Genomic DNA, 72,089 nt, shown 5'->3' on the forward strand with positions numbered 1-72,089 from the left:
GGGTGATATCTGTACACTGACTGGTGTCTCTCAGTCCCTCTCTCTCAGTGTGATATCTGTACACTGACTGGTGTCTCTCAGTCCCTCTCTCTCAGGGTGATATCTGGACACTGACTGGTGTCTCTCAGTCCCTCTCTCTGGGTGATATCTGTACACTGACTGGTGTCTCTCAGTCCCTCTCTCTCAGGGTGATATCTGTACACTGACTGGTGTCTCTCAGTCCCTCTCTCTCAGGGTGATATCTGTGCACTGACTGGTGTCTCTCAGTCCCTCTCTCTCATGGTGATATCTGTACACTGACTGGTGTCTCTCAGTTCCCTCTCTCTCACGGTGATATCTGTACACTGACTGGTGTCTCTCAGTTCCCTCTCTCTCAGGGTGATATCTGTACACTGACTGGTGTCTCTCAGTTCCCTCTCTCTCAGGGTGATATCTGTACACTGACTGGTGTCTCTCAATCTCTCCCTCTCAGGGTGATATATGTACACTGACTGGTGTCTCTCAGTCCCTCTCTCTCGGGGTGATATCTGTACACTGACTGGTGTCTCTCAGTCCCTCTCTCTCAGTGTGATATCTGTACACTGACTGGTGTCTCTCAGTCCCTCTCTCTCAGGGTGATATCTGTACACTGACTGGTGTCTCTCAGTCCCTCTCTCTCAGGGTGATATCTGTACACTGACTGGTTTCTCTCAGTCCCTCTCTCTCATGGTGATATCTGTACACTGACTGGTGTCTCTCAGTCCCTCTCTCTCAGGGTGATATCTGTACACTGACTGGTGTCTCTCAGTCCCTCTCTCTCAGGGTGATATCTGTACACTGACTGGTGTCTCTCAGTCCCTCTCTCTCAGTGTGATATCTGTATACTGACTGGTGTCTCTCAGTCCCTCTCTCTCAGGGTGATATCTGTACACTGACTGGTGTCTCTCAGTCCCTCTCTCTCAGGGTGATATCTGTACACTGACTGGTGTCTCTCAGTCCCTCTCTCTCAGTGTGATATCTGTATACTGACTGGTGTCTCTCCGTCCCTCTCTCTCAGGGTGATATCTGTACACTGACTGGTGTCTCTCAGTCCCTCTCTCTCAGGGTGATATCTGTACACTGACTGGTGTCTCTCCGTCCCTCTTTCTCAGGGTGATATCTGTACACTGACTGGTGTCTCTCCGTCCCTCTCTCTCAGGGTTACCTGTCAAATAAATAATTAGAACAAAGTGTGACTGGATCTTTAATCCGGATCTCATTGCATAGTGTGACTGGATCTTTGATCCGGATCTCATTGCAAAGTGTGAATGGATCTTTGATCCGGATCTCATTGCATAGTGTGACTGGATCTTTGATCCGGATCTCATTGCATAGTGTGAATGGATCTTTGATCCGGATCTCATTGCAAAGTGTGACTGGATCTTTGATCCGGATCTCATTGCATAGTGTGACTGGATCTTTACTCCGGATCTCATTGCAAAGTGTGACTGGATCTTTGATCCGGATCTCATTGCAAAGTGTGACTGGATCTTTGATCCGGATCTCATTGCAAAGTGTGACTGGATCTTTGATCCGGATCTCATTGCATAGTGTGAATGGATCTTTGATCCGGATCTCATTGCAAAGTGTGACTGGATCTTTGATCCGGATCTCATTGCAAAGTGTGACTGGATCTTTGATCCGGATCTCATTGCAAAGTGTGACTGGATCTTTGATCCGGATCTCATTGCATAGTGTGACTGGATCTTTGATCCGGATCTCATTGCAAAGTGTGACTGGATCTTTGATCCGGATCTCATTGCAAAGTGTGACTGGATCTTTGATCCGGATCTCATTGCAAAGTGTGACTGGATCTTTGATCCGGATCTCATTGCAAAGTGTGACTGGATCTTTGATCCGGATCTCATTGCAAAGTGTGACTGGATCTTTGATCCGGATCTCATTGCATAGTGTGACTGGATCTTTACTCCGGATCTCATTGCAAAGTGTGACTGGATCTTTGATCCGGATCTCATTGCATAGTGTGACTGGATCTTTACTCCGGATCTCATTGCAAAGTGTGACTGGATCTTTAATCCGGATCTCATTGCATAGTGTGACTGGATCTTTAATCCGGATCTCATTGCAAAGTGTGACTGGATCTTTAATCCGGATCTCATTGCAAAGTGTGACTGGATCTTTAATCCGGATCTCATTGCAAAGTGTGACTGGATCTTTAATCCGGATCTCATTGCAAAGTGTGACTGGATCTTTAATCCGGATCTCATTGCAAAGTGTGACTGGATCTTTAATCCGGATCTCATTGCAAAGTGTGACTGGATCTTTAATCCGGATCTCATTGCAAAGTGTGACTGGATCTTTAATCCGGATCTCATTGCAAAGTGTGACTGGATCTTTAATCCGGATCTCATTGCAAAGTGTGACTGGATCTTTAATCCGGATCTCATTGCAAAGTGTGACTGGATCTTTAATCCGGATCTCATTGCAAAGTGTGACTGGATCTTTAATCCGGATCTCATTGCAAAGTGTGACTGGATCTTTAATCCGGATCTCATTGCAAAGTGTGACTGGATCTTTAATCCGGATCTCATTGCAAAGTGTGACTGGATCTTTAATCCGGATCTCATTACAAAGTGTGACTGGATCTTTAATCCGGATCTCATTGCAAAGTGTGACTGGATCTTTAATCCGGATCTCATTACATAGTGTGACTGGATCTTTAATCCGGATCTCATTACAAAGTGTGACTGGATCTTTAATCCGGATCTCATTACAAAGTGTGACTGGATCTTTAATCCGGATCTCATTATTGCTGCTGATCTGCCACCTGTTGTCTAATAAATAATTTGAAGAGAACAGGAGACATTATCCCAAATCGCTACACCTGTGACGAGACTGCGAACAATCTTTTAAATGTGATTGCTGATAGTGGAATGGGACAGCTGATGAAGTGCCAACAAGAGGGAATAAGTTCTTGGACCTCATGCTATCTAACAATACAAGCTTATTCACAAGAGTGTCTGTAGAACCAGAGATTAGTGACCATTCAGTCATTGTATCTGACCTCTTTTGTAAATATAGGAAAAAGGCCAAGAGGAAAATCTTTATTAGAAACAGAACTGTCAAGGAAGGAATAAGAAAACATCTTCAGAATTTTAGTAATTGCTACCTTGTCAATTTAATTTCATTGTCAATGCATGAAAAATGGGACACACTGCGAAATGCCTTGACAGAAGCCATGGATAAATAAGTACCATCCAGGTTCTCATCCAATAGGAGAAACCTCTCCTGGTTCCATAGAGAGCACTGTAGGCCATGCAGAAGGAAACAGCGTCTTTACAATAAGTCTAAGAGGTTTGTGGATAAAGAGGACGGGAAAGAATTCAAAACCTGCCAGAAAAAAAGTAAAGAAGGCTTGCAACAAAGCAAGGAAAGATTATTTTTCTGTTCTGATGAAGGGTCACTGACCCGAAACGTTAACTCTGCTTCTCTCTCCACAGATGCTGCCAGACCTGCTGAGTGTTTCCAGCATTTCTTGTTTTTATTTCAGATTGCCAGCATCTGCAGTATTTTGCTTTCATTAAGATTATGTTTCTGGGTATCTTACAATCTCTATTAAGGAGAATCCCAAGAGCTTGTGGTCATTCATTAAGAAAATCAAAACGGAACAGGTGGAAGCTTCAGATCTCAAAATAAACAAAATATGTGATTGTAAAAGTAAAGCAGAAGCATTAAGTGATTAATTTTCCAGTGTGCTTACTCCAGAATATTTCACTCACATACCCAGTTGGGATGCCGAACATATCGGAATTCATTATCAGCAAAGAGGGTGTTTTGAAATTGTTGCAAAAAATAAATTCAAATAAAGATCCAGATGAACTACCTTCTTGGATCTTAAAGTTAGCAGCTGATGAACTGGCTCTAATATTGATCAATCTCTTTCAAGAGTCAATCACCATCGGCTACTTACCTGCCCTGTGGAAACAAGCTAACATCTGTGGCATATTCAAACAAGGGGATAAAAGTCAGCCGGAACACTGTAGACTGGTTGCAAACAGCATCATTAGCAAATTGATTGACCATATCTTTCATTCTCAGGTCATGATGCATTTTGAAGCTCACAACATTCTGGTAGATAGTCAGCATGGTTTTCAGTCAAAAAGATCTACTGAAGCACAGCTTTTACCAGCTGTCAGTAACCTCGTTCCAAGTCTCGAAAAGATGAAACTACTCACATGGCAATACTGGATCTCTCAAAAGTTTTAGACAAAGTTCCTCATGAAAATCTCTAGATCAAATTCCACTACCATGGAGTCGGGGGACATTACTAAATTGGATCCAGCAATTCCTAACCAACAGAAGACAAAGAGTGGTGTGTGATGGGGAATCATCCTCTCCTAGAGATGTCCTCTCTGGAGTGCCCCAGGGAATGGTGTTGGGACCCTTACTCTTCCTGACATACATAAATGTTCTTCCCAACAAGTTAAAAAAACAGGCTGTGACTATTTGCAGGTGGTCTATGCATCAGGGAAAACTCTAGATTATATTACCTCTTCGCAAGATGATCTTCTGGAATTGCAAAATTGGCAGGACCAATGGGAGATGGCATTCAACATCAAAAAAATGCTCTGTCATGTACATTACCAACAAAAAGGACCCAGCAAAAGATAGCTTTAAGTTCTCTAAACAAATTCTCCAACAGGTAGATACACAACTATAGCTGGGGGGGGGGGGGGGGGGGGGGGGTTCATCTTAAAAGCAATCTTCAATGGGGATTCCACATTCAGCAGATAACATCCAAAGCAAAGAGGGTTCTTGCAACAAAAATATCAGAGTTACAGCTTACCAAATATTCGTTCGGCCAGTCCTGGAGTATGCAAGTTGTGTGTGGGATCCTTACATGGCAAGAATAGAAGTAAGATTGAAGCTTTCTAAAGAGATGTGGCACAATTCTGCACGAATCAATATGGGAAATACACCAGTGTCACATCTTTGATCGACGATTTGGAATGGGAATCACTACAGCAAAAGAGGGAGAAAAGTAGATTGGTCACGTTCTATAAAAGATGGAATGAACTAATGGGAATTGACAGAAACAAGTACCTAGTGCCCTCTGGCAATGACAAAACACTGGGTAGCCATCCACATAAACTCCAAAGTCCATTTATTTCCCAGATAGCGTATCAACAATCTTTCTTTCCAAGAACAATCCCATAGTGAAACAAGCTGCCAAAGGAAAATAGTGGCAGTCCCAACACTGGGAATTTTCAAGATCCATCTTTAGATCATCTCCCTTTATAAGTTCTTCATTATCAGACTACCCCATATCAGCGGGTCATGTAAGATTTAGCTCGCGCTAACCACATTCATAACATTGGCGGAATACAGATGTTAGTCTGTGATACCTAAATAACCAAAGCAGAAGCAGCACTGAAATCACTGCTGGAGGCGGGGACAGGAAGCTGTGCCTCTGCTTTCAGTGGGTGGAGCTGCTGTTTAAACTGTGGGACCCTCACTCACTCACTCACTCCGCTTCCCTATTTAAACAGCACTGACTCCAGATCCAAACAAAGCCGCCCTGAAGCAGCCGATTTCTGGTCTGTCTGAGTCTGGGTGAATACACAGGGCGATGGGGATTGCTCCTTATCTCTGTGTCCTTCTGGCCTGTCTAACCGGTGAGTGGTCCCGCAGCTTTATTCCCTCACAGTGCGGCTGCTTATTCGCAGACTCTTTAACCCTCTGTTTAGACAACGGGTTTATTAAAGTGAACTCTTCTTTTTCTCTTTTATTAACAGGTGTCCGGTCCAATATCGTGTTGACCCAGCCCGAGTCAGCTGTGAAAAAGCTCGGGGAGTCTCACAAACTGTCCTGTACAGTGAGTGGGTTCGATGTCAATGGTCATCACATGAACTGGGTGAAACAGGTCCCCGGGAAAGGGCTGGAGTGGTTAGTTTGTTACAGGAAAGGACATGGCATTATCTCCGCGCCAGGAATTCAGGGTCGAATCACTTTTTCAACAGAAGCTTCTACCAGCTATATTGAAATTCCTAATCTGACAGCCGACGACACTGCCATGTATTACTGTGTGCGATGGTACCCTGGGATGGCACAGTGTGAGAGATGGGGGCTCCCTCCATTCAAAAACCTGCCACATGAAAGCTATTTAAACTGGACTCTTCAGATGATATCACCGGCTTTTACCTCATGTCCAGTGGATATCAATCAGATCCTGATTCAATAAAATCCGGGTGTGTGAACAACTTTCTTTGAAGATATTAGTTGAAAGAGGGAAAATGCAGCGAGTAACAGCTCTGGGATGTAGGACTGAAATGTCGCTGGCAAGGCCAACATTTATTCCCCATAATAAAAACAGAAAGTATTGGAAATACTCAGCAGGTGGTGAGAGAGAAGCAGAATTAAGGTTTCAGGTCTGTGACCTTTCATCAGAAATGGCAAAGGTTAGAAATGTAATAGGCTCTGAGCAAAAGGGAAGGGGGAAGAAGAAGAAAAGGTCTGTGATCGGACAGGAGAGATTAAATGGCAAAAGGCAAAGGGAGTAGTAATAGTAGTAAAAGAGAATGGCTGGAATTTTATGTTGGACTGGGGGGTCCTAAGTCAACCTCCCACTGCTGGTAATACACCAGCGGCAATGGGAGGAGGCCCCTAAGTGGCAATTAATTAGCCACTTAGGGACCTTAATTGGCCTGGGACGGGTGGGCCGTTTCTCACCACCACCGCCGGTAAAATTGCAGCCGGAACGGGAAGGTGACAGGAACGGCACCCCTGCCACCCATTCAATTTTAAAGCCTCCCCCTCACTTCAAGCCTGCTCCTGCGGTTGGGGGGCGCGGGAGGGATAAAACTCCAGCCATAGCATTTGTCCAGAGAGAGTGTTAATGGCAGAATAATGAACAGCTCTGTCCGAAAGCAAAAATATGAAAAACTAGTTTAAGACTGGAACATGGTTTAAAAAATAATCAAAATGGCAAGTAACATTCAGGCCACTCAATTGCCAAGCAAGGACTATCTCCAAGAAGAGAGAATCTAAACATCTCCCTTTAACATTCAATGGCATTACCATCACTGAATATGCCACTATCAACATTGACCAGAAACCAAACTGGAGCATCCACATAAATAGTGGCTACAAGAGCAGGTCAGAAGCTGGGAATTCTGCAACTCACTTCCTGACTCCACAAAGCCTGTCCACCATCTACAAGGCACAAGTCAGGGGTGTGATGGAATACTCTCCACTTGCCTGGATGGGTGCAGCTCCAACAACACTCAAGAAGCTCGACATCATCCAGGACAAAGCAGCTCGCTTGATTGGCACCCCATCCACAAACATCCACTCCCTCCACCACCACGCAAAGTGTGTAGCATATATAAGATGTACTGCAGCAACTCACCATGGCTCCCCTAACAGCACCTTCCAAACCCGCGACCTCTTCCACCAAGAATGACAAGGGCAGCAGATCCATGGGAAAACCACCACCTGCAAGTTCCCTTCCAAGTCACACACCATCCTGACTTGGAACTATATCACCATTCCCTCACAGTCACTGGTTCAAAATCTCGGAACTCCCTAACAGCACTGTGGGTGGACCTACACCAGATGGACTACAGCGGTTCAAGAAGGCATCTCACCATCTTCTCAAGGGCAATTAGGGATGGGTGACAAATGCTGACCTTGTCAACGATGCCCACATCCCATGAAATGAATTCAAAAAAACAAACACTGCACCCCAAACTATCTCCAGCTTGAATCAGAGAGCAGGATTTGTTCACTTGTAGCAGTGTCAGTGTGGTTTAATGTGAAGTGACTGGGCTCAGTGACCGTGAAAGGGGAGGAGGTTAATGTACGGGTGTGTATCACAGTGTCTATAATTGGGGTATACTTGATTACTGGGGCAGCGGAACTTTTCTGACCGTGACTTCAGGTAAGACAAACTTCTCAATCCCTTCCTTATCTAATATTTTCCTTAATTTGTGTTATTCGTGAGTTTACTAATTCAAGTGTGATGTATGATTCACCTGAAACCAGTGAGAGATTTAGAACAATTATATGATTCTATCTGAGACAGGCGTATTTCTTTAGAGTCAGGAATATTCCCAGTAATTGGAGCTGGAATCTGATAACTGGATGTACTATCAAGGGTTAAGATTTAACCCCACAGAATCGATTATCAGAATCGAATAAAGATTCCAGGATATGTTTAATATGTTCTGCTGGATCCAGATTCTAGTTTTCAGGACATTTGCTCTGTTGAGGCAGGTTTGATCATTTTTGGATTTTAGGACATTTGCAGGTGGGTTAGGATTTTGTCAAAACACATCATCCAATAGTGTTGCGATTTAATAATTGATGTTACAGTTGTTTAAAGTTTTATTTTAACATTGCTGGAACAGCTTTTTGGTGTAAACAGAATATGTTCCATGTTTCACTTGATAATTTAGTGAGCATGGAGGGTAAATAGTTTGTCCAGAGTGAGAAACAGGGATTGTGTTTATTAAAAAATGCCTCACCCTAACAAGCTTGCAGCATAAACCAGTGAGCTGTCTGTACAGACAGGAAACAGGCTGCATGTGGAATAAGATCGTATTTGATTGTGCTTTGACAATAGTTGTTTAACTATCTGTGGTGGGCGAGCTCAGTGCGAGAGAGTTTAAATCATATCTCCCTCTGAAAGCTCAGCTCGAACTGGACCCACATTCAGGGCTTTAGAAGTGAAAGGGTTTCTGTGCAGTTGAAATTGTTCTCGGGTGATAACAGCATTCGATCTGTTAATTGTTAATTTAATGGTATCAGACTTTTCTGTTCATTGCTTTGAAGAAATTTAGATGAGTAAGAGACGACTTCATTGAAACATAAGATTCAGAGGGGTCTTGACAGGGGGATGTGGAAAGGATGTTTCCTCTTGTAAGAGAATCTGGAACGAGGAGGTCACTGTTCAAAAATAAGGCATCGCCCATTTCAGACAGAGACAAGGAGAAAATTTTCTTCTCAGAGGGTTGTGAGTCTTTGGAATTCTCTTCCTCAAAAGGTGATGGAGGCAGAATCGTTGAATATTTTTAAGCCAGAAGTAGACAGATTCTTGATAAGCAAGGGGGTGAAAGATTATTGGGGTTAGGCGGGAATGTGGAGTTGAGGTTACAATCAGATCAGCCATGATCTTGTTAAATGGTGAATCAGGCTCAAGGGGCCAAGTGGCCTGCTCCTACTCCTAATTCGTTTCAATGTTTACAATTATTGGATTAAAACATTCGACGAGGAAATTTCATATAAATATATTAACTCACTGATGATTAAATATCACTGAGTGTAAGTCCAATGAGCAGGAATAAGATCTCATATTGCAGTGTTATTGGAACAAGATTTAACATTCAGGCAGTTCTGGCTGCTCCTTTTAATGGAGACAGGACCCCGAATGAAAGTAATGAGACGATCCTTTTTCAGGTGCAGGTTTATGGTTAGTTCAAGGTAAAAGAGCTTCAATTGACATCTCAAACCCTGCTGGGGTGGTAGAGCAAGGGTTTTGTGAAGGATATGATATTCTCCAAATATTTCTGGGAATGGTGAAATTCTCCCGTGTGTTATACATAAACTATTTTTCTGCATTTGATCGAAATTCGTTTCTTTCAACAACATGATTAACTAAATTAATAAAAGATGGCTTCAATAGAGGAACTTCACTCATTCAGGTGAGCGTTACAAAAAGCACATAGTAAACTTTAATTACACCTGGAACCATAGAAACCTTACAGCACAGAAACAGGCCATTCAGCCCATCGTGTCTGCGCGACTGGAAAAAAAACTAGCCGCCTATTCTAATTCCACCATCCAGCACCTGGTCTGTAGCCTCGCAGGTTACAGCACTTCAGGTGTATGTCCAAGTACCTTTTAAATGAGTTGAGGGTTTCTGCCTCCACCCCTGTTCCGGGCAGTGAATTCCAGACACCTACCACCCTCTGGGTGAAAAAGTTCTTCCTCATGTCCCCTCTAATCCTTCTACCAATCACCTTAAATCTGTGCCCCCTGGTAATTGACCTCTCCACTGGGGGAAACAGGTCCTTCCTGTCTACTCTATCTAGGCCTCTCATAATTTTGCACATCTTAATTATGTCACCCCTCAGCCTCCTCTGTTCGAAGGAAAACAACCCTAGCCGATCCAATCTTCCCTCATAGCTGCAACTTTCAAGCACTGGTAACATTCTTGTAAATCTCCTCTGTACTCTCTCCAGAGCAATTATGTCCTTCCTGTAATGTGGTGACCAGAACTGTCTGCAATACTCCAACTGTGGCCTATCCAGTGTTTTATACAGTTCCAGTTTTACATCCCTGCTTTTGTATTCTATACCTTGGCCAATAAAGGAAAGCATTCCATATACCTTCTTCACCACTCTATCTCCCTGCCCTGCCACCTTCAGGGACCTGTGGACATGTACTCCAAGGTCTCACTTCTTCTACCCTTCTCGATATCCTCCCGTTTATTGTATATTCCCTTGCTTTAGAAGCCTTCCTCAAATGCATTACCTCACAATTCTCTGGATTCAATTCCACTTGCTACTTTTCCGCCCACTCCACCAAACCATTGATATAATTCTGGAGTCTACAGCCATCCTTTTCACTATCAACTACACGGCCAATTTTTGTGCCATCAGCAAATTTCCCAATCATGCCCCAATCATGCCACCCACATTTAAGTTCAAATCATTAATATATACCACAAACAGCAAGGGATCCAACACTGAGCCCTGTGGAACGCCACTGGAAACCACTTTCCATTTCCAAAAATGTCTGTCGACCATTATCCATTGTTTTCTGTTATTGAGGCAATTTTGGATCCAACCTGCCACATTCCCCTGTATCCCATGGCTTTCATTTTAGTGACCAGTTTTCCATGTGGACCTTGTCAAATGCCTTACTAAAATCCATGTAGACCACATCCACTGCACTACCCTCATCAATCCTTCCTGTTATTTCCTCAGAAAATTCAGTTAAGTTAGTAAGACACAACATTCCCTTAACAAATCCATGCTGACTATCCCTGATTAATCTTTGCCTTTCGAAGTGGCAGTTTATCCTGTCTCTCAGAATTGATTCTAATAATTTGCTCTCCACTGAGGTCAGACTGATCGGCCTATAATTATTTGGCCTATCCCTCGCATCCTTTTTAAACAATGGTACAACATTCACAGACCTCCAATCGTCTAATATCTCACCTGTGTCTAGTGAGGATTTGAAAATGATCCTCTGAGCATCCGCTATTTCCTCCCTGGCTTCCTATAACAGCCTGGGATGCCATCCATCCGGCTCTGGTGATTTATCCACTTTCAAGGATGTCAGACCCAGGGTTGTCCAACCTTTTCAGTTGTGGGGGGAGCCATATTACAATTTTGTCTTACATGGGGGGCCGACGAGACAATTTTGGAAAGATAAAGGCATTAAAAATTTTCCTTACTATTAATCAAAACAACAACAAATTGTGCATTTTTGTGAAGAAGCTTTAAATGAGAAGATTGATTTATTGACTTACTTTCTCATCACTATATTGAAAACTGATACCTGGCATTTTTTTGCTTGCACAAGTAGTCAATGTTTGCCCGCACACTTGTAGCAATGCGGAGTATAGATAGCCATCTGTCGGGAGTGATCTCGATCTGCCTGCTGTCTCTCCCTCTCCCTGTGTTGCCCCCTCTCTGTGTCATCCTCATTCTGTGTCCCCCTCCCCTCTGTCCCCCCTTTCTCTGTGACCCCTCTCTCTATCTGTGTGTGTGTCTCTCTCTGTCTGTCCTCCTCTTTCTCTCTGTATCCATCCCTCTCTGTCTCTCTGTCCTCTCTCTTTCTGTCCATCGCCCCTCTCTCTGACAGTTGCAGGGAGTGGGAGCATTCAGCACCGCATTTGTATGGTTGGTCAGTTTGTTTAAAAACATTGTGCTGTCAGTTTCACAGCTGATAACTGCTGAAGCAGCAACGCGCTTCCCACCTTCGGACAAATTTGGCGTTTTCCGGCAGGCTTTTTAAAAAAAAGTTGGAAAACCCCGAATCTGTCCGAAGGTGGGACGTGCGTTCCTGCTTCAGCAGCTGTCAGCTGTGAAACTGACAGCGCGATTTTTTTTTAAAGCCAGTGTGCAAGAAGAAGACAATGTGAAATTTATCATCTCCAATCATGGACCCCTAGTGAGGATGAGGAACGGCCCCATACAGTTTACACCCGCAGGACGGAACCTAGCCTGTGGGAAATATGTTGGACAACCCTGCTCTAGTTCTTCCTCTCATTATGCTTATCGTAACTAATATTTCACAGTCTTCCTCTTCAACTACAATGTCTGCATCATCGCTCTCTGTGAAGATAGAGACAGTACTCATTAAGAACCCTGCCCACGTCTTCTGATAGGCCCTATCCTTTCCTTAGTTATCCTCTTGCTCTTAATGTACTGATAAAACATCTTTGGGTTTTCCTTGATTTTACCTGCCAATATTTTTTCATGTCCTCTCTTTACTTTCCTAATTTCCTTTTTACTTCACCCCTGCACTTCCTATACTCCTCTAGGCTTTCTAAAGTATTTAGTTTTTTGTGACGTTATAAGCTTTCTTTTTCTGTTTTATCTTACCTTATATGTGTCTAGATAACCAGGGGGCTCTAGATTTGGCAGTACCACCCTTTTTCTCAGTGGGTACATGTCTACACTGTGCCTGTAGAATCTTGCTTTTGAATGCCTCCCACTGGTTTGCCACTGATTTTCCTTCAAATAGCTGTATCCAGTCCACCTTCGCCAGGTCACCTCTCAGCTTCGTAAAATTTGCCTTTCCCTCAATTTGGAACTTTTAATTCTAATTTTGTCCTTTTCCATAATAATGTTAAATCTAACTGTATTATGGTCACTATCTCCAAAATGATCACCCAGTGCTACTTCATCCACTTGCCTTGCTTCATTTCCTAAGACTAAATCTAGAATTGCTCCCCATCTTGTCTATGTACCTGGACTCAGGGTAGAAATTTGTCTCAGACTGTGGTGCAAACCGGATGGTATTAGGTGGGCTGCCTTTTCCTAATCCCACTGTCTGCAATGGAACAGAATATCAGGCGCTGGGTAGAACTGGCAGGCGATCCCATACCACCCGTGATGAATTTCTAACCCACAGTGTTTGATTCTAACATGGGCTGTGTGGTGGGGAACATCACTGAGCACAAACACTGATGGGTTAATTAACTGGAGTAAAACACTTCTGTCTGTGTGATTCCAATGCACATTCTTCTTTTCCAGAAAGACGTTAAAAATATTCCCTGTGTCCGGATGATTTTATACATGATTTTTGCAGCAGTTATTGTTCAGCATCTTGTCTGGATTTTCTCACTAGGATCCCCTTCCTTCCTTTCTTTCTTTCCTTCTGGTCTTTTATCCTTCTTTCTTCCACTTTCTTTCACTCCTTATCTTTCTTCCATTCAGTTTTTCCTTTGTTTTTCATCTTTCGTTCTCTCCCCTTTTTTATTTCTTGACCTCTTTCTTTCACTCTATTTCTCTGTGTCCTACAATGTCAATAGAACAGTTCTACCAGCTATCGGGGTAAAGCTTGAACAGTTCTGGAAAGATGTTGAAAGGATTAGTTCAGTGTGAGTGGCAAGGGGTGGAGTAGGATGTCAGTGCTGTAATGTAATTTACTATTTGAGGCCTATTCCAGTATAATGCAAAGTCGCAATCAGCATTGAACCAATTGTTAATATAATTGTTTAATAACAGTTTAATTGGTTAGGATTAAAGCGGTTTTAGTTTGTTCTTCCTGGGGGGGTGGGGGAGGGAGGGGGGGTGTGGGTAAGAGGTTCTTAAAATTCTGAATACATTGAGAAATTAGGTGGAGGGCAAAAGTGAGCAAATTCAAAGCACGATTGTGTCACACATTACAGGCCAATCAGCCTGATGGTGGTGGAGGTGGGGAAATTTTTAGAAACAGTAATCAGGAGAAAATTTATGGAAACATTATTTACACAGCGTGTTGTTGTGATCTGGAATGGACTTTCTGAAATGGTGGAAGAAGCAGATTCCAAACCATCATCTAGAATGGTGCAATTAGTTTCTGGTGATATTGTACATTGACATTTCATTTCACATTCCACTTGATTTAGTTTACAATTGACATCAGTTTGGAAAACTCCCTCTACACTGTCCATCAAACACTCCCAGGACAGGTACAGCACGTGGTTAGATACAGAGTAAACTCCCTCTACACTGTCCATCAAACACTCCCAGGACAGGTACAGTACGGGGTTAGATACAGAGTAAAGCTCCCTCTACACTGTCCTCATCAAACACTCCCAGGACAGGTACAGTACGGGGTTAGATACAGAGTAAAGCTCCCTCTACACTGTCCACATCAAACACTCCCAGGACAGGTACAGTATGGGGGTTAGATACAGAGTAAAGCTCCCTCTACGCCATGGTTGTCCAACATCTGGCTCGGCAATGTAAACTATACCCGGCTGTTCCTCCTACTTGTTGAGTGGTTTCTGCCCTCAGCCATTTGCTTTGTCCTTTCCTTGAATCAGAATTTCAAACTTGGCTCTGCTTAAAAAAAAAACAGGGTTAGATACAGAGTAAAGCTCCCTCTACACTGTCCTCATCAAACACTCCCAGGACAGGTACAGTACGGGGTTAGATACAGAGTAAAGCTCCCTCTACACTGTCCACATCAAACACTCCCAGGACAGGTACAGCACGGGGTTAGATACAGAGTAAAGCTCCCTCTACACTGTCCCCATCAAACACTCCCAGGACAGGTACAGTACAGGGTTAGATACAGAGTAAAGCTCCCTCTACACTGTCCCCATCAAACACTCCCAGGACAGGTTTGACTGTTGCTTGATTGGAGGTGCTGACTGCTGATTGCAGCAATGAGCCTCAGCTGGCAGTGCTGGTGACAGTTGGAGGTTGCAGAGATGGAGAGAGGAGTTACACTGAGCAGAGGGAAAGCTTGAACAACAACTTCAGTTGGAAACAAGACTTGGTTTGGAGGTGGGTTCTGAACAGAAGTTTGCTTTGCTTTGGACTGTTGGGGGAGGAACAAGTGGCCGGAACAAGAAGGGGTGGGGCTGCCAATTCTGTAGGGTTGTCTGCTGCTGCAACAAGGACACAGGGAAGCTCCCTCCCCATCCCAATTGCCCAGCCTGGGTCAGCTGAAGCTGCCCGGTAAAAGAGACAGAAGGGGAAAGCTGGTGCCTGGGCAGCTTCAGCTGACCCAGGTGAAGACGCCTCCCCCAACCAGAAGACTGGAAAACCAAGAGTGCTGGCAAAGACTGTTTTAAGTGTGCTATGTACACCACATCCTGAGAGAAAGTCATCCCTTACAGCCTGTTTTTCCCTCTCCTCTATACCGTCAGCCTCTCCCCTAACCTGTTATTTGTTTTTTTAATTCAGTATCTCTTGTGAATCTTTCATTTTTTTCAATTTGCAAGTCTACCACTCAGGGTGGGTTCATCACCGGTGGCGGGGCCCTCTACTACCTTTGCAGCTGCAGCCTCTGTGGCTGCCCATTTAGTCCCTTCACCCTTTAAATTAATAACATCCATCCATGGGGTGAAGAGCTATCCCCACCCCAACATGTCCATTGAGGCCTGCGTAAAGGCAATGGCCGAGGTTGTTGGCCCCTCGGCCATTGTAGCAGCCTGGAAGATGTAAGGGAAGGCTGTGTTCTTCTTGAAGACTGGGTGGGCAGTGTCCCTGGCCTTGAGTCAGGGGCTCACTGTGGGGGGGACCTTCCGGTCAGTGGACCCTCTGGGGGCCACTGCGCAGTGGATCATGTTATCAAACAACCCGCACTTCATTCCCAGTGAGATCCTCCTCCCCCATCTGCATCATCTGGGGGAGGTAAGGTCAGGGATCACCCCAGTCCTGCTCGGTCTTTGGGAGAACAGCCTCCGGCATGTCTACTCCTTCTGCCACCAGCTCTTTATGCAACCGGTGCGGGAGGAGGTCTTGGAGGGCCATTTCATGAGTCACATCACCCCTATTTCTAGTGGGGTGGCTATTTTGTTGGTCCCAACTTTTCAGCCGGAGATCTTGGGGGTCAAGGAGCTTGTGCCGGGCTGCTTACGCACCTCGTCGCTCGCCTGAGTAGTGTGCCGTTCCACTTTGTGAATGTGTACATGCCCAGGCCCGGTGTGTTGCAAGCACGCTTCTTTGAAGAAGTTTCCGTTCTCTTGAGCTCTATCGACAGTGGCGAGTGCATCATCCTCGGGGGGGATTTTAACTGTACCCTTGAGGTGAGGGATCGCTCCGGTCCCCAGCGTGGCCAAGCGTCGGTGGAGAAGTTGAGGGGACTGATCAGTTCCCTCAACTTGGTGGATGTCTGGCAGAATCTCCACCCCGACTCCAGTGCCTTCACCTGGAGGTCTGGAGGAGGAAGGTGTTACGACCACTTAAATATAGACAAGGATTATTAAGATCAGCACACGACATTCCTTTTTCAGTTCCTGTCAAAGCTCCCAATCAAAATATATGATTCTGATTGTGGTGGGACCAATGAACTTTTAATTCAATCTCTTGACTCCACAGATCGGCTAACATATAATTTAAAACTTTCCAAATTAAAGAAAGACCCAGCCAAATTGTGCCATCTATTAACCCCTGAATGAAGCTAACCAAACCAGTGTCTTTAAATCAATAAATTAACTCTTTAATTAGCAGAACTAAATTCTTAAGCACTATGAAGATATAAACAACATTTCAAATAGAAAAAATTAGAGTCCTTGCAAATTTAGTCCAATGTTGCCTGAAGTCCTCACAGAATGATACTTGACGTCTTCACAGAATGTTGCTTGAAGTCCTCACAAAATGTGGCTTTCCTTCTCCAGCAAATTTCAACAATTAACGACTTGCAAATACTTTCAACAGAATCAATCTGACTTTAGAGATTTTGAGGGATAAAAGATTGTCACAGTCTAACTTCCCTTTCTTCAATTTAAATTACCAGAGAACTCTGTTTTGGCTTGACTTTTTTTTGAATTTTGAGAGATAATAATTAAACAGGCTAAAATCCTCTTCCTTCAATTTAAATGGTTGAGAGTTCTTTTTCCAGGTGCTGTCATCACAGCTGTGTCTTTATGTCTTTGTCTGTGTCTCCTGTTAGAACAAACTGTCTTCAACTAAAGGCCAGTTCAAAATTGAATTGTAACAAATGTATCGCATGAGACTCACTCCCAGTGGCTGTATCTATGTTAACGAGAATGCACCCTTTAAATCGCAGTCTCCAAATGGCTGTTTCTAAGGCAACGAAAATGCACCTTCCTATAACTCCTGAGGCTTGCTGGTCCTTAAAGCAATACTGATCCCTTGCAAGCCTTAAAGGCAAACCGCATATTCCGAAAAAGACTACAAGGCCATGACACCTCCGCCCCTAGCGGAATGAAACACCATTCCTGAAATACGTTTCATTACAATGGGTAAAAAAAATACAAATTGAAAAAATGCTAACGCATTTTTTTCACGCATTTACAGATGTACACATTTGTAAAAAAAAATGTTTAGACTACAGCAACAAGTTCCACCGGAACATTTCGACTTTAAATTTTCAAATATTTGTCGCAATTAATCCATTTCAAATTTCCAAGCATAGTCTTCCAATTGCTTTGTATTTTCCTTCCAAGTGTTCCTGTTGTCCATCACCTCAGCCAGGTGAGCTGCACAGCTAGGAGCACTGTCCATTACTGGGCTCACTATTCTCTGAGAAGTTTCTCAAGTACCCCTTGACCTATGTGGCCTCACGTGACACTGGAAAACTCTGTCCGGTGTAACAGAAGCTGATTTTTTCTTACCCTGGGGTGTCAAAGGAATTTGACAGTATCCTTCCAACACATTTGTCTCTTTAAGACACATTGTGTTGCCCACTCTGTCCATACAGTCCTTTAAATGAGAATTTGGATTGGAGTCTGCCTTCTTTACCACAGTGAATTTTCTAGAGTCTATGCAAGTTTGAGTTGTCCCACCAGGTTTAGTCACCAAGACCATCTGTGAATTCTAGCTGTCCTGACTAGTTTCATCTAAGCTGCCCTTCAGCATGTATTGTACCTCTGCTTCTACTCGGGCCTGGATCTAAGCTACAAGGATGTTGTTTTAAAGGAATGTCTCCCCCTATACCCAGCTCATGTGTGACTAAGGTTGTACATCCTGGCTTATCCCTACAAACTTTTTGAAACGTTGTGAAAACCCTGGTTAGAACTTCACGCTGTTTTGCCTCTAAGTGTAAAAGCCTATTGTTTAATTTTCCTAGCCGTTCTGCATTCGCTAATGGGATAGTTGGAGGTTCAATCTGAGAATTCCCTAGGCCTACTTCTGCCTCATCCTCACTATCCTTTTCCTTCTCCACAGTCCCGATTACCTGACATACCTGTACTGGCTTATCCTCCTCCCTGCGGTAATATGGTTTGAGCAAATTAATGTGACACACCAGTTCTTCATCCGGCGATCAGGGGTGTCAATCAAGTAATCTACCTTACACACTCTTTTGATCACTCTATATGGGCCACTGAACCGTGTTTTCACTGGTTCTCCCTGTGACGGTAACAACACTAATACCTCATCCCCTGGTTTTATGGTAGGTTGTGGTTTTCCCACCGTTTGACAGATGTGGCATGCCCTACAAAATTGTCTCACATCCTTTGTAAGACCTGGCCAGTAATAATGTTTGCTTACGTGTGATTTGGTTTTCCAAATTCCCCTATGTCCTGAAAAAGGAATGTCGTGTGCTAACCTTAATAATCCTTCTCGATATTTAGGTGGTACCACTATATGTTCAACAACTGTCCAGTCTTTGTCAACAGGTCTATGAGGCAGTCTCCACTTCCTCTTCAAAACCTCGTTTGAAATATAATAGCCTTCCGGAATTCCTTTCACCTCAGCTTCTGACTATTCTCTCTGCATATGAGTTAGTCCCCGAAGCTTACAGTCAGAAGTTTAGGAACTGACGCAGATTGACTGGGCAGTCAATCTGCCCAGTCAATCTCCGTAAGTTCCTAAACTTCTGACGGTAAGCTTCAGGGACTAACTCATACGCAGAGAGAAGAGCAGTCTGTGCTATTTGGTAGATCTCTGGATCAGCTTGCTGTGCTGCAATGTTAGATGTTCTGTTAAACATCTCATTTGGATTATCTAAATCCCCAAATAAGGTTTCAGATGCCTGACTATCTATTTGTGGTGCCCCTTTTAGCTCCGACAATGGATCCTGTTTAGCCATTGCTCGGATAACGACACACAGGAAATATTCTCAGAACTTGCCCCTGTAATTGCTCCGTTTCCTTCATTTCACTTGGTTCCTCTGTAACCATAGGAAAAAATGATATTTTTGATCTAGCCAAATCATTTCCTAGGTGTAGATCAATTCCCTTTACTGGTAAACTATGGACAACACCTACAGTTACTATCCCCAGTTATTAAGTCACTCTCTAGGCATACTTTATACAAAAGTACGGGTATACACACACCCTGCCAATTCCATTAAATAAAACTTTAGCGTTCAAGGCGCTATGAGTTGGAAACCTCATATTTTTCCCTAGCAAGAGTGTTTGAGCCGCTCCTGTATCCCTGAGTGTAATGATAGGTTTTCCTGCCTCAGTTACGGGATACGGAGTTACTCTTCCCTTTGACAAAAAATCATTATAACTCTCAGGTATTTTATTCTTAACCTCTACACTCCTCTTAGTTTTAGTATCTGGTTTCACATTCACAGCTATCGTTAAAGCTATAGCCTGGTCTGCTACACTCTCAGTCAGAGTCTATTCCTCTGCAATAACTTTGCGTACCCCAACAAGTGCTATGGGTTTACCTTGCAATTTCCAACACTCTGAACGAAGATGACCTGTTTTGTCACAATGATAACACTTTGGCTTGCGAACCTCACTTCTACCCTCAGCACCTTCCTTTCTGACCTGAGGAGGTGATCCTGGGGCGTTTCCAGCTGTACCTTCCTGTCCCCGGCTACTTGCCTTCCTTTCACTCTCCCACTTTCTATCCTTCTCGGGTTTATGGGGGTGATGGACAAAATAGGTTGGCTTATTCACAAGCTCAAAATCATCAGCAATCTCTGCTGCTTGCCTAGCTTTCAAAACTTTCAGGTCATCTATATGATTTCTCACTACTGAAGGAATGGAGTTTTTAAACTCTTCTAAGAGAATCAGTTCTCGAAGGTATGGTATATGTGGTTTCTATCTTTAATGCCCGTATCCAACGGTCAAAATTCATTTGCTTCACCCTCTCAAATTCTAAATATGTCTGCCCAGTCAATCTCCATAAGTTCCTAAACTTCTGACAGTAAGCTTCAGGGACTAACTCAAACGCAGCGAGAATAGCCTTTTTTGCCATCTCATTATCTGCAGAAGCCTCTTCAGAAAGCATGGCATAAGCTTCATGAGCTCTGCCTACCTGCCTGCCCTGCATGAGCAATGTCCAGCTTTCTTTTGACCATTTCATCTGTTTGGCTATTTTTCAAAAGATAAGAAAAATGCCTCTACATCCCTTTCCTCGAACTTAGGAAGAGCCTGTATAAATGTAAACAACTTCTAGTTGGGTCTTGATCTAAATTCAGATTCTTCCTGACCCAAATTTTCCCTGGATTTAAGACTACCCCTTTGTCTTAGTTCCATCACTTTTAGCATAAATTCCCTCTATTCTCTTTCACTCCCTCTCTGAAGTTCAAGTTTTCTTATTTCTTTTTCTGCATCACGTTTTTTTGTTTCTTTTTCCTGCTGAAGCTCCAGTTTTTTCATTTCTAACTGAATCCTAGCCAATTCCACTGCATCAGTCTCAGACCTATTAACTTCATGTCTCTCATATGCCCTTACTTGTTCCTCGTATCGCCCTTCATCTGTATTACCATCATCATCATCTTCTTCTACCAATTCCAGATGTTCGGCTATTATTTCAATTATCTCTGCATTTTTGGCACCTGATTTCAATTCTAACCCCAATTTCGCTGCCAATTCTTTTAATTTGTTCTTGGCTAAAGTTATCAAGTCACTCAGGGAAACATTCTGCTTTCCCAAAAACTCTGCTACAACCACTAATGTCATAACAATGGTGTAGACTGTACCTTATTGGATAAGAGACCTGGTTCTTTGTAATTGGTTCAGATTTAGATCCCAACAATCAAGTTTCCAATTGATAAGATCCCAGACTCGAGAGCAATTAATCTGATGCCAAACGCAAAACTCCAATTTAAATATGTTATCCCAGAGACGAGTAATTACTATGATTCCAAATGTGAGCCCTCCAGATTAGTCAGATTCTGATCCCAGACACGAGCCACCGAATTAAATGATTCAACTGTGAGTGAGTCCCCAATTAAGATATGATTCAAATCCAGAAACCCAAGTAATATGAGATTCAAATATTGAGTGAGCCCCCAATTAATATGTTATTCAAATCCTGTCGCTCCACAGATCAGCTAACATATCATTTAAAACTTTCCAAATTAAAGAAAGACCCAGCCAAATTGTACCATCTATTAACCCCTGAATGATGCTAACCAAACCAGGTGTCTTTAAATCAATAAATTAACTCTTTAATTAGAAGAACTAAATCCTTAAACACTATGAAGATATAAACAGCATTTAAAATAGAAAAAAATTAGAGTCCTTGCAAATGGAGTCCAATGATGCTTGAAGTCCTCACAGAATGTTGCTTGAAGTCCTCACAGAATGTTGCTTGAAGTCCTCACAGAATGTTGCTTGAAGTCCTCACAGAATGTTACTTTCCTTCTCCAGCGAATTTCAACAATTAAGGACTTGCAAACACTTTCAACAGAATCAATCTGACTTTAGGGTTTTTGAGAGATAAAAGATTGTCACAGTCTAACTTCCCTTTCTTCAATGTAAATTACCAGCGATTTCTGTTTTGGCTTGACATATTTTAGAATTTTGAGTGATAATAATTAAATAGACTAAAATTCTCTTCCTTCAGTTTAAATGGTTGAGAGCTCTTTTTCTTGGTGCTGCCATCACAGCTGTGTCTGTATGTCTTTGTCTGTGTGTCCCGTTAGAACAAATTGTCTTCAACTAAAAGCCAGTTCAAAATTGAATTGTAACAAATGCATGGCATGAGACTCACTCCCAGTGGCTGTATCTATGGTAACGAGAATGCATCCTTTCAATCGCAGTCTCCAAATGGCTGTTTCTAAGGCAACGAAATGCACCTTCCGATAACTCCTGAGGCTTGCTGGTCCTTAAAGCAATACTGATCCCTTGCAAACCTTAAAGGCAAACCGCATATTATGAAAAAAAAACTACAGGGCCATGACAAGGGTCCCGATTTGGCCGCCTCCACATTTCACAGGCTTCTATGTGGCTGGTGCCGTGCTCGGACCAGCACCTGGTGTAAGAGGAGCTCGCTGCGCACGCGGGCAGGGTCCCCATACTGGCACTTTATCAACTGGCTGCTGGACGACGAGCGATTCCGGGACTCGTTCTGTCAATTCTGGGCTGACTGGAGAAGGAAGTGGGGGGCCTCACCTCCTGGAGACTATTGGCGGCCCATCTCACTGCTTAATGTTGGCTACAAGATTCTGTCCAAAGTCATAGCCAGTCGAGTCAAGTCTGCTCTGGAGTTGGTGATCCACCCCGATCAGATCTGTACTGTACCCGGCAGAAAGATCTCTGATAGACTCGTCCTGGGGAAAGCCTGCTGACCGGGGAGATGCCCCTCTTGTGGCGCAAGGGTGGTCATAGTCCTGCTGCCAAAGAGGGGCGATCTCCGCCTGCTTAAAAACTGGCGTCCGGTCTTCCTCCTCAGCACGAAATGCAAGATCTTTGCCTGGGCTATGTCTACCCGCCTGGGCTCCGTGCTGGCCCACATGATTCACCCTGACCAGTCCTACACGGTCCTGGGCCGGTCCATCCAGGACGACATCCACCTGGTCCGGGACCTGATCTATTTTTCCCAGCGGACTGGTCAGTCGGTCGCCTTTTTCTCCCTCGATCAGGAGAAGGCGTTCGACAGGGTGGATCACGAATACCTTTTCGGGACTCTGCACGTATTCGAAATTGGGTCCGACTTTTATACGCCGCCGCAGAGTGTTTGGTAAAAGTTAATGGGTCCTTGACAGCGCCCCTTCGTTTTGGGAGAGGAGTGCGTCAGGGAAGCCCCATGTCTGGCCAATTGTATACCATAAGCATGGAGCCCTTCCTGTGCCTGTTTCTCAGGAGTTTGACAGGTTTGGCTCTGCTTGGACCAGGCATGTGGGTCGTCCTATCGGCTTACACTGATGACATGCTCCTCATGATCACAGATCCCGTTGACTTGCTGAGGATGTTAGAGTGCCAGCAGACCTTTTCTGCCGCATCCTCCGCGAGGATCAATTGGGAGAAATGTTCCGGTCTCCTGGTGGGTCAGTGTTGGGTGGACTCCCTGCTGGAGGAGTTGACACCTTTTGCGTGAAGCACCACGCACCACCACTATCTGGGACTCTACCTTAGCCCCGTTGAGGAAGCCTGGCCGGCAAACTGGCAGGAGTTGGAGGCAAAAGTCACCACTCGGCTGGGGCGCTGGACTGGATTGCTCCGAGTGCTTTCCTACAGTGCTGATCATAGACCAACTAGTGGCCTCGATTGGTCACTTTGACCCCACCCTCTGCGTTTTCCACCAAGATCCAGAAGAAACTCGTCAATTTCTTCTGGGGCAAGAGGAAACACTGGGCCCCTGCCGCAGTCCTGAGTCTCCCGATTGAGGAGGGCGGCCAGTCGCTGGTGTGCATCCGCATCCAGGCTGCGACTCTCCACCTTCGGACCCTGCAGAGATACCTGTACATCGAGCGTCTTCCCAGATGGTGTGCAGTGGCGACGTATTTTTTCCACCAGAGGCACTGCCCCCAAGACAACACGTAGCTCCCGGTGGAGAACGTTAACCACTCCTCTCTGAGGGAGTTGCCTGTCTTTTACTGGGATCTATTCAGATGGAACATGGTTGCCTCCAGTCAGGGTGCTCCTCCCACCGGTGGAGGAGAACACCTCGGCTGTCTGGCTCGGGGAATGGACGAATGGGCGGAGCAGTAGCCGAAGTCCCCAGGACACCCCTCACTGCAGGTAACAAGGGAGCTCGGGAGCGCAGAGCAGATCCGGCTGAGTGGACCCCCTGCTCGGCTGGAACTGCTCATCGGACCCAGGCCCCTAAACCCTCCTCGGGAACCGGTCCCGCACAACCCGAGCTGCCTTATGGAAATGCCCCCTATGCCATTCCAAACGGCACGGAGGGATTTCCTGTATGGGCTGCTCCTGTACACTCTCCACTTCCTCACCCTTGTCAGCCGCCCGGACACGCCCTGGCAGTCCATGTTACCATCTGGCGGCAAGAGGAAATCCCAGGTCCCTCCGTGCGGGAGCCCTCCCCCTTTACATCAGGGACATGGGGTGGAGGGTGCTGCACAGGGCAGTCCCGTGCAATCGACTTTTAAGTAGGTTCACGGACTCCCAGGTCGCCTGTAATTTCTGCGGCCTGGACGAGTCCATGTTCCATGTATATATATGGAGTGTGCGAGGTTGCAGCCCCTCTTTGAGTATTTGAAGGGGCTGCTCCTCACGTTTTGGCTGCACTCCAGCCCCATGCCCCTAATCTTTGGGCACCCGGTGTGGAGAGGGTGGGCCGGGAGGAGGATCTCCTCATCTGTCTGCTCCTTGGCCTGGCTAAGGTGGCAATTCACAGGTCCAGGCTACGGGCCGTCCTGATTGCCTGCCCCTCTTCGGAGGTTACGTTCACGCCCAGGTGTCCCTGGAAAAGGAGCATGCGGTGTCCGCCGGTACGCTTGAGGCCTTCTGCGACCGGTGGGCACCGCAGGGACTGGAGTGCATTGTCGACGCCGAGAATGGCATTTTAATTTGAGTTTTGTTTATTTAATTTGATTTTAATAAAGAGTTTATAAAATGTATAAAAGGGGGGCCTGAGGAATAAAGGCCCCCTCGACAAATTATACATAAAAGGGGCCTGGGGTTTAAAGGCTTTGAAAAAAATGGTGTTAGATACAGAGTAAAGCTCCCTTTATACTGTCCCCATCAAACACCCCCAAAAGAGAAAAAGAAAAAAAAAAGGGGCTAGATACAGAGTAAAGCTCCCTCTACACTGTCCCCATCAAACACTCCCAGGACAGGTACAGCACGGGAGTTAGATACATAGTAAAGCTCCCTCTACACTGTCCCCATCAAACACTCCCCAGGACAGGTACAGCACGGGGGTTAGATACAGAGTAAAGCTCCCTCTATACTGTCCCCATCAAACACTCCCAGAACAGGTACAGCACGGGGGTTAGATACAGAGTAAAGCTCCCTCTACACTGTTCCCATCAAATACTCCCAGGACAGGTACAGTACGGGGTTAGATACAGAGTAAAGCTACCTCTACACTGTCCCCATCAAACACTCCCAGGACAGGTACAGCACGGGGGTTAGATACAGAGTAAAGCTCCCTCTACACGGAAAAAAAGGGGGAAAAAAAAAAGAAAAAAAAAACGGGGGAAAAAAAACGGGGTTAGATACAGAGTAAAGCTCCCTCTACACTGTCCCCATCAAATACTCCCAGGACAGGTACAGTACAGGGTTAGATACAGAGTAAAGCTCCCTCTACACTGTCCCCATCAAATACTCCCAGGACAGGTACAGTACGGGGTTAGATACAGAGTAAAGCTCCCTCTACACTGTCCCCATCAAATACTCCCAGGACAGGTACAGTACAGGGTTAGATACAGAGTAAAGCTCCCTCTACACTGTCCCCATCAAATACTCCCAGGACAGGTACAGTACGGGGTTAGATACAGAGTAAAGCTCCCTCTACACTGTCCCCATCAAATACTCCCAGGACAGGTACAGTACAGGGTTAGATACAGAGTAAAGCTCCCTCTACACTGTCCCCATCAAATACTCCCAGGACAGGTACAGTACGGGGTTAGATACAGAGTAAAGCTCCCTCTACACTGTCCCCATCAAATACTCCCAGGACAGGTACAGTACAGGGTTAGATACAGAGTAAAGCTCCCTCTACACTGTCCCCATCAAATACTCCCAGGACAGGTACAGTACGGGGTTAGATACAGAGTAAAGCTCCCTCTACACTGTCCCCATCAAACACTCCCAGGTTTGTTACTTCTGGACACATGTAGTTCTACAGGTTTGAAAGCAAACTGCTGCAGTTTGATACCAAGCCTCAAACAAATAGAAAGTTTAACCCAGAAGGTCAGAATGTCTGAGGTCCTAATTGTGGGAATCTGCATGTCTGTTATTGCGTGAAAGAAAGACAAGATTTGCTGAATTTCAATACTTTCTAACACTCAGTGATGGAATGAATACATTTTGCCTTATTTGTGAAGTCAGTGACAAGTCTGGGTTGGATTAGGAACAAATGTGTTTTATATTTCTGATGTTTTATTGAGCTTTACTTTTCAAGCTTTTAGTTTATCACCCAAGGAAGTGCTGAGCTTATTCCATATCATTCTTTATCATCCAACTGGGTTAGATATCAAAACACCCTTGTTCTATTAACCAACATTGATAGTCATGCATTACAAGTGGTTGTGAAAGAAAGAACTTGCATTTCTACAGCACCTTTTATGATCTAGGATGTCCCTGAGTGCTTTACAGCCAATGAAATACTTGTGAAGTGTTGTCAGTGTTGTCATGTAGGGAAAGTGTCAGCCAATTTGTGCACAGCAGGATCCCATGAACAACAACATGAAAATGGCCAGATAATCTGTTTTTAGCGATGTTGGTTGAGGGATAAATATTGGCCAGGACATCAGGGAGTCAGTTTAATGTCTCATCCAAAAGACAGCACCTCCCACAGTGTAGCATTCCCTCACCACTGCACTGGTATGCTCGTGTAGATTTTGTCCTCAAGTCTCTGGTGTGGGACCTGAACCCACAGCTATCTAACTCCAAGGAATGAGTGTGAGCACTGAGCCACAGCTGAATGGGTGACTACTGTCCGTTTTACATCACCCAAAATGAACATTATCTCATTCCTCTCTGCCAAAGGAAAGAACACCAGGCTGCTTAATCTTTCCCCCCATACTCAACTTCCTGGATCTGTATCACAGTAAACTCTCCTGGACCAGAATGTCCTCTGCCACGACTGGATGATCCAGAATTTCACACAGATCTCCACATGGAGTTTCACCAACCAACAATACAATGGGGGGTGAATTTGGTGAAGGCTGTAGCAGAATTCAGGAGATAACAAATACCTGTCCAGACTTTCTATCCCACTGACTCCAATAGGAAAGAGAATGGGACAGAGAGTAACCCAGGCTGCTGATTCACTCTCAACTGATTTACACAATCACCCAAGACCAGTTTCACCCCCAGTATCTTTTTATAAATCTAGCTCTCTGCTGATACAGCCAAGCTCGTGTTTAGCCTCTTTACAGCAGCAACATGCTGAGTCTCAGGGATTTATCAAAGTTATCCCCTAGATCCATTTCCTGATCACCACGTCACAACACCGTTTGATCCGCAATGAATTACACTTACCGTCCACTGGTCCCACGATGTAAATGATGTTGACTGATATTATCAAACCACCCACACTGGAAACGCTCAGCACCTCAGACAGCATCTGTGGAGAGAGAAACAGAGTAAACACTTCAGGTCGATGACTCTTCATCAGATCTCTTTTATTCAGATTTCCAGCACCCACAGTAGTTTGATTTTCTTTTACTGTTTATAAAAAAAGGGCTTGAATTGATACATCGCCTAGCATAACTGCAGTGCTTCCCAAAGGGCTTCACAGCCAATGAAATGCTTTTGAAGTGCAGTCACGATTATAATCTAGGGAAACACGGCAGCCAATCTGTACACAGCAAGATCCCATAAAGCAACGAGGTAATGACGAGATGCTCTGTTTTAGTGATGTTGGATGAGGAATGAATATTGGCCAGGACACTGGGGAAAACACCCCTGCTCTTATTCGAAATAGTGTCGTAGAATCTTTTACATCCCACCTGAGAGGAGAAAGACGGCACCTCTGGCACTGCAGCACTGCCTCAGCACTGCACTAGAGTGTCAGTCTGTGATATCTCATTAACAGTTTCCAGGCTTGCACTCTGAAATCCAGCTTTATTTTCCTCATTCACACTGCTTTCCTTTCTTGTATAATAGGTACATTCAAGGAGGTTCTTTCTCCAGAAAACAACATTTTGGAAGACAGTATATGAGTAATTTCAGGTGTCATGCAGGCCCCCACCTGTCAAGAATGAGGCATATTAATTTTGCCAGATGAACATTGATTTTAAACTGTTACTGGAGTAAAGAAAGAACTTGTTAAAAAAAACCACAATGGACCCCTGGCTGGAAATACATTTTTGCATATTTACACCCTGTGCTTAAAAGGGACCAAGGACCATTTCCTGACACATTCAACCCACAATGGACTTTTGATTACCAGACGTTGAAGGTGGAGGAGCTTGCATTCCAGGTTGACCGCTAAGATGGCCGTGTACGCAAACGGGCATGGTCACATCAGCTAGTCACATGACTAACCTGCTGGGCCACCTGAATTTTTTTTAAATTTGAACTTGCCACAGAGTTTTGAACTGAGAAAGCTGTTTGCCCCGGTTTGAAAAGATTTCTCCTGCCTTGGCTCTCCATCTCTTTCTCATGGAACTCCAAAGCCCACTGAAGACACATGAACCTCAAAGGGAGGAAAGTCTCTTACATTGAACAGGGTTTAAGAAGAATACTGGGCCCCAACGAAAAGCAAGACCTACCTACAATCAAAAACTCTACAGCGAGCTCAAAGCACAGTAACAGTAAAAAAAAGACCCTTCAGAGACTGCCTCAAACTTTTCACTTTATTTTTCTTCTGCTCTTTTCTGTCCCTGTTTGCATGTGTGTATCACACATGCATGCTAGCATGGGCGTGTTGGGTATCCGTAGGAGTTAACCAAATTAGAGTTTAAGTAAATTTAATAAAAATTTCAACGTTTCTTCTTTAAACCTAAGAAAGCCTGTTTGTGCTGGTTTCTTTGCTTTATAATTGGAAAGAGGTGAACAAGGATTCACCAAGGGGGAGCTAAAAACACAGTGTGTTTAAAATTAAACCCTGTTATAGTAAGACCAGGTGAAGACTGAAAGGGAACCTCTAGACTACTTTCTCACCTGGTCGTAACACAGGATGAATGTGTGGTGAGTGTAGCATGTTTGGGAAGAATTGAGGAAGTTGAATCTATGGTTTCCAAAGCTCTCCAGCACTGAGATTTCCTCACCACATGTCTGGGTCTGTTGTAGACTAATCGATAGAGATTGATTGCTATGATTAGTCCATAACTCCGTTCTCGTATCACATCTACCAGGATGGCAAAAGGCCATCTCAATGGACCTTGGTCATTTTTTGGTCCAGTAATTTCTATGTTCCTAAGCCGCTCATGTTTATGAAAAATAGCAAGGTTCCTAAGACCAAAGATAGCTTTATATCCCTTTCATGAGCCATTTCAAACCCATCAGTGTGTTTCCAGATTGTCGATCTGGCATCATATCTGACGGTTACTGTTCAGTGACACTTTACCTATGGCACGGATTGGTTTGTGTGGCTGTTTAACAGAAGCTGTATTACCAACAGCCAGAATTAGATTGTGCCACACCAGTAAATTACCAGTTAGTTTTAACCTGAGTAATCTAGAAGGATTGAGAAAGAGAAACAAATTCTCTCTTCTGCTCTCCTTTCTATCCCTGTGAATCACGTGCATTAACCCAATAGTGCAAAATTCTTGTAAAACTATCAAAATTGTTAACTATGAAAAGGATGTTTAACCATACAGCTGTAAATGTTAACCATTTTGTTAAATCAAGTCCATTGTGATTTGCAAGCTTTCTGTCTTCTCCCTGAAAACAAGATTTCAACAATATATCCCCTACTTCTTGAACAAACCTGTGTGTAAAGTAAATATTTGATCATTCTGCTACTCCCTTGACTGCAAATTCCAGAGTCCCACCTTATTTTTTCTTGTTTTCAGTCTGCTCACTTTATAATCACTGTATTATATCTGAAATCTGTCTGTCATTGCTAATGATCTTGCTCTCATATATTGGTTCCCTCAGCTTCTCCAATTTTAACTACCATTGTTTTTCCAGCCACTTTTTCAGTTCTGCAGGGCCCTTACATGCTCTTGGCTTTCTACTGACCCTTTTAACATAACTCATCATTAGGGAACTGACTGGATTGGGCACAACATTGCTTTCACACCCTGTCCAATGTACCAGTCCATTGAAGCCAGTGGAGAGTAATATTGGGATAGGTGTAAAACCGGTGTTCCACTGATCCTGCAGCTTTCCCGCCCGGTGAGTTCGGTTAAAGTTGCCCAACGTTGACCTTTGCATTGGCCTCCATTTCCCATCCATCCACTGTAGTTTGCCCCCACTGAATTCCCATTATAGCCTCATTAATAATTCCTGAACTTCCCTCTACCTTTCCACTGAGAATCTCCAAACTATTCATTGGCCTTTGTTGCTTCTTTAACTGATCTCACACTTACTCCTGCAATCTTGCAGCACAGAAGGAGGCCAGTCCTTTCTCTCACACTCTAGTGAACTGGTCTATTCGGATCACCGCATGTAAACAAGTCCTCAGCTTTGGCCTCAACTATCAAACCTTGTCCCTTACTGAAAACAAAAAAAACGGAATAGCCAATGAGCACATTAGATGTTGAGGAGAAAATGGAATAAGACTGCAATCCTGCAAAACCTCTTACTGTCTCTTCATCGTCCTTTCTCTGTCTGATACTTGCTCTCTTTCTCTCTTACCCTCTGTCCTTTCTCTCACACTCCTTTCCTTTTCTGTCATTCTCCATCTCTATCCCTTTCTCTCTGTTACTCTCTCCATCTCTAACCTGCACAACCTCTACATTCATTTGCTCCTCAGTTTTTGATCATTTTTCCTCCACCTACACCTCAGTCAAAATCTGGGAATTGAATCACATGTAACATTCTGTTTTTTAACATAGCTCTCTGTACAGTTAAACTATTCCCCTCGTATCCTCGCCCTATGTCCAGTTCAGTAACAATAGCCATTGATTGCCTTCTTACTTTATTGTCCTTGACCTCACTGTACCTCCACCACCTCAGCTTAAATTTTCTTTTTAATTTCTTATGCCTGTGTGGCTGGTATTTATTACCCATCTTTAGGTGCCCTGAGGTACATTAAGAGTCAGTCATGTGGTTGTGGGACTGGAGTCACATGTAGGCCCAGCCCAGGGAGGATTGGCAGGTTCCCTTCCCTGAAGGACTTTATTGAACCAGTTGGGATTTTTACCGCAATCCGTCAGCTTCTCCCAATTATTTTATCTGGTGCCAGTCCAGATAAATCACCTGATTTAATTGGTCTCAATTTGCCATGGTGGGATTTGTACTCACCACTTCTTACACAATGTATTCTTCTGGGTCCTATTTCCTTTCTTACCCATATTACAGTTCCCTCCAGATTATATATATCACTCGTGTAGACTCTGTGGTATTTTAATCTCAAACAATGTCACCTCTAAACAAGTCTTTGTGATTTGAATAATTCTGGTATCAAACTGTTCCATTTCTGTGAATTGTCATCTGGTGCTAACAGTCCGATGGGAAACATTAATGGGTTTAGGAGGACAGACAGGGTCTGAAAGATGGCAGCTCAGACAGTGGAACACTCCCTCAGTACTGCACTGGAGTGTCAGCCAAGAATATGTGCTCAATTTTCTGCAGTGAACTTGAAGCCACAACCTTCTGAGTTAGGGGCAGGAGTGAAACCAACTGAGCCACATCTGAGAATAGAAACTCTAAACTTCTTGTGTAACAGTGCACTTGTTTTCAGAAATGGCTGCTTTTTTATATATAACAAAATGCATTTGTTTACTGGACTTATCTGTGTGCATCTATTTATGTTTCAGTTACCCAGTCTGTACCATCGGTCTACATCTCCAACCCTTCCTGTGGCACAAGCTCCAACCAAGATGAGATAAGCCTCCTCTGCCTGGTCAAGGACTTTCAGCCCGGCAGCATCAGTCAGACATGGTCCAGTGACAGTGGGGCCATTTCCACTGGAATCAAGAAGTATCCGGCAGTCTTGGGGAAGAATATGAAATACACAATGAGCAGTGTGCTCAAAGTCTCTGCGTCCGATTGGAATTCCAATAAGGTCTACTACTGTAAAGCAGGGTACAAGTCAAATGACATGGTGGCAGCTCAGACCCGAAAACCTCAACCTAAACGTTAGTACAAGACATTATTTGCCATTTCAAACTGCACTGGTGTTGGGGGGTGAAAGCAGACAAGGAACCTTCACCAGCCAGTGTAGGAAGTTGTTGCACAATAGACCTGAATGAATTCATGTGCTCATGTATTGTAACCCTGTATCCCAGCAGTGCTGCTGGTAACAAAACAAAGGACAAAGAGAAATCACATGAAATTGGACAAAGGCAGGGACACAATATCATCGGAACTGCATTTTCCGCCTGTGATATAACAAGCCCGATATTCAGTCCTACTGAAGTCAATGAAACTGAATATCAGACTGAGTGTAAAATAGGTGACCGATGCCATACCACCTGAATTACATTTAAACCCATGTCCAATTTTAGAGCCTCCCCCTGCACCCCACCCCCCCCACCCCCGCTCCCGCCATCCCATCCACCACTCCTCCATTTCCACCCCAACTCCCAATCAGTTCCTGGTTCAGAGCCATTCAGCACATCGCACCAGTGCCAATATTATCAGAGGTATCAAATCAGTCCCACTCCTCTGCTATTTCCTCACAGCTCTGCAAATTTTTCCTGTTCCAAATATTTATCCAAATCCCTTTTGAAAAATACCAGTGAATCTGATCCACCAGCCTCTTTCAGGCAGTGCATTCCAGATGTGTTTACAAAGAGAAACCCACCTACCAGTTATCTTAAATCTGTGATTATCAATCCTGCCACCAATGGGAAACAGTTTTTCCCATCTACTGCTATACATGAGGAGACATGAACACATGTAGGCCAGTCAGCTCCTTGACTTTGCTCCATCAGTCAATTCAATCATGGCTGACCTATACCTCAGCTCTATTTACTCCCCTTTGCTCCATATCAGTGTAGAATGGGATACTCTGCTTGGCAGACCACAGGTATACTGCCAGCTCTCCCAATCCCCACACTCTCCAGCAGTCAGGACAGTTCTTATCTTGGCAGCCTGTTCACAGGCAAACTAGCATCATTAGGAAGGGGTTGATATCGTAATGGTTACTCTAGATGTTGAAGGAATGGATTACATCTTTGCTGCGATCAAAACAATTGTATAATCTGAAATATTGCAATGTCTTACAGCTCAAGCTCCGAAGCTCATTCCCCTTGTTCCATCCCTGGAGGTTGTCTACAATCAAACTACTGCCGTCCTGGGCTGTGTAATATCCGGATACTCTCCTGACAGTGTACAGGTTTCCTGGAAGAAAGCCAGAGTGGATCAATCAGGTGTTGTTCTCCATTCCAAACAGAGAAGTGACTCTACCTTTGAAACGGTCTCTTACCTGACAGTGCCTGTGGTGGAATGGACCACAGGGGTTGTCTACACCTGTGAAGTGTCTCACGCAGATTCGAACTTCAATGACAGGATCAGCATGAGGTACCGAGACGGTAAGTGGTGTCTGAGGGTGTAAAAAGAATATACTGTCAGTAATTCAGAGGCTCGCCCTCAATTTGTGAATCACTGTCCCTAATACCGCCCTTGTTGGAAGAGGAAAGATGTTTAGTATTTTGTGTTTTGATATTGAACCACCACTCAAAGAGTGTAATTTTAACTAAGCTCCGTGCGGGGAACTCCTGGGACCGGGTTGGCTGCTTATTTACACCTTCATCCAATTTTACTCTCTATGACTTCAATGGAAAGGAAAAAGAGGACAAGGTGTGAAATGGTCCATCTGATACCGTCCTATCAGATCCCGTCCCATCTGATACCGTCCCATGTGATACTGTCCCATCTGATACCATCCACAGTTCAAATCACCTCCGACCTGTTCCTTTTCTACTGCCTCCCAAATGTTGTTTTATGAAAGAAATCTTTCCAATTTTGCAAATGAATGAATTTCCATGATCTGCTTCCACCATCTCCAGAGGGAGCCTGTTCCATAGACTGATCACTCGCTGAACTCTTGGCTCCCTATATTAGTTTTGCATTGATCCCACTCCCCCTTCAAGTACATGAAGTGTCCTCTGGCCCTACTATTCTGGACAAGGTGAACCAGCTTCTCATCGTCTACATGATCCTAAAAATACAGGATGGAGCAGAGTTCAGCAGCCGTGCGGAGCTCCTAATTTCCCAGCACGGGGGAGGGGAGGTGAAATTGTATAACACTTAAATCTGCAACTCTTCCAATTCCAGGTGGAACCGTAAATCTTCCTGTTCCGGGTGGAAACACTCCCTGCACTTGTCCTCCTTGCTCTTGTTCTGGGTGTATGCCGAAGCTTGTTTACCAGACTGACCTTAATGTGACCCTTGAAAATGGAGGCCAGCTCCAATATAACTGTCACCAACAAACGTGCAAAATAAAGTGATTGGTTGTGAATGGAATTGGCCGTTGAATTTTATTACAAACCATTTGGTAGGTTTAAATCCAGCCCATGGTGTCTGTCTGGGTGAAAGTGTAAACAGTGTGAGAAGTTACAGCCCGAGCTTGGGTTCCTCACCCAACCCACTCCTTGTATAAATGGTCATTTTCTTTTTGTGACCTGTGGTGGATCAGGTTGAATAGGGTCTCGGCCACACCACTTGACCATCACCTCTCAGGACTGACTCTAGTTGACAAAAATTGGAAGCCTCTTTGTTACCCAGCGAGGCCGTGGGGTTGGGAGGTGGTGATGGAGGAGGCAGGGTGATGAGAAATATCACATTGATCCAGTAACAGGGAGGATTAACCCTCAATGATGTTTGTCCTGAGGCAAATTGATGATTTAGGACACAAAGATTTAACTGGTGCCATGAACGACCTGGTAGGTTTTGGATAAAAACTCTGATCAGCAGAAACAGAAAGAGTTCCCTTCACTCCCCAAACCTAGGTACTGATGTCAGCAGGGGGAGGTGGTGGCAGTGTAGTAGAATATCACTAGATTAGTAAACCAGAGCCCCAGGCTAATGCCCTGGAGAAATGGGTTCAAATCCTTCCACGGCAAATAGTGAAATTTGAATTCAATTAATTAAAAAACAAATCTAGTGGTGACCATGAAACAATTAATGATTGTTGTAAAATCCCATCTGGTTCACTAATGCCCTTCAGGGAAGGAAATTTGCCATCTGTACCTGGTCTGGCCGACATGTAACTCCAGACCCACAGCAATGGGGTTGACTCTGAAATGGCCTAGCAAGCCACTCAGTTGTATTAAACTGGTACAAAGTCTAAAAAGAGGAATGAAACTGGATGGACCACCCAACCTCGGTACTGGAAACGGCAAACCCAGCCCTGTTGACCCTGCAAAGTCCTCCTTACTAACAACTGCGGGCTTGTGCCAAATTTGGGAGAGCCGTCCCACAGACTAATCAAGAAACACCCCTGACATATTATACTCATGGAATCATACCTTGCAGACAATGTCCCAGACCCACCAAGTTCACGGGCAGGAGGCATCTGTTCAAAAGGGACGGGTTACATCCAAAGAGGACTGGACCAATGTCATCACAGGGAGGTTCACTGGTGTCATTGGGAAGGGTTTAAACTAAATTGGAAGGGGCCTGCGCACCTGCATATCAAAGTAGAAAAGAGGAATAATGTACATAAAGGAGTGGGAGTCTTGGATAGTGCTCGAGAAGGAAGTAGTACGACATCAGATAGAAGCTGACAAAAAAAAAGGAAGATGAAGAATACAAAGACAGGTTTAGAAAACATGTATGTAACGCACAAAGTGTGGTGAATAGGGAAGATAAACTACACGTGCAAATAGCCATGTGGGAATATGATGTCGTGGTAATAACAGAAACGTGGCTTAAAAATGTTGCGACTAGACATTGAATCGTCAAGGATAGAAAGTGCTCAGAAAAGATAAGGAAGGAAAAAAGGAAGATGGTGTGACAGCACTGTTTAGGGAAGATATTGTAGTGTTGAAAGGAGAGGATGTCCTTGAGTGGGCAAGGACGGAATCCATTTGTTTAGATTTGAGAAGCTAAAAGTGTATGATCACACTACTGGGGAGGGGATTCTATTGGCCTCCGAATTGTGAGAGAGAGACAGAGGAGCAAATCTGCAGGAAAATCACAGAAATGTGCAAGAACAATAGAGTGGTGATACTGGGGGGCTTTGATTACCCAAATATTGATTGGGATCATGTTAGAGTAAAGGGAAAGGAGCAGGAGGAATTTCTGAAATGTGTTCAGGAGAATTTCCTTGACCAGTATGTTTTTGTCCAACCAGGCTGGATTTAGTGCTGAGGAATGAGATGGGCCAAGTGGACAAAGTGTCTGTGGGAGAACACTTGGGGATGAGTGATCATCGTATCATAAGGTTTAGATTAATAATGGAGAAGAGCAAAGAACAATCGAAAGTAAAACTTCTAAATTGGAAGAGGGCTAACTTGAATGGGATGAGAGGGGATCCAGCCAGGGTAAAATGGAACCAAAGTTTGACAGGAAAAACTGTAACGAAACAAAGGATGATCTTTAAGGAAGAGATATTTCAGGTATAGGTTGGGTACATTCTAACAAGTGGGAAAAGCAGGGGAACAAAAGCTAGGGTTCGTTGGATGACGAAGGAGACAGATAATATGATGAAACAAAAAACAAGGGTGTATGATGCACATCAGGTGAAATCTTCAAGTGAGAACCAGGCCAAATAAGTTGAGGGGAAGTGAAGAGGAAAATGAGACTGGAAAAGATCAGACAGGCTGTTGAAGGTAACAGAGATAGGGAGAGGTGAGGCCATCGATCCACGGCCCCACACGGGGGCTGCAAGTAAACAAGCATTTATTCAGCTGTTTCTTTTGCTGAGCATCTGTCTCTCTCTCTCTCTCTCTCTCTCTCTCTATCAGTCCATTTCACAAACTGGACATTGCATTTTATTAACATCACCACATCTAAATGTCACTCAGCCCCACAATTCAATTGCAGTCCCCAGTGAGGATCTATTGGTCACAGTTGTGACAAACTGATTCAAAACAGATCTGGTGGGTTCCAGATGCTCTGATTATGTTTTCTCAATCAAAACATAAAAGCTAAGAAATTCAAGATAACTTTTAAATAACCCTGGGATTTTCTAATGTTCAATTTGCTACAAATTTAGCTGCAGTATCGCTTGATCCAATATCAGCCCAAGATATTATCTATTATAAAGGATTCTGTCTTCACCTTCCATCACATCATCTTTTTTATTCATTTCATGGGATGTGGGCATCACAGGCAAGGCCAGCATTTGCTGCTCATCCCTAATTGCCCCTGAGAAAGTGAAGGTGCTGCCTTCTTGAACTGCTGCAGAGCATCTGGTGCAGGTACACCCATAGGGCTGTTAGGGAGCCAGTTACTACCTAACTGTGAGTACAGAGGAGTGAAGGAAGGGTTCAATCTTCAACTGCACAGTGTCTCATCCACCCTCCAACTACAAAACCAGCAAGGAGGTGAACAATGTCCAAGGTAGGATCCTGGGCCTGACTCCAATATTAATATCATTTGTCCCGATGGCTATAAACTCAATTAGGTCCAGACAAGTTCAAAACGTGCAGTAATGTAGTGGTTCTGTAAGTGGACTAGAAATCCAGAGGCCTGGACAAAGAAAGAAATAATAGCATTTTTGTTGCATCTTTCACATCCTCAGGACATTCCAAAACACTTGACAGCCAACAAAGTATTTTTTTGAAGTGCAGTCACTATTGCAATGCAAGGAGCGCGTCAAATAATTTGTGTACAAGGTCCCACAGACAGCAATATGATGATGACCAGATAATCTGTTTTAGTGTTGTTGAATTTGAGATAAATCTTGACCAGGCCACGGAGGACATCTCCCCTTCCCTCTTTTGAATCATGGCCATAGGATCACTTTGGTCCACCTGAGAAGGCAGAGTAGGCCTTGGTGTAACATCTCATCTGAAAGACGGCAGGTCTGACAGTGATGCACTCCCTCAGTCCTGGCTCCGGGTACGCGGTCTTGATTATGTGCTCAAGTGTCTGGAGTGGAGCTTAAACACACAACCTTCCGACACAGAGGAGAGGGCCCTACCAATGAGCCAAGATTGACAGGTACAGTTCATAATCCTGAGAACTGAGTTCAAATCCCACCGAGGCAGTTTGAGAATTTGAATTCAGTTTGAAAAGTAAAAATTGGAAATAGAAAGTTGGTTTCAATAAAAGTGACCATGAAGCTGTCGGATGGTCATAAAAACCCAACTGGTTTGTGAATGTTCCTTTGGGAAAGGATACCTGTTGCCTTTACCCTGGTGGTTCTAGTCCCATACCACTGTGCTTGACACATAACTCCCCTCTGAAGTAGCCAAGCTAACCACTCAGTTGTATCTCTGGAGATGAGCATGAAATGCCAGAATTGCAAGTGAAGCCGACATCCCATTATGGAATCAGAAAATAATATTGTAATATTTCTCCCAGATGAATGTTTGGACACTGGGATCTCGGTCATCTTAAGCAAGCCTCTTTTTGAAGAGATCTGGAGGAACAGGATGGCGACAATTCTTTGTGAGGTACTTCATGGTGATTTAGAGGGGGTCAGGGTAACCTGGCAGGTGGATGGAAGTGAGAGAGAAGATGGAGTGAAGACTCAGGGTCCCGAGAGGATTGGAGATAAAGACGTGATCTTCAGCAGACTGACGGTCCCTGCTGCAGAGTGGGAGAGTGGGGTTGAGTATTTGTGTTTGGTGGAGGACAAGAGTTTGCCAACGCCGGAGAAGAGGTCAATCAGGAAAGCTCAAGGTACGTGTGGATGGAACTGTGAGTCTGTTCTTAGCAAATGAAGTGATTTATTAATATCTAACAGTAAGCTGTTTAATCCGGGGTGTCAGACTGTGTTAAAGACCAAGAGATGTGCAAACACTGCCAAGAAATAGATCAGATAAAACCTCAAATCACCACAACAGCCTCACTCCAAATCACACTGACTCCCATGGAATCAGTTCACGGTTATGGAATAAACAGAGAGGGATTAGCAGCTTTCACAACATTAGAAAGATCCCGAGTCAAGTCAGCCATTGGAATGGTGAGGGAGATCGTCTGTCTGAGGAGTAGGTTGAAGCCGAGCAAATCCATTAAGAGGAAGGGGAGATGAAGCAGACACCACAGGACGAGAATAATCCCTGAAGCCTAACTCTCAACAACAGTAAGCAGGGGCTGGGAAGTGGATCTCTGATGTTTCTCATAGAATCATATAACACAGAAGGAGGCCATTCAGTCCATCACCCCTGGGCCAGCTCTTTGAAAGAGCTATTCAATAATCTCACACCCGATCTACTCTTCCCCAATAGCCTTGCAGTTTTCTCTCTTTCAACCAGATATACAATTCCCTTGTGAAAGTTGCTATTTAATCTGTTTCCACCACCCCCTTTCAGGCAGTGCTTTCCAGATCATCAGAACTCGCTGAGCAAAAGAAGATTCTCCTCTCTTTCCCTCTGGTTGTTTTCCAATTCTCTAAAATGACTGCCCTCTATTTACTGACTCTCGTACCAGTGGAAACAGTTTATCCTTATTTATTCCATTAAAATCCCTCACGATTTTAAGAATTTTGATTAAATTGATCATTCAAAGAACAGTCCATCGCCATTAAACGTTAGGACACTCTTTCTGCAGAGTCCCAGTTGTTCACTGGCTCCAAATGTTTAAACTGAACAAGTTATTCTCACTGGTTATAAAATCAGCATGATTGAAGATTCCATCCCATGCACCCTCTACTCCAACAATGAACAAAATGAGAAATGCTTTTAGTTTCTGATATAGGAGGGGTTCTTGGGGATGCAAAAGTTCCTAGGTTTGTAGAAGAATAGAACATGTTAGGTAAATACAGGATGAGTGAAAGACTCAGTCTAACCCAGGTTGTCTCTGTTTCCAGTTGATGTTCAGACTCATCCTCAAGTCTACCTCCTCCCCCCTTCACCACATGAGATGGAGACGGATCAGACGGCAACCCTGGTTTGTCTGGTCACCGGATTCTCCCCCGCAGAGATCTACCTGGCCTGGATGGCCAATGACACGCTTCTGAAGTCAGGGTTTGTGAACCAGCCAGTGACCGAGGATGGCAGAAGTGGCTGGAACTCAGGCAGTCAGTTGACAGTCTCTGCAGAGGAGTGGAACAGCGGCACCACTTATTCCTGTGTGGTGGGACACGAGTCAGTCACAACCAGTTTGTTCAGAAGCATCAATAAATCTCATAACAAACCCACCTTGGTCAATGTCTCACTTGTTCTAACTGATAGCTTTAAATCCTGTTCATAACATCTACTGATTCAATCAATCACCTATTTCTCTAATCCCTGTAAATGTATGGTTAACCCAACCAGAGGATTGTTGTGATCGCTATGAAATCTCTCTTCTGGCAGTAACTGAGGAAAAAAAATATCCATTGATCAAATTAGACAATAAACATCCTTTTCTCCAAATGTCTGAATGTCCAGAGTTCTTTTTGAAACCTTCTTGTGCTGTGTTTGAGCAAGTGTGAAACTTGTATGGGACCCCATGAAGGGTTAAATGTATTAGTAAATTGTTAATGTACTGATCCAATTTCAATAAACGAGATGTGAAAAGGTTTTAGTTTTGGGTGTTCATTATTGCTGTGTTTTGGGAGACAGTAAATGAGAAACTTGGGACATGAGGTGTGGGGGGTGTAGCATGTTTGGGAGGAACAGGGGACTTTGGACCTACAGTTTCCAAAGTTCTCCACCACTGGGATTTCCTCACTGCATGTCTGGGTCTGTTGTAGATGAATCAATAAGAGATTGATTGATATGATTAGTTCACAACTCCATCATCATTGTATCACACGAATATCAGGATGGCAGAAGGCAAACTCGATGGACTTTGGTCATTCATTGTTGAGCAATTTCAGTTTGTGCAAAGCAAGATCCCACAATAAGAGCTGTGAGAATGACCACATCATCTGTTTTTAGATGTTTGTTGAGGGATTAAATGTTGTCTCAGGACACTGTGGAGAATTCCACTGCTTTTCTTTTAATAACGCTGTGGGATTATTTACATCCACCTGAGGGGCCATTATTTAACGTCTCATCTGAAAGACAACACCTGACAGTTCAGCACTTCCTCAGTCCTCCACTGGAGTGTCGACCTAGATTATGGGCTGAAGTCTTTGGAGTGGAACCCATAACCTTCAGACTCAGAGGCAAACATGCTCCCCACTAAGCCACCTGTGTCAGGTGAGGGATGTCCCTGTTTGAGGTGCTCAGGCACCTCGGTGCTGCTCAACCAGGTGTGGATGGATGAGGTTGAATGAAAGAAGTCGTGTGTTTAGACACTGGTCACTTTTCTAAAAGATGCCAACATCATCACCCTCTATAAAAACAAAGGTGACCGCGGTGACTGCAACAACTACCGTGGAATCTCCCTGCTCAGCATAGTGGGGAAAGTCTTTGCTCGAGTCGCTCTGAACAGGCTCCAGAAGCTGGCCGAGCGCGTCTACCCTGAGGCACAGTGTGGCTTTCGTGCAGAGAGATCGACTATTGACATGCTGTTCTCCCTTCGTCAGATACAGGAGAAATGCCGTGAACAACAGATGCCCCTCTACATTGCTTTCATTGATCTCACCAAAGCCTTTGACCTCGTCAGCAGACGTGGTCTCTTCAGACTACTAGAAAAGATCGGATGTCCACCAAAGCTACTAAGTATCATCACCTCATTCCATGACAATATGAAAGGCACAATTCAACAAGGTGGCTCCTCATCAGAGCCCTTTCCTATCCTGAGTGGTGTGAAACAGGGCTGTGTTCTCGCACCCACACTTTTTGGGATTTTCTTCTCCCTGCTGCTTTCACATGCGTTCAAATCCTCTGAAGAAGGAATTTTCCTCCACACAAGATCAGGGGGCAGGTTGTTCAACCTTGCCCGTCTAAGAGCGAAGTCCAAAGTACGGAAAGTCCTCATCAGAGAACTCCTCTTTGCTGACGATGCTGCTTTAACATCTCACACTGAAGAATGCCTGCAGAGTCTCATCGACAGGTTTGCGTCTGCCTGCAATGAATTTGGCCTAACCATCAGCCTCAAGAAAACGAACATCATGGGGCAGGATGTCAGAAATGCTCCATCCATCAATATTGGCGACCACGCTCTGGAAGTGGTTCAAGAGTTCACCTACCTAGGCTCAACTATCACCAGTAACCTGTCTCTAGATGCAGAAATCAACAAGCGCATGGGTAAGGCTTCCACTGCTATGTTCAGACTGGCCAAGAGAGTGTGGGAAAATGGCGCACTGACACGGAACACAAAAGTCCGAGTGTATCAGGCCTGTGTCCTCAGTACCTTGCTCTACGGCAGCGAGGCCTGGACAACGTATGCCAGCCAAGAGCGACGTCTCAATTCATTCCATCTTCGCTGCCTTCGGAGAATACTTGGCATCAGGTGGCAGGACTATATCTCCAACACAGAAGTCCTTGAAGCGGCCAACACCCCCAGCTTATACACACTACTGAGTCAGCGGCGCTTGAGATGGCTTGGCCATGTGAGCCGCATGGAAGATGGCAGGATCCCCAAAGACACATTGTACAGCGAGCTCGCCACTGGTATCAGACCCACCGGCCGTCCATGTCTCCGCTATAAAGACGTCTGCAAACGCGACATGAAATCGTGTGACATTGATCACAAGTCGTGGGAGTCAGTTGCCAGCATTCGCCAGAGCTGGCGGGCAGCCATAAAGACAGGGCTAAATTGTGGCGAGTCGAAGAGACTTAGTAGTTGGCAGGAAAAAAGACAGAGGCGCAAGGGGAGAGCCAACTGTGCAACAGCCCCAACAAACAAATTTCTCTGCAGCACCTGTGGAAGAGCCTGTCACTCCAGAATTGGCCTTTATAGCCACTCCAGGCGCTGCTTCACAAACCACTGACCACCTCCAGGCGCGTATCCATTGTCTCTCGAGATAAGGAGGCCCAAAAGAAAGAAAGAAACATTTCTAAACCAATGGTTTAGTGAAACGTCTGTCTGTCAATACCAAACTAAATCTCACTTATAACACTTGACCAATAAGCTATCCTGTGGAAAACTGTAGTTAATATATCGCAATGACAGAGGGCTCTGTAGCAATGAGGCTGGAAGATCCCCTCATGTTTGCACACTGACCATCACTGGATTACTTCCCGTTATTACATTACAGTGATCCATCAATCGCAGGCTTTCACATCCCATTTGGTCCCTCACTCACTCACATCACCGCTCAGAAGAGTTTATGTCATTGAGCAGATGAGGCCATTGCTGTATCTGGTGACTCCTTTGAATTTAAAAGTTCATTTAATGCAGCCTCAGAAAATCTTATGTTGATGACAACTTTATATTTTTTATTTATTTATTTAGAGATACAGCACTGAAACAGGCCCTTCGGCCCACCGAGTCTGTGCCGACCAACAACCACCCATTTATACTAATCCTACATTAATCCCATATTCCCTACCACATCCCCACCATTCTCCTACCACCTACCTACACTAGGGGCAATTTACAATGGCCAATTTACCTATTGATTTGCAAGTCTTTGGCTGTGGGAAGAAACTGGAGCACCCGGCGGAAACCCACGCGGTCACAGGGAGAACTTACAAACTCCGCACAGGCAGTACCCAGAATTGAACCCGGGTCGCTGGAGCTGTGAGGCTGCGGTGCTAACCACTGCGCCACTGTGCCGCCCCATAGAAGCAGAGAAGCAGAAAGAACAACATTTTTCAAGTTACAATGCATCTCATCCTGGCTGCAGGGATAATCTGAGAGTGCTTCATAATCAATGGGTTTGTTTGTCGGTCACTGACTGTTAATGAAGCCAAGGAGCCGGCAACCCGTGTTTGAGTTGATAGGTTGGATAACACAACAGGGAAATGAAGAATCAAGGGGAGACGGAAGGACTGAGGTTTTGGAAGTGACTTAATGTCCATCTGGTGTTTGTTTGTGCATAAGTTTGAGAGTATCAGTGAGTGAGACAAAGAGAGGGAGAAATTACGAGAGCAACAGTAAAATAGAGAGAGGGGGACAGAATATGTGAGATAGAGGGAAGGAAGTGAGAGAGACAGAAAGACAGAGACAAAGAGGGAGACAGAACCAGAGAGAGAGACAGACTGAGAAAGCGACAAAGACAGACAAGATAGAGATAAAGACTGTCTAATGATTCACTGCCCCCAGTGCTGCTCCATCATAACCTCCTCCCTCGCTGTATCATCTTCAAACTATTGCGATGTTGTTGACCTTCAGGAAATGTCCACAGTAAACTTTAACAACCCCAATTTCTCATTTCTTTCAGATAACCTTTCAGACCTGGAAGGGAAGGAAGAAGCGGGAGATTGGGATGGAGACGACAACGTGCGAGCAGTCACTGCCTTTGCCATTCTGTTTATTCTAAGTTTCCTCTACAGTACCTTTGTTACTGTTGTCAAGGTAATCAGACTTTTAACTATCAAATGAACAACAACACAGACATCCTAAAAAGAGCCAGTGATTACCTTCAATTTATCACCACATCTTATTATCTGACTCTGAGATTCCAACTATCACATTAGGAACAGACGAACAGTGCAGTGAGGAGCCCTTCACAGCCACTGGGACTTTGAAGCTTTTCTCTTCACCTGTCCCGAGGACCTCGATACACCACAGAAGGTCAGACCACCACTCTTTAGGCCCCATCTCCCAGAATAAGGACAGATCACCTGTCCTTTATACACCCAGCATAAGGACAGACTGCTTGTCCTTTCAGACCCAACTTCAACGATAAGAACAGAACATTTATCCTTCAGTGCGCATGTCAATGAATAAGGTCACACGGCATGTCCTTTAGGGTCCATCTCCCCGAATAGGGTCAGACTGCCTGTCCTTTAGGGTCCATCTCCCAGAATAGGGTCAGACTGCCTGTCCTTTCAGGTCCATCTCCCAGAATAGGGTCAGACTGCCTGTCCTTTCGGGTCCATCTCCCAGAATAGGGTCACGTCGCTTGTCCTTTACGGTTACACTACCTGTTCTACTGTGGCACACACAAGCATCTTACTCTGCTGTCTGTATTACAGGTTCAGCAATGACCAGCTGATGCACGCTGCTCACATTCAGACCTGTCAAGATGTGAATTGTCCAGAAGTGTCCCCGTGATATTTGGGAATGGGACCTTTCCATTGCGCACTGGGAAATGTTCAGCGACTGCACTGCAACAGCTCATTCTGGCAGATGAAACTTCAGATGGACTGGGGGAGATTAAGAGAGAAAGGGGTGCAGGGGAGGGGGGAGGGAGAGAGGAGGGGGAGGGAAATGGGGGAGAGGAGGAGCATGGGAACAGGGGAAGGGAATGGGAGGGGATTATTGCCTGCAGCTTTTTTTAACAAGTTTTTCACTGATGTAAAAGTTTTTGTTTGAGACTAAATCAATAAAAACCAAAAAGTGAAATGAAATATGCTGTGGTGTGAAGGGGGGGGGGGGGGATGAAACTAAGGGAGACTGAGTACAGTCATTGGGCAAATATACCCAAGGATCAGATATTGGAGGAGATTTACAGTCCCATGTATGATCAAATTCCCCAAAGTAGTTATTGCAGAATATACCCCAGGAGCAGATATTGGAGGAGATTCACAGTCCCATGTATGAGTGAATTCCCCCAAGTACAATTATTGGGGAATGCACCACAGGAGCAGATATTGGAGGAGATTCACAGTCCCATGTGTGAGTGAATTCCCCCAAGTACAGTTATTGGGAAATGCACCACAGGAGCAGATATTGGAGGAGATTTACAGTCCCATGTGTGAGTGAATTCCCCCAAGTACAGTTATTGGGAAATGCACCACAGGAGCAGATATTGGAGGAGATTCACAGTCCCATGTATGAATGAATTCCCCCAAGTAGTTATTGGGGAATGCATACCAGGAGCAGATATTGGAGGAGATTTACAGTCCCATGTGTGAGTGAATTCCCCCAAGTACAGTTATTGGGGAATGCATACCAGGAGCAGATATTGGAGGAGATTCCCAGACCTATGTATAAGTGAATCTCCTGAAGTACAGGTAACAGGTTTGAGGATTTTGCTGGAGTCAACAGGGAAATAGACCCAGGACCTGACATTGGGAGAGAATCTTAGTAACAAAATTTGAGGGAATACACAGCTGTATATTCACAGGAGTGTTTCAGCCCAGGATCTGATATTGGGGGAATGTTTCCTAGGAACAGATATTGGAGTGATTTCCAGTCCCAGGCATGAAACAATTGCCCCCCAAGCACATTAACTGGGGGGAGAAGACCCCATGAACAGATGTGGGGTGAAATCACAGTCCCATCGACCAAGTACAAAGAGTAAGGGAATGCGTCTGTGAACCATAAAAGATTCCTAGTCGCATGTACGAGAGAATCCACACCTGAGTACAAATAGTGAGGGTATGGACACTAGGGGCATATATTGGGGAAAGTCCCAATCTAATGTATGAGGGAAATGTCCCCATCATGTACAGTCTTTGGGGAATACACCATGGGACCAGAAATTGGGGGAGATTCCAACTCTCATGTATGATGAAATGCCCCCCGCATACTGGTGAAAATGATGGTTCCTCTGGGGAGTGCAACCAGAGCCAACTCCATGCACCATGGTTGGCTCAGCTGTATGAGGGTGCAGGAGCAAGATTGGCAAAGCAATAGTCATAGAGGATGCTATAGTTAGGTGAATAAACAGGCGTTTCTGTGGCTACAGACATGAATTCAGGATAGTATGTTGCCTCCCTGGTGCCAGGGTCAAGGGTATCACTGAGTGGCTGCAATGCACTCTGTGGGGGCAGGATGAACCGCCAGCATTTGTGACCCATGTTGGTATCAATGACATAAGAAGAATGAGGGATGAGGTCCTGCAGACAGCTTTTAGGGTTTATTTATTTATTTTTTATTTAGAGATACAGCACTGAAACAGGCCCTTCGGCCCACAGAGTCTGTGCTGACCAGCAACCACCCATTTATACTAATCCTACATTAACCCCATATTCCCTACCATTCTCCTACCACCGACCTACACTAGGGGCAATTTACAATGGCCAATTTACCTATCAACCTGCAAGTCTTTGGCGGTGGGAGGAAACCGGAGCTCCCGGCGGAAACCCACGCGGTCACAGGGAGAACTTGCAAACTCCGCACAGGCAGTACCCAGAACTGAACGTGGGTCGCTGGAGCTATAAGGCTGCGGTGCTAACCACTGCGCCACTGTGCCGCCCCTAAGGTTCTAGGAAAGAAACTAGCAAGGAGGACCTCCAAAGTAGTAATCTCTGGATTACTCCTGGTGCCATGCGCCAGTGAGTATAGAAATAGGAGGGTACAGCAGATGCATGCGTGGCTGGATAGATGGTACAGGAGGGAGGGCTTTAGATTCCTGGGACATTGGGATCAGTTCTGGAGGTGACAGAAAAGACATGGTTTGTTTTCCTTAGAGCAGAGAAGGCTGAAGGAGGACATGATTGAGGTATACAAAATTATGAGGGGCATACATAGGGTAGATAGGAAGAAACTTTCTCCCGTAGTGGAGGTGTCAATAACCAGAGGGCATAGATTTAAGGTAAAGGGCAGGAGGTTTAGAGGGGATTTGAAGAAAAATCTTTTCACCCAGAGGGTGGTTGGAATCTGGAACACACTGCCTGCCTGAAGGGGTGGTAGAGGCAGGAGACCTCACAACAGTTAAGAAGTATTTAGATGAGCACTTGAAATGCCATAGTACACAAGACTACGGGCCAAGTGCTGGAAATTAGATTAGAATAGATAGGCTTGATGGCTGGCACGGACACGGTGGGCCGAAGGGCCTGTTTCTGTGCTGTATAACTCTATGACTCTATGCCACCAACCTCACTTGGAACATTATTGCCGTTCCTTCACTGTCACTGGGCTAAAAGCCAGAAACTCCCTTCCTAACAGCACTGTGGGTGTACCTACACCACATGGACTGCAGCAGTTCAAGAAGGCGGCTCACCACCTTAAGGGCAATTAGGGATGGTCAACAAATGCTGGCCTTGCCAGCGACACGCACATCCCATGACAGAATAAAAAAATCCTGGTACAAAGTCTTCAGAAAAGATGGGAAAGGAAAGAAAGGAGCAGGAGTGGAAGTATTGATAAAAGAGAACATTACAGTGCTGGAGAGAGAGGGTGTCCTAGAGGGGTCAAGGGCAGAATCTATTTGGTTAGAGCAAAGAAACAATAGAGGTACCATTACACTGCTGGGTGTATTCTATAGGCAGCCAACTAGTGGGAAAGATATAGCAGAACAAATTCTCAAGAGAATTACAGAGCGGTGCAAAAATTATAAAACTGTTTCAATGGGGGACTTTAATTATCCTAACATGGACTGGGATAGTAATAAAGTAAAAGGGAGAGAGGGGGATAAACCCAAGAGCTAGATACTAGATCAGGATATCCCAGGATAAGATATTGGGGACATCACCCAACACAAAAAATTTGGAAATAACCCAACTGCATAGTCATAGGTGGAATATGAGCTAATTTTCTGCCAAACTTGTTCATTGCTGGAACAAAATCTAGAACAGGAAAATATCACAGGACAATTGGAGCAATTTCACAATCCTAAGTATGAAGGAATTCTCTCCAGTACAAGCATCGGGAGAATATACGCCAGGATCATCTATTGGTTTAGATTCCCAGTCCTGCCCATCTGTGTAGCCGCCCCCCCCCCAGTTGAGTCATTGAGTGAATACAGCCCAGGACCGGATATTGGGGAATACATTCCAGCAGCTAATATTGGGGAAATATACCCCAGGACACTGCAGATATTGGGGGAGGGCAATTCCCAGTCCCATATGTGAGGGAATTCTACCCACTCCAGTAATGTAAATAGGGAATAGCCTTCCCTCTCTTGCTCTATTCCTCTCTATAATATCATCCTTCAATCCACTTCCTCCTATGCTCTCTCCCACCCTGTATTATTCTCCTTCCCTCCAATTCCACTCAATCTCCATTTTATCCTCCTCCCCCCCTATTTCCTCCTCTCTCTATCTCTCTCTCCCACTCTATAATACTCTCCTTCTGGCTATCACAGCAGTCTGTGTAATAGGCAGCAACAGCATTGTTTCCCAGGTGACAGAGTCTGCTATTGAGTAACCAGAACCCCCTCCATCCTCATAATTCACCTGTCTATAAACCCAATATAAGAGAGGAATTAATGGTGACCTTACACCCTCCATTGCTCACAATTAAGACCCCAACCTCTGCTTCATGTTTTGTGTTTTTTGCTTTTCTCCTGCCAGCCGATTGCCCAGGCAGTCAGTTTATACAAAATACAACCAGCCTGTGAGTGTCAGCATCTGTCCCTGTGCAGAGTTGGTTAGGGAGGGAGATGTGAGGATATACTCCAGGACCAGACATTGTGGGAGATTTCCAGTTCCAAATATGAAGAAATCCATGCCAGTACGAATATTGGGAAAATACACCACAGGACGAGATATTGCTGGGAATACATCACAGAACTGGATATTTGGACAGATACCGAGGCCCATGTATGAGCTCCTCAACTACATTATTTGGTGGAATACATCCAGGATCAGATATTGGAGAATACATGCCATGACCTGATAATGATTTCTAGTAACTAGAAAATCTATTACTCGATTTCTAGTTCCATGTAAGTGGGAACTCTGCCAGGTACAGCCATTGAGGAAAACACCCAAGCACCAGATATTTGGGGAATGGACCCCAGGACCAAATTTTGGGGGAATACATCACAGGGGAAGATATTGGGTAAGATTCCCAATCCCAGTTAGCAGGGAATGCAACCTCTGCCGCCCCATATTCATTGGTGAAATGCAGGAAATTGGTGAAATAAGACCAGGACCAAATTTTTTTATTTGTTTCATGGGATGTGGGCATCATTGGCAAAGCCAGCATTTGTTGCCCTTGAAAAGGTGGTGCTGAGCTGCCTTCTTGAACCACTGCAGTCCATCTGGTATAGTCCACCCCAGTGCTGTTAGGGAGGGAGTCCCAGGATTCTGATCCAGTGACAGTGAAGAAACGGTGATATATTTCCAAGTCAGGATGGTGTGTGACTTGGAGGGGAACTTGCAGATGGTGGTGTCCCCATGCATCTGCTGCCCTGGTTCTTCTTGGTGGAAGAGGTTGTGGGTTTGGAAGGTGCTGTTGAAGGAGGCATGGTGAGTGCGGTGCATCTTGTAGATGGTACACACTGCTGCCACTGTGCGTCGATGGTGGATAGAATGGATGTTGAAGGTGGTGGATGGGGTGATCATCAAGTGGGTTGCTTTGTTCTGGATTGTGTTGAGCTTCCTGATTGTTGTTGAAGCTGCACTCATCCAGGCAAGTGGAGAGTATTCCATCACACTCCTGACTTGTGCCTTGTTGATGATGGACAGGATTTGGGGAGTTAGAAGGTCGGATACTCACCGCAGAATTCCCAGCCGACTAGACCTTGTACTCACCAATCTATCTGTCGTAGATGCATTTGTCCATGACAGTATTGCTAGGAGTGACCACCACATGAAAACAAAGTCCCATCTTCACAGTGAGGATACCCTCCATCGTGTTGTGTGGTACTACCACTGTGCTATATGGGATAGATTCAGAACAGATCTACCAGCTCAAAACTGGGCATCCCTGAGGTGCTCTGGGCCATTAGCAGCAACAGAATTGTATTCAAACACAAACTGTAACCTCTTGGCCTGGCATTTTCTCACTCGAATATTACGATCAAGCTCAGGGATCAACCCAGATTTAATAAAAAGTGCAGGAGAGCATGCCAGGAGCAGCACCAGGCATACCCAAAAATGAGGTGTCAACCCAATGAAGCTACAAGACCGGACTACACACATGCCAAACAGCAGAAGATGCATACAACAGACAGAGCTAAGCAATCCCACAACCAACGGATCAGATCAAACCTCTGCAGTCCCGCCACATCCAGTCCTGAATGGTAGTGGACAATTAAATAACCAACAGGAGGAGGAGGCTGCACAAATATCCCTATCCTCAATGATGGGGGAGCCCAGCACTAGAGTGCAAAAGACAAGTGGATGATCCATCTGGGCCTCCACCTGTGGTCGCCAACATCACAGCTGCCAGTCGTCAGCCAATCCGATTAATTCCGTGTGATATCAAGAAACAGCTGAAGGTACTGGATACTGAAAAGGCTATGGGTCCTGACAACATCCCAGCTACAGTACTGAACGCTTGTGCTGCAGAACAAGCCACGGCCCAAGCCCAGTTGTTCCAGTACAGCTACAACACTGGCATCTACTTAACATTGTGGAAAATTGCCCAGGTACATCCTGTATATCCTATCCACACAAAGGACAGATACAATCTGCCAATTACCACACCATCAGTCTCCTCTCAATCAACAGCAAAGTGATGGTAGATGTCGCTGACTGTACTATCAAGGGCCAGATAAATAGCAACAACTTGCTCACCGATGATCAGTTTGGGTTCTGCCAGGGCCATTCGGCTGCTGACCTTGGTCCAAACGTGGGACAAAAGAGCTGAACTCAAGAGGTGAGATGAGAGTGATTGGTCTGGACAGCCAGGCAGCATTTGACCGAGTGTGGCATCAAGGTGCCCTACCCAAACTGAAATCAGTCAGAATCAAGGGGAAAGCTCACCACTGGGTGGAGTCATACCTGGCACAAAGATTCTGGTTGTTGCAGGTCAACCATGTCAACCCCAGGACATTGCTGCTGAGTTCCTTAAGGTAGTGTCCGAGGTCCAACCATCTTCAGATGCTTCATTAATGACCTTCCATCATAAGCTCAGAAGTGGGGATGTTCGCTGATGATTGTACAATGTTCAGTACCATTTGCAACTCCTCAGATACTGAAGCAGCCCATGTCCATATGCAGCAAGATCTGGACAACATTCAGTCTTGGGCCGATAAATGGTAAGTAACATTCGTGCCACACAACTGCCAGGCAATGATGATCTCCAATAAGAGAGAATCTAACCATTTCCCCTTGACATTAAACGGTATTACTATTGCTGAATCCTCCACTATCAAGATTCTGGGGGGTTACTATTGACCAGAAACTGAACTGGAGCAGCCAGATAAATACTGTGGCTGCAGGAGCAGGTCAGAGGCTGGGAATTCTGCAGAGTAAAACTCACCTCCTGACTCCCAAAGCCTGTCGACCATCTACAAGGCACAAGTCTGGAGTGTCATGGAATACTTTCCCCTTGCCTGGATGAGTGCGGCTCCAACAACAATCAGGAAACTCAACATCATCCAGGACAAAGAAGCCCACTTGATCGTCACCCCATCCACCACCTGAAACATTCGCTCCGTCCACCACCAACGCACAGTGGCAGCAGTGTGTACCAGCTACAAGATGAACTACAGCAACTCATGATGCCTCCTCTTACAGCACTTTCCAAGCACAATCATCTGCAAGTTCCCCTCCAAGCCACACTCCATACTTTCTTGGAAATATATTGCCGTCCCTTCACCGTCGTTGGATCAAAATCCTGGAACTCCGTCCCTAACACCTCTGTGGGTAAAGGTGTGCAATGGAAACCCAACCGAGCCCCAATGCCGGACCCGGAAATCCGACCCGACCTGACCCGGCCTGAACCCGACACGTCGTCGGGACCCGTCCGGGTTGGGTCGGGTAGCAGGCCTTTACCCATGTACTCATGTAAAGGCCTGCTACCCGACCCGGCCCCGACGGGATCTGACGAGATGTGTTGGGTTCGGGCCGGGTCATGTCGGGCTTCCAGGTCCAGCATTCGAACTGGGGTCGGGTTTCCTTTGCACACCTTTAACTGTGGGTGTACCTGCACCAGATGGACTGCAGCAGTTCAAGAAGGCAGCTCACCTTCTCAAGCGCAATTAGGGAAGGGCAACAAATGCTGGCCTTGCCAGCGATACCCAGAACCCATGAAAGAATAAATAAAACACTGCAGACGTACAGGGGAAATTCCCAGTCCCATGAATGAGGGAATTCTACCCCTCTAGTAATGCAATTGGGGACACATGTCAATGGATTTTATCTAGATACATTTTAGTACAATATACCGATGATCATAATACAATTTAGTGAGGTAGATGTCCCAATACCATTCCCTCTTGGTCTTTCTTCCACTCTAAAATATCATCATTCAACTCACTTCCTGAATATGATGATAACGTGGGAAAAAGGCATTGAAGTGGAAGATCGACAATAATCATATTGAATGGTGGGGCAGGCAGAATGGGCTGAATGGCCTACACCTGTTCCTATGTTACTCTTGTGCTCTCTCTCCCCACACTCACTATCACTTTCCTTCTCTTTAATTCCACTCTCCCACTATAAAACACACTCCTCTATTTCCTCCTCTCTCTCCTACTCTGTAAAACTCTACTTCCATCTATCACAGCAGCACATATGACAGGCAGCTGAAGTGTAATTTCCAAGATGACAGCATCTGTTACTGAGCAACCTGTGTCTGCGTGGGTTTCCTCCGGGTGTTCCGGTTTCCTCCCACAGCCAAAGACTTGCAGGTTTGATAGGTAAATTGGCCATTATAAATTGCCCCTAGTATAGGTCGGTGGTAGGGGAATATCGGGACAGGTGGGGATGTGGTAGGAATATGGGATTAGTGTAGGATTAGTATAAATGGGTGGTTAATGGTCGGCACAGACTCGGTGGGCCGAAGGGCCTGTTTCAGTGCTGTATCTCTAAATCAAATCAAAAACCAGAATCCCCTCCCACCTCCACAGTTCACCCATCTATAAACACAGTATCATTTCAAATAATGGCCTGGGCATCTGCTTCCTGTTTATTATTTCTCTCCCTGTCAGCCAATTACCCAAGCAGTCAGTTTATACAAAGTGCAGACAGCCTGTGAGTGCCAGCATCTGTTCCTCTGCAGAGAGGGAGGTGTGGGAACACAATCCAGGGACAGATATTGGGAGGGATTCCTGGTCACATCTATAAGGGAATCCTCCCAGTACAATCAGTGTGAGAACACATTCCAGGACCAGATATTGTGGGTGATTTTCAGTTCCATATGTGACAGAATCCCCCGCAATTAGAATCACTGGGTGAATATGTCCCAGGACCAGATATTGGGAGAGATTTCCAGTCACATGTGTAAGCAAATCCTGCCAGTGAAATGAGCGTGGGAATACATTTCCAGGACTATTTACTCCAAGAGATTCTCAGTTCCATGCATAAGAAATACCCCACAATTTTAGTAACTGGGTGAATATGTCCCAGGACGAGATATTGGGAGAGGTTCCTGGTCACAAGTATGAGGGAATCTTTCCAGTAAAATCAGTGTAGGAATAGATTCCAAGGCCCGATATTGGGAGAGATTCATGGTCACATGTTTAAGGGAATCCTCCCAATAAAATCAGTATGGAAATGAACTCCAGGACCAGATATTGTGGATGATTTTCAGTCACTGTTAGGAGAGAATGCACCCCCTTCCCCAGTATACAGATTTTGGGGGAGTAAATCCCAGGACCAGTTATTGGTCGAGATTACTTGTCCCATGTAAAGGTATCCCAGCAGCAGAATCAATGGGGAAATCGACACAGATATGAAATATTGGAGGAGATTCCTAGTCCATATAAAAACAATTAACAATTTTCATTTGTATAGCACTTTTAATGTGACACAACGTGGCAATGCTTTTTACAGACAAACAGAATTTAGAACTAAGGAGATTAGGAGAACTAATTTGGAACGAAGGAGATATCAGGGCAGGTGAACAAATGCTTGATCAATGAGGTAAGATTTTAGGAGAGACTTAAAGGAGCAGAGAGAGATAGAGAGCAGAGAGATTTGGGGAGTGAATTCCATAGTTTAGTGTCTTGGCAGCTGAAGGCGTCAATAGGCCAGAATTGGCAGAGTGCAGAAACCTTGGTGGGTTATAGGGCTGGTGGAGATGATAAAGATAGGAGGGATATATTGGGTAAAACATGAAAAGACCAGTTACTGAGCAAATGTACCCCAGGTCCAGATATTGGGGTGGGGGAGAAACCAAAGACCAGACACTGAGGTGATTCCTGGTCACATGACTGAGGAAACTCACCCCACCCCCTCCCCCACCCAATACAATCAGTGTAGGTGTACACTTCAGGATGTAAGAACATAGGAATTAAGAGCAGGAGTAGATCATTCAGCCCCTCAAGCCTTCTCCATCATTCAATTAGAGCTTGCTTGATCTTCTTCCTCAGCTACACCTTCTCACACTATTCCCATACCCCTTGATTCCCTTCTTATATAAAAATCTGTCGATGTCTAACTTGAATATACTCAACGACTGAGCATCCACAGCTCCCATCATACAGAATTCCAAAGTTCAGAAATTTCTCCGCACCTCATTTCTCTGTGGCCAACCCCTAATTCTAAGATTGTGGGCCCAAGTTCTAGACTCTGTAGCCAGGGGAAACATGTTCCCAGCATCTCCCCTGTCAAGTCCATCAAAAAGTTTATATGTTTCAATGAGATCAGCTCGCATTTTTTTAAAAGTCTCGGGATATAGGCATTGTTTACCCAATCTCTCTTCAGAGGACAATACCGTCAGATATTTGGGGGCACAGGCCTCTGGGTGGATTCGCAAACAATGTATGAGCAAATCATCCCAGTACAGTCATTGAGAGAATACACCCAGGACAAAATGCTGGCTGTGAGATCAGTCTAATTTCTGTGAGAAACCTCCAAGTCCAGGTAGTTGGGGAATACATTTGAGGACCAGATATTGGGGAAATACGTCCTAGGATCAGATACTGAGGGAGATTTCCAGTCTAATGTTGAAGGGATTCTTCCCAAAAGACTTGTCACAAAAAGACAGCCCAGGGACAGATATTGGGTAAAATCTCCAGTGGCCATGTATGAGGCAATCCTCTCCACCACAATATGGTCACGATGGAAATACATCCCAGGACTAGATATTGGGGAGATTCCCAGTCCCTATGTATGAGGCAATTACCTCCACCACAGTATGGTCACTCTGGAAATAGTCCCTGGACCATGTATTGGGAAGATTCCCAGTTCCATGTTCCAGGCAATCCCCTCCACTGCAGTATCGTCACTGGGGAAATATATTCCAGGAACATATAGTGGGGAGATTCCCAGCCCCACGTCGCAGGCAATCTCCTCCACCCCAGTAAGATCATTGAGGAAACAGCCCCAGGACCATGTATTGGGGCGATTCATGGTCCCATGTTTCAGGGAATTCCCCCAGTAGCGTCATTGGGAATTACACCCCAGGACCCTAAATTGTGGGGAAATTCTCAGTCACGTGTATAACAGTACCCCATAGTAGAGACTATGCGGAATTCAACCTAGGACCAGATAATGGGGAGACAAACACAGGATCAAACATTGTGCGAGATTGCCAGTCCCGCGTATTCGGATGACCACAACTAGAGTCAATGGGAACTAAAGCTCAGAATCTGATATTGTGGGAAATTCCCCATTGTACATATGAGGGAATATCCAACCAATATATTCATAGGGGAAATATATCCCAGGAACTGGTCTTGGAGGATGAAACTCCAGGACTAGATCTTGTAGGTGATTTTTGTGGGTGACGATTGGGAGACTACACCAGTGGACCAGATATTGGAGGATATTCTCAGTCATAAAAAATGTGGGAATACAGTGTCTCCATAGTCATAGGTAAAAACGCCCCAGGAACTGATATTGGGGGGTGAGACCAGTCCCATGTATGTGGGAGACCCCAAGTGCAGTCAGTCAGCAAATACACTTAAGGGGCAGATATTGGGGGAATACAACCCAGCATCAAATATCGGTGGACTATGCCTCAGCAGCAGATATTTCCCAGTCCTTCCAATGAATTCCTCCCAAGGGGTGGCATGGAGTCACAGTGCTATGTTTGAAGCAACTCCCCTGCCCCAGTAAAGTCATTGGCCACACATACCCCAGGGCCAGATATTGGGCGAGACACCCAGTGATATGGATGAGCCCCAGCATCACAGATGCCAGTCTTCAGCCAATTCAATTCACTCCACGTGATGTCAAGAAACGACTTAAGACACTGGATACTGCAAAGGCTATGGGCACTGACAACATTCTGGCAATAGTACTGAAGACCTGCACTCCAGAACTTGCCGTGTCTAACCAAGTTGTTCCAGTACAACTACAACACTGGCATCTGCCTGGCAATATGGTAAATTGTCCAGGTATGGCCTGTACACAAAAAGCAGGACAAATCCAACCCGGCCAATTACCGCCCCATCAGTCTACTCTCGATCATCAGCAAAGTGATGGAAGGTGTCATCGACAGTGCTATCAAGCGACACTTGCTTAGCAATAACTTTCTCAGTGACGCTCAGTTTGGGTTCCTCCAGGGCCACTCAGCTCCTGACCTCATTACAGCCTTGGTTCAAACATGGCCAAAAGAGCTGAACTCCAGAGGTGAGTTGTGAGCAACTGCCTTTGACATCAAGGCAGCATTTGACCGAGTATGCCATCAAGGAGCCTGAGCAAAACTGTGTCTGACCCCTAATTCGAAGATTCCGAGCCCAAGTTCTAGACTCTGTAGCCTGGGGAAACATGTTCCCAGCATCTAACCTGTTAAGTCCCTCAAAAATTTTATATGTTTCAATGACAGCACCTCTCATTTTTTTGAACTCTGGGGAATATAGGCATCGTCTACCCAATCACTCCTCACAGAACAATACCATCATCCTAAGAATCAATCCAGTGAGCCTTCATTTCACTCCCTCTAAGGCAAGTTATGTTCTCCCATAGGTAAGGAGACCAAATTGCACACAGTACTCCAGGTGTGATCTCACCAAGGCACGAGCATGAAGAGTGTGGGAATAAATCTCAGGACCAGACATTGGGAGAATACCCACAAGGAGCAGATAACATAGGAATACACCCCTGGATTATGTATTAGAGGAGATTCCTCATCCCATGTACAAGGGAATAACCAGGAACAGTCATTGGGAGAATACCATTCCGATGAAGGGTCACTGACCAGAAATGTCTGCTTCTCTCTCCAAAGACGCTGCCAGATCTGCTGAGTATTTCCAGCATTTCCTGTTTTTATTTGCGATTTCCATTATCTGCAGTATTTTGCTTTTATATTGGGAGAATACACCCTGGAGCAGATATTGGTTGTGAATCCCAGTCACACATGATGTAGCAATCGCCCTAAGCACAGTTTTGGGTGAATATACCCAAGCACAAGTTGTCGGGTAGTACACATCGGTAGAGATGTTGGAGGATCTTTTAAGTCCCAAGTATGAATTCCACCGCCCCCCCCCCCACCACCCACCCACATCCAACCACATTCATTGGCAGCTCACACCTCTCCACCAGATATCGGGGGGCACGGCGGGGTATGGGTGGATTCACATCAAATGTATGAATAAATCACCCCAGTGCAGTCATTGGGAGAATACACCCAGGACAAGATGCTGGGTGTAAGATCAGTCTAATTTCTGTGAGAAATCCCCAAGCACAAGTAGTTGGGGAATACATTTGAGGACCAGATATTGGGGGAATATGTCCCAGGATCAGATATTGGGGGAGATTTCCAGGCCAATGCAGAAGGAATTCCTCCCACAAGACTGTTGAGAAACGCAAGCCCAGGTCCAGGTATTAGGTAAAATTTCTATTACCTGTGTATGAGGCAATCCCTCCACCACAGTATGGTCACTGGGGAAATAATCCCAGGACCACATATTGGAAAGATTTCCAGTTCCATTTTTCAGGGAATTCCCCAGTAGAGTCATTGTGGAATTACAGCCCAGGATCCAATATTGTGGGGAAATTCTCAGTTACGTTTATAACAGTGCCTCACAGCAGAGACTATTCAACCTAAGACCAGATAACTGGGAGACAAACACAGGATCATACATTGTGCGAGTTTACCAGTCCCATGTATTTGGATGATCCCAACTGGAGTCAATGGGGAAATAAAGCTCAGAATCTGATATTGTGGGAAATTCCCAATCTGGTCGCCACACTACCAGAAGGACCTGGAGGCTTTGGAGAGGGTACAGAAGAAGGTTTACCAGGATGTTGCCTGGTCTGGAGGGCATTAGCTATGAGGAGAGGTTGGATAAACTCCGATTGTTTTCACTGGAATGACGGAGTTGGAGGGGCGGCATGATAGAGGTTTACAAAGTTATGAGCGGCATTGACAGAGTGGATAGTCAGAAGCTTTTTCCCAGGGTGGAAGAGTCAGTTACTAGGGGATTTAAGGTGAGAGGGGCAAAGTTTAGAGGGGATGTGCGAGGCAAGTTCTTTACACAGAGGGTGGTGAGTGCCTGGAACTTGCTGCCGGGGGAGGTGGTGGAAGCAGGTACGATAGCGACGTTTAAGAGGCATCTTGACAAATACATGAATAGGATGGGAATAGAGGGATACGGTCCCCGGAAGTGCAGAAGGTTTTAATTTAGGCAAGCATCAAGATCGGCGCAGGCTTGGAGGGCCGAACGGCCTGTTCCTGTGCTGTACTGTTCTTTGTATATATGAGGGAATATCCCACCAATATATTCAGAGGGGAAATATAGGGTTAATGTAACCCCACTATTTAAAAAGGGAGGTAGAGAGAAAACAGGGATTTACAGACCAGTCAGCCTGACGTCGGTAGTGGGGAAAATTCTAGAGTCCATTATCAAAGATTTTATAGCAGCTCAGTTGGAGAACAGTGGAATAATCGGACAGAGTCAGCATGGATTTACGAAAGGGAAATCATGCTTGACAAATCTAATAGAATTCTTCGAGGATGTAACTAGTAGAGTTGATGAGGGGGAGCCAGTGGATGTGGTTTATTTGGACTTTCAGAAGGCTTTTGACAAAGTCTCACATAAGAGGTTAGCGTGTAAAAAGTGTGTTGCGATGGATAGAAATTTGGTTGGCAGACAGGAAATAAAGAGGAGGAATAAACGGGTCTTTTTCCGAATGGCAGGCAGTGACGAGTGGGGTACCGCAGGGATCGGTGCGAGGACCCCAGCTATTCACAATATATATTAATGATTTAGATGAGGGAACTAAATGTAATATCTACAAATTTGCAGATGACACAAAACTGGGTGGGAGGGTGAGTTGTGAGGAGGATGCAGAGAGGCTTCAGGGTGATTTAGACAATCTGAGTGAGTGGGCAAATACATGGCAGATACAGTTAAATCGATAACCTCACAGTTATCCATTTTGGTAGCAAAAACAGGAAGGCAGATTATTATCTGAACAGCTATAAATTGAGAGAGGGGAATATGCAATGAGACCTGGGTGCTCTCGTACACTAGTCGCTGAAGGTAAGCATGCAGGTGCAACAGGCGGTAAAAAGGGCAAATGGTATGTTGGCCTTCATAGCGAGAGGATTCGAGTACAGGAGCAGGGATGTCTTGCTGCAATTATACAGGGCCTTGGTGAGGCCACACCTGGAATATTGTGTGTAGTTTTGGACTCCTTATCTGAGGAAGGATGTTCGTGCTATAGAGGGAGTGCAGCGAATGTTTACCAGACTGATTCCTGGGATGGCAGGACTGATGTATGAGGAGAAATTGAGTCGGTTAGAATTATATTCGCTGGAGATCAGAAGAGTGAGGGGGGATCTCATGGAAAGTTATAAAATTCGAACAGGACTTGACAGGGTAGATGCAGGAAGGATGTTCCCGATGGTGGGGGAACCAGGGATCATAGTCGAATGATACGGGATAAACCTTTCAGGACTGAGATGAGCAGAAATCTCTGCACCCAGAGAGTGGTGAGCCTCTGGAATTCGTTATCACAGAAAGCAGTTGAGGCAAAACATTGCTTTCAAGAAGGAGTTAGATATAGCTCTTGGGCCGAAAGGGATCAAAGGATATTGGGGGAAAGTGGGAACAGGTTACTGAGTTGGATGATCAGCCATGATCATGATAAATGGCGGAGAAGGCTCGAAGGGCCGAATGGCCTACTCCTGCTCCTATTTTCTATGTTTCTATATCCCAGGAACGGATATTGGAGGATTAAACTCCAGGACTAGATACTGTAGGCGATTTTTGTGGGTGACTATTGGGGGATTACACCAGTGGACCAGATATTGGGAGAGATTCCCAGTCATTAAAAACTGTTTGATTACCCCGTCTCTATAGTCGAGGGCAAAAACTCCCCAGGAAATGATATTGGGGGTATAGACCCATGGTCCAGATCATGAGGGAGGTACACAGTTCCATGAATGAGGAAATTTCTCCTCAAGCACATTCACTGGGTGAATAAATGTTAGAAACAGGTACCTGAGGATTACAAGTCCCTTGTGTGAGGTAATCCACTCATTACAATTCATGTGGAAATATGCACCAGGATCAGATATTAGGAAAATACACCCCATGAGCAGATACTGGAGCAGATTACTGCTCGCATGTATGAGACAATACCTCACCGCCAGACCAACAGTGAGGTAATGCACCCAGGATGATAATTGGAGGAGCTTCCCAGTCTACTGTATGAAGGAAATGCCCCCCAGGTTCAGGCATTGGGGAAATACACCCCAAGACCCATTATTGGGCAAATTGTCCCCAGGACCAGATATTGGAGGAGATTTCCAGGCCCATGTATGACAGATTTCCTCCCCACATTTATCAGGGTGTAAATCCCAGGATATTTGGGAAGGAGGAGGGTGGATTTACAGTCCCATGTATCAGCAAATCCCTCCAGGATCATCACTGGCTAAATACACCCAAGGACCAAATACTGGGGAATGAGACCAGTCCCATGTATGTGGGAGACCCCAAGTGCAGTCAGTCAGCAAATACACTTAAGGGGCAGATATTGGTGGAATACAACCCAGCATCAAATATCAATGGAATATGCCTCAGCGGCAGAGATTTCCCAGTTCCCCCAATCATATTCATTGGGAGAATTCACCCCCCGACCAGATATTGGGATGGCATGGAGTCACAGTGCTATGTTTGAAGCAACTCCCCCGCCTCAGTACAGTCATTGGCCACACATACCCCACGACCAGTCATTGGGTGAGATGTCTCGTGATTATGGATGAGCCAATTCTCCCAGTACTATCATTGGGAGAATATAGCCTAGGACAAGATATTGGGGAATACACCCAGGAACAAATATTGAGGGAGAATCCTAGTTGCATATGTGGGAATCCCCCAGTACAAACATAGGGAGAATGCACCAAACAACTACCTACTGGGGTTGAATTGCACTCCCATGTTACAGGGAATACATACCAAGTGCAATCATTGGAGCAATATACCCCGGGACCAGATATCGGGGCAAATTCCCTGTCACATGTATGAAAGTACCCTCCCAGTAGAGACAATGGGGAAATACACTGCAGAACAGATATTGGGACAGATTCCCTGTCACATGTATGACAGTTCCCTCCCAGTAGAGACAATGGGGAAATACACCGCAGAACAGATATTGAAATAGATTCCCTGCAACATGTATGACAGTACCCTCCCTGTAGAGACAATGGGGAAGTGCACCACAGAACAGATATCGGGGCAGATTCCCAGTCACATGTATGACGGTACCCTCCCTGTAGAGGCAACGGAGAAATGCACCCCAAAACAGATATTGGGGCAGATTCCCTGTCACACGTATGACAGTGCCGCCCACGCCTCCCCCCCCCGCCCCCCATGCCCCCAGAACAGACAATGTGCAAATACACCGCAGAACAGATATCAGGGCAGATTCTCTGTCACATGCATGACAGTGCCCCCCCACCAGAAAAGACAATGGGGAAATACACCCCAAGACCAGATACTGAGAAAGTCAAACAAAGGGCCAGATATTGTGCAAGATTACAGACCCCCCACCCCATAGTAAAGTCAATGTGGATATGAACCCAGAGCCATATATTGGGGGAAATTCCAAGTACCATATATGAGGGAATGCCCCATCAGAGCAGTGGAAGGGAAAATACACTCCAGGATTACAGAAGATGGAAACACACACCAGTATCAGAAAATAGGGGAGATACATGTATGAGGAAATCCCCCCAAGTACAATCGTTTAGAAAATACACTCCAGGATCACGTTTTGCTGGAATACACATGAGATGCAGATATTGGTGTAGATTCTCAGTCCCATCCATGAGTGGAATACTGAAGGTCTGTGTTCCAGAATGAGCCATGCCCTGAGCCAAGCTGTTCCAGTACAGTTGCAACACTGGCATCTACCCAACAATGTGGAAAATTGCACAGGTTTGGGGAGGCGGTGGCAGAGTGGTAATATCATTGGACCATGCAGATGGTGAAATTTGAATTCAATTAATAAATCTGGAATTAAAATCAAGTCTAATGATGAGCATGAAGCCATTGTCGATTGTTGTAAAAACCCATCTGGTTCACGATTGTTCTCTGGGGAAAGAAATCAGCCATCCTTACCTGGTATGGCCTACATGTGACTCCAGACCCAAAACAAGGTGGCTGACACTTAAATGCCATCTGAAATGGCCTAGAAAACCACTCAGTTGCATCAAGCCGCTACAAAGTCTAAGAAAAGGAATGAAACCGGTCGGACCACCCGGCATCGACCTAGGCACTGGAAACAACGACGATAAGCCCAGCCATGTCGACCCTGTAAAGTCCTCCTGACTAACATCTGGGGGCTTGTGCCAAAATTGGAAGAGCTGACCCACAGACTGGTCATGCAACAGCCTGACATAGTCATACTCACGGAATCATACCCTGCAGACAATGTCCCCAGACACCACCATCACCATCCCGAGGTATGTCCTCTCCCTCCAGCAGGACCACCAGAGGCACAGTGGTATATAGTCGGGAGGGAGTTCCCCTGGGAGTCCTCAACATCAATTCCAGATCCCATGAAGTCTCATGGCATCAGGTCAAACATGGGCAGGGAAACCTCCTGTTGGTTACCACCTTCTGCCCCACCTTGGCTGATGAATCAGTGCTTCTCCATGTTGAAGACCAACTGGAAGAAGCACTGAGGCTGCTGTGCCTTGTAAATGTTGATGAGGGTTTGGGGAGTTAGGAGCTGAATTACTCACCACAGAATTCACAGTCTCTGACCTGTTCTTGTAGCTACAGTATTTACATGACTGGTTCAGTTAAGTTCCGAGTCAGTGGTAACCGCCAGGAAGTTGATGGTGGGAGGATTCTGCAATGGTAATGCCATTCAATGTCAAGGGGAAATGGTTAGATTCTCTCTTGCTGGAGATGGTCATTGCCTGGCACTTGTGCCACTTATCAGCCTAAGCCTGTATGTTGTCTAGGTCTTGCTGCATGTGGACAGGGACTGCTTCAGTATATGAGGACTGGTACTGAACACTGTGTAATCATCAGCAAACATCCCCATTTCTGAATTTATGATGGAGGGAAGGTCATTGATGAAGCAGCTGACGATGATTTGGCCTAGGTCACCACTACCCTGAAGAACTCCTGCAGCGATGTCCTGGGGCTTAGATGTTTGGCCTCCAACAACCACAACCATCTTCCTTTGTGCTTCTCAGTCCCCTGCATGAGGAAATTATCTCGGTATAGTTATTAAGGGAATACACCCCAGGACTCTGCGGGTCTTGGAAGGAGTGTGATTCTCAGTCCCACACACAAGGGAATTCTACCCTCTCCAGTAATGCAAATTGGGACCACATGTCAATAAATTTTATCTGGATACATGTTAAAACAATATAGTGGTGGATCAAACATAATACAATATACTGATTGATAAATCATAACACAATCCACTGAGGTAGATGTCCCAATAGAATACCCTTTCTCTCGCATTCTCTTCCACTCTATAATAACATCATTCAATCTACTTCCTCTTGTGCTCTCTCTCTCTCTCTATATATTACTCTCCTTCCCTCTAATTCCACACTCTCTTCCAATTTATAACACACTCCTCTCCTCCATTTCCTCCTCTTTTTCTCTCTCACTCTATAATACTCTCCTTCCATCTATCACTGCAATGCATGTGACAGGTCGCTGCAGCATTGTTTCCCAGGTGACAGCATCTGTTACAGAGCTACCAAAACTCCCTCCCACCCCCACAGTTCACCCATCTATAAACTTAGTATAAGGGAGGAATAAATGTTTACCTTACACACTCCATCGCTCAAAAACAACGGCCTGGCCATCTGCTTCCTGTTTTGTGTTTTTTGCTTTTCTCCTGTCAGCCGATTGCCCAGAAACAGAAATTTGGGGGGACGATATCCCAGGACCAAATATTGATGGAGATTCCCACGCCTATAAGGGAAGAAATCTCAGATATTGGTCGGGGGAGGAACTCAGGAGGGAGAGGGAGATTCCAGGTCCCATGTGAGAGGGAATTCTCCCCTGTGTTCAGTCATTTTTGAGGAAAACATCCCAGGAACAGATATTGGGAGAGATTACTGGTGGCATGTGTGAAAGAATCCATCCAAGCATCAACAATTGAGGAATAAACCCAAGAACCATATATTGGGGGAATAAACTCCAGAACTGCACCCAAGGAACATATTCCCAGTCCCATGTGAAAGGTAATAACCCAGTACTGTCATTGGGAGAATACACCCCAGGAGCAGATACCAAGGCAGATTCCCCGTCCCATGTACAAGGCAATAACCCAGTATTGTCATTAGGAGAATACACCCCAGGAGCAGATATTGGGAGTGAATCATAGTCACACTTTTGTGTGAATCTCCTCACGCACAATAACTGGGTGAATACAACTAAGCACAAGATATAGGGTAATACAAATCACAAGAGATATTGGAGGAGTTTCCCAGTGCCATGTATGCGTAAATCCCCCCCTCAAGCACATTCACTGGGGAATTACATACCAAGAACAGATATTTGGGGGAAGTGGGGTGGATTTACAATCTCATGTATGAGGGAATCACCCCAGTATGGTCAATGAACATAGGAATAGGGGAAAGTCATTTAGCCCATCAAACCTGTTTCACCTTTCAGTCAAATCACGACTGATCTGTGATCAAACACCAGCGGGAGATTCACAGTCCCATTTACGAGCAACTCCTCCCTAAGTACAGTCACTGGGCAAAACATCCTAGGATTAGACATTAGGAGAGTTTCCCAGTCACGTATTAGAGGTAATCCTCCCAGTACAATCAATCTGGGAATACACTCCACAACCAGACATTGTGGGTGATTTTCAGCCCCTTGTATGAGAGAATCCCACCAAAGTACAGTGATTGGGAAATATACCCTAAGGCCAGATTTTGGGAGAACTTCTCAGTTGCATGCCCATGCAAACAGTCAGGAAATACACTATAGGACTAGATATGACTGGGAATACACTGCTGGACCAGATGTTTTGGGAGGTCCCTGACCCATGTATGAGGAATTCCTCTCTAAGCACAGTATTTGAGGGAATACATCCCATGAGCATGCAATGGGAAATATTCAGGATCATGTTTGAGGGAATCACCCAAGTTCAGTCATTCGGGGAATACACTACAGCACCAGATACTGGGGAAGATTTCTAATCCCATGAAGAGGGATGCAACTTCCAGTACATCGTAAAAACCATGTAGGATCAGAGAAGATCATACAGACCCTCAAGCTTGCCTTGCAATTCATTATAATCATGGCTGATCTTCTGCTTCAACTCCACTTTCCCGCCCACTCCCTCTCTCCCTTGATTCCCTGACAGACCAAAAATCTATCCATCTCAGCCTTGACTATACTCAACGATGGAGCATCCACAATGCTCTGGGTAGAGCAAAGATTCATAACCCTCTGAGTGAAGAAATTTCTCCTGACCTCAGTCCCAAGTAATCAACCTCATAGCCTGAAACTGTGCCCCATGTTCTACATTCCCTAGCAAGGGGTGACAACCTTTCCATGCTTACCACTTGTATGTTTGAATAAGAACACCTCTCATTTTTCTGAAGTCCAGAGAGTTTAGGCCCAATTTACGAGGACAGCGCTCTTATTCCCAGTCTAGAGACCTTCATTTTACCACCTCCAAGGCAAGTATATCCTTCCTAAGGTATGGAGAACAAAACTGCTCAGTTCGCCATGTGTAGTTTCACCAAAACCTTATACAATTGTTGCAAGACTTCCTTGTTCTGGTACTCTTTACAATAAAAGTCAACTTGCCACTTGCCTTCCCAATTGCTTGCTGTACCTGCAAGCAAGCTTTCTGTCTTCCTTGTACCAGCAAGTAGATGGGGAGACGGTGGTGCAGTGGCAATCCAGAGGCCTAGACTAATGCCCTGGGGGCAGATGTTCAAATCCCACCACTGCAGCTCGTGGAATTTTAATTCATAAATTCAATTAATTAATGCAAATCTGGAATTGAAAGCTCGTCTCAGTAATGGTGACATGAAACTATCATCAGTTGTCATAAAAATCCATCTGGTTCACTGATGTCCTTTAGGGAAGGAAATCTTACCTGGACTGGCCTACATGTGACTCTACACCCACAGCAATGTAGTTGACTCTTAAATGCCCTCTGAAGTTGCCTAGCAAGCCACTGAGTTCAAGGGCAATTAGGGATTGGCAATAAATGCTGACCAAGCCAATGACACCCACATCCCACGAACGAATATTAAAAATACAATATACTGGTGGATCAATCCTAATACAATATACCGGTGGATCACTCATAATACAACATACTGGTGGAACACTCATAATACAATATACTGCGAGATCAATCACAATACAATACAGTGGGGTATATGTCGCAATTTAATACCGTTCCCTCCCACTCCCCTTACCACTCTATAATATCATCATACAATGTACGGTCTCTTTCACTCACTCCCTCTTAATAAGCACTTCTTCCACTCTATCATACTCTTCAGTCTGACACTGCAGCACATGTGACTGGCAGCTGCAGCATCATTTCGCAGGCCTCAGCATCTGTTGCTGAGCAACCAGAACCCCCGCCCACACCCACAATTCACTCATCTACAAACCCAGGACAAGACAGGAATAAATGGCTCTCTTGAGCAGGTTGAGCAGGGGAGGGAGGAGAGAAGGAAAGAGAGGGAGAGCATGAGGGAGGGAAGGTAGTGAGGGAGTCTATTTGTAAACTGTTCCCATTCCTCCACAGGATGGAGTGCGGTGAGAGGGAGGGAGGAAGTTGGTTTGTAGACACTGGGGAGTTTCACAGGGAGAGAGGGAGGGAATCTCACAGGGTGGGGAAATTTCACAAAGCGGGATTTACATGGTGGGAGTTCACAAGTGGGTGTTTCACAGAGCGGAGTGTTGGAGGAGTTTCACAAGGGAGAGTCATATGGGGGAGTTTCACAAGGGGTTGTTTCACAGGGTGGGGGGGTTGGTTTGGAGGAGTTTCACAAGGGGAGATTCACATGGGAGGACTCTCACAAGGAGAGATTCACATGGGGGGAGTTTCACAAGGGGTTGTTTCACAGAGTGGGGACTGGAGGAATTTCACAAAGGGGATATTCACACGGGAGGACTCTCACAAGGGGATATTCACACGGGAGGACTCTCACAAGGAGAGATTCACATGGGGGGAGTTTCACAAGTGGTTGTTTCACAGAGTGGGGACTGGAGGAATTTCACAAAGGGGATATTCACACGGGAGGACTCTCACAAGGAGAGATTCACATGGGGGGAGTTTCACAAGTGGTTGTTTCACAGAGGGTGCATCATGGTGGAGTTTCACAGGTGGGGGGAGCAATTCAAAGTGGGGTCATTATTTGTGATTCGGGGGGTCAGTATCAAAGCAGAGTGCTTCATAGGGGGGAGTTGCACAGGGAAGGGTTTCACAGTAGAAAGTGTCACAGGAGGGACATTCACAGCTGGAAAATTCGCAGTGGGGCTGTTTCACAGATCAGAGTCTCACAGAGCAGGGCGTTTCACAGTGGGGAATGTTTCACAGATCAGAGTCTCACAGGGCAGAGCGTTTCACAGTGGGGAATGTTTCACAGATCAGAGTCTCACAGTGGGGAATGTTTCACAGATCAGAGTCTCACAGGGCAGGGCGTTTCACAGTGGGGAATGTTTCACAGATCAGAGTCTCACAGGGCAGGGCGTTTGACAGTGGGGAATATTTCACAGATTAGAGTCTCACAGTGGGGAATGTTTCACAGATCAGAGTCTCACAGGGCAGGGCGTTTCACAGTGGGGAATGTTTCACAGATCAGAGTCTCACAGGGCAGGGCGTTTGACAGTGGGGAATATTTCACAGATTAGAGTCTCACAGTGGGGAATGTTTCACAGATCAGAGTCTCACAGGGCAGGGCATTTCACAGTGGGGAATGTTTCACAGATCAGAGTCTCACAGGGCAGGGCGTTTGACAGTGGGGAATATTTCACAGATTAGAGTCTCACAGTGGGGCTGTTTCACAGATCAGAGTCTCACAGGGCAGGGCGTTTCACAGTGGGGAATGTTTCACAGATCAGAGTCTCACAGGGCAGAGCGTTTCAGAGTGGGGAATGTTTCACAGATCAGAGTCTCACAGGGCAGGGCGTTTCACAGTGGGGAATGTTTCACAGATCAGAGTCTCACAGGGCAGGGCGTTTCACAGTGGGGAATGTTTCACAGATTAGAGTCTCACAGGGAAGGGCGTTTCACAGTGGGGAATGTTTCACAGATCAGAGTCTCACAGGGCAGGGCGTTTCACAGTGGGGAATGTTTCACAGATCAGAGTCTCACAGGGCAGGGCGTTTCACAGTGGGGAATGTTTCACAGTTCAGAGTCTCACAGGGCAGGGCGTTTCACAGTGGGGAATGTTTCACAGATTAGAGTCTCACAGGGCAGGGCGTTTCACAGTGGGGAATGTTTCACAGATCAGAGTCTCACAGGGCAGAGCGTTTCACAGTGGGGAATGTTTCACAGATCAGAGTCTCACAGGGCAGGGCGTTTCACAGTGGGGAATGTTTCACAGATCAGAGTCTCACAGGGCAGGGCGTTTCACAGTGGGGACTGTTTCACAGATCAGAGTCTCACAGGGCAGGGCGTTTCACAGTGGGGAATGTTTCACAGATCAGAGTCTCACAGGGCAGAGCGTTTCACAGTGTGGAATGTTTCACAGATCAGAGTCTCACAGGGCAGAGCGTTTCACAGTGGGGAATGTTTCACAGATCAGAGTCTCACAGGGCAGAGCGTTTCACAGTGGGGAATGTTTCACAGATCAGAGTCTCACAGGGCAGAGCGTTTCACAGTGGGGAATGTTTCACAGATCAGAGTCTCACAGGGCAGGGCGTTTCACAGTGGGGCTGTTTCACAGATCAGAGTCTCACAGGGAAGGGCGTTTCACAGTGGGGAATGTTTCACAGGCGGGAGTTTAACTGACACCTCCAGCCTTACAAAGCACCGAGCTATCTGCTCTGCTCCAAATCTGGCCTCTTTCACATCCCGAATTTAATTTGGCAGCCATGCCTTCAGCCACTGAAGCCCCGACAGGGTATGTTAACACAGTGGTTGTATTACTAGACCAGTAATTCAGAGGCCTGGACCAACAATCCAGCGACATGAGTTCAAATCCCATCACAGCAATCACGGAAGTTATCATCAATTAAATAAAATCTGGAATAAAAACTAGTATTAGTTATGGTGACCAGGAAAATCCACCTAGTTCACTAATGCGCTTTGGGGAAGGAAATTTGACGTCTTCGCCAAATCTGCTCCAGACGCATAGCAATATGGTTGACTCTTAACTGCCTCCTGAAATGGCCTCGTAAGTCACTCAATTGTTTCAAATGGCTACATGAAAGTCTAATAAGAATAAAACTAGACGGACCACCCAGCATTGACCGAGGAACCGAAACAACAGAGGAACACCTAGTCCAGTCAACCTGGGTGGGTAACTTCAATGTCCATCACCAAGAGTGTTCAGTAACACCACTACTGACTGAGCTGGCTGAGTCCAGAAGGACATATCTGACAGTCTGGGCATACTGCAGGTGGTGAGAGAATCAACATGAGGGAAAAATCTCCTTGAACTTGTCCGCACCAACCTATCTCTCTCAGCTGCATCTGTCCCTGACAATATTGGAAGGAGAAATGACCACACAGTCCTTATGGAGACCCGTCTTCATACTGAGGAAACGCTCATGTTGAGTGGCACTGCCACCATGATAAATGCAGATGAAGCAGCTCTAAACTGGGTGACTATGAGGTGCTGTGGACCATCAGCAGCAACAGAATTGTGCTCCACCACAATCTTTAAACTTATGGTCCGGCATATTCCTCACTCTACCATTACCATCAAGCCAGGGAACCAACCCTGGTTCAATGAGCAGTGTAGGAGAGCATAACAGGTGCAGCACCAGGCATACCTAAATAAGAGGTGCCTATCTGGTGATGCTACAACACAGGACTACATGCATGCTGAACAGTGGAAGCAACATGTGATAGACAGAGCTCAGGGATCCCACAACGGCGGTTTCAGATCAAAGCTCTGCAATCCTGACATCCAGTCATGAAGTGGACAATTAAACAACTAACAGGAGGAAGAGACTCCATAAACACCCCCATCCTGAATGATGATGGAGCCAAGCAAGTAAGTGTAAAAATCAGGCTGAAGTTTTTGCAACCATCTTCAGCCTGGAGTGCCGAGTGGATGATCCATCTCGGCCTTCTCCTGAGGACCCCAGCATCACAGATGCCAGTCTTCAGCCAATTCAATTCACTTCACATGACATCAAGAAACAGCTGAGCACACTGGATACAGCAAGGCTATGGGTCCCAACAACAACCCAGCTGTAACGCTGAAGACTTGTGCTCCAGAACAGACAGGATTACTCTCCACTTGAAGAGGCAGGGATTAATCAGGGATAGTCAGCATGGCTTTGTCAGGGGGAGATCGTGTCTAACTAACTTGATTGAATTTTTCGAGGGGGTTACTAAGGGTGTAGATGAGGGTAAAGCAGTTGACGTAGTCTACATGGACTTCAGTAAAGCTTTTGATAAAGTCCCACATGGGAGATTGGTTAAGAAAGCAAAGGCCCATGGGATCCAGGGTAATTTGGCAAATTGGATTCAAAATTGGCTCAGTGGCAGATGGCAGAGGATGATGGTAGAGGGTTGTTTCTGCGAGTGGAAGACAGTGGTGTACCGCAGGGATCAGTGCTGGGACCCTTACTGTTTGTAGTGTACATTAATGATTTAGACGTGAATATAGGAGGTATGATCAGTAA

General features: G+C 45.3%; 1 gene segment (V, D, J or C); it reads left to right on the forward strand.

The window, feature by feature from the left end:
- The first annotated feature begins 5,519 nt into the window (after positions 1–5,519).
- On the forward strand, positions 5,520–40,377 carry LOC137348907 (Ig heavy chain C region-like). The segment is given in 7 exon segments: positions 5,520–5,654; positions 5,775–6,082; positions 7,864–7,918; positions 31,864–32,184; positions 33,277–33,582; positions 38,525–38,845; positions 39,975–40,377. Coding segments are annotated over 7 exon segments (1,740 nt in total).
- The last annotated feature ends 31,712 nt before the right edge of the window (positions 40,378–72,089 follow it).

This window comes from Heterodontus francisci, chromosome 34 (assembly GCF_036365525.1).
Source record: "Heterodontus francisci isolate sHetFra1 chromosome 34, sHetFra1.hap1, whole genome shotgun sequence".
Lineage (NCBI taxonomy): Eukaryota > Metazoa > Chordata > Chondrichthyes > Heterodontiformes > Heterodontidae > Heterodontus > Heterodontus francisci.